At 32.5% G+C, this 72,089-nt stretch overlaps 2 protein-coding genes across 2 annotated transcripts; one reads left to right on the top strand and one right to left on the bottom strand.

Moving 5' to 3' along the window:
* The first annotated feature begins 16,270 nt into the window (after positions 1-16,270).
* On the top strand, positions 16,271-32,146 carry LOC129224612 (ras-related protein Rab-43-like). Its single transcript, XM_054859101.1, has 3 exons — positions 16,271-16,477; positions 16,949-17,132; positions 31,042-32,146. Exons 1-3 carry the CDS (start codon positions 16,301-16,303, stop codon positions 31,311-31,313), a joined length of 633 nt encoding a protein of 210 aa, XP_054715076.1. The 5' UTR covers positions 16,271-16,300; the 3' UTR covers positions 31,314-32,146.
* A 2,872-nt stretch (positions 32,147-35,018) lies between these two features.
* Positions 35,019-57,975, bottom strand: LOC129224603 (26S proteasome regulatory subunit 6B). The gene is made up of 8 exons (XM_054859091.1): positions 57,851-57,975; positions 47,979-48,071; positions 46,169-46,355; positions 44,694-44,840; positions 41,730-42,101; positions 41,128-41,204; positions 39,563-39,787; positions 35,019-35,235 (listed from the first exon to the last, which is right to left on the bottom strand). Exons 1-8 carry the CDS (start codon positions 57,881-57,883, stop codon positions 35,122-35,124), a joined length of 1,248 nt encoding a protein of 415 aa, XP_054715066.1. The 5' UTR covers positions 57,884-57,975; the 3' UTR covers positions 35,019-35,121.
* Positions 57,976-72,089: the final 14,114 nt, after the last annotated feature.

The following is a 72,089-nucleotide window of genomic DNA, read 5'->3' as shown; positions in this document are numbered from 1 at the left end:
GTACAAACAACCTCCATTCATTTGAGATTTTTCCAACAATAAATGATCAATTTGCTTTCATTTTGTAATCATTTTCTAATGTCAATTTTGCTATCACGTGTGCAAAATTTAGCTTCATTCTGGCAATTTCTTCTTGGTGTAGCAATTTTAATGGAAAGTAGTGTGTGTGTATATATATATATATATATATATATATATATATATATATATATATATATATCTTATATATATATCATATATATATATATATATATATATATATATATATATATATATATATATATATATATATATATATATATATATATATATATATATATATATATATATATATATATATATATATATATATATATATATATATATATATATTATCTCGCTATGATCAGTATATTCCACGATATTTTAAATCGTACTAATCGTACATTTCAAATTTAATTCTATCTTCCCTCTCTATATCTCTCTCTCTCTTTTTAATAGAAAGTAGTTTGCGTTAGTAGTATAGCATGTGCGTGATATAGCTTGAATGCTACGATGCATCTGATTGTTACAGAGAATTCATTATTACGGATATTAATAGAGAAGTGATTTGTTTCGACAATAATTCCAAAGAAAAACATTCCTCTCGAGTTTCAGTACTTAATTTACGTGTAACAAGCTGAGATCTGTGTATTTGCGAACTAATTTATGAAACGGTTATTAAATTAGAAACTATCTATTTGTTATTTAGAATGTATCGTTACATTAGCTGCGTTGACCGGCGTTGCAAGGTCACCTCAAAATAACAGTTGTGTTAAGTGAAACATGTTCAACAATCAGGCTTCAGTAAAAGAAAGGAAAAAAAGTATTTAAGTTACGTCAACGTATAGAAAAGAGCAATTTTATGACTCAAAATTAAAATTAATTATTTTTTTAAATCCCAGAAGTTCAGCTGCCATTATTAATACTCCCGAGTATTCCTCTTCGCGGATTTTCTGTTGAAAAGGGATTTTCTGCATCTCATATGGAGTGAAAAAGAACTTTACTCGAATTCCTGAGCATCAAAAGGCCTCTGTGCCAAATTTGGCGAAGATCCGACGTAAACTGTGAACACATACACACACACACAGCCGCATATGAAGCCATTTTTAGATAGTATAATATAGGTAGATTAATTTGTAGTTCAAAATTATCATTTATAATAATTTGCAGCTGATTGACATCATGGCAGGATTAATTAGTGTACCGTCTCTGAGCGATTTTGTTAAGTTTTGTACAAGGTAAGTGTGCCCAAATAAGGCCACCCTAAGTTTGATGGCCTAGTATGTAACTCGTTTATGATTCAATTGGTTCCTAATTTTGCACGTTTACCTCATGACTCATGAAAAATAAGCAAAAAACCGTTCCATCTGAGATTTTTAAGTTTCAGTTGTGTTATTCAGTGGTTTTAACAAAGAAGGCGCTTTGGAATTATTAGGAACATGAGTCCCCAATAAGACTAACTGTGAAGAAACGCCAAAAAGTACTATCAAACTGAAAAACAATAAAAAGTTTCCTTATTGAAAATATAAAAAAAGGAATTAAAACACATTTCATAATCTAAAAAACACCTATCAAAAATTCCGAATTCACTTTAATAGAGAAGAAAAAGATGAATCGTCATATTTGGGGAACTAAAAAGTCGTTATTTATCTCTTTTTAATCACTCCTGCGCAGTTCGTGCACATATCTGCAGTATATACAGCACAGACTCGTATCTTCCTCCCGATCTAACGGCGTCTAAATAAGGATACCGGAGTCCTAAGAAGGACACAATCAACTTTTCTAAGGTTAGCAAATCACAGGATTTTCCATGTGCATATCGATAACGTAACACAGCGACGTTTTTCTTTTTGAATTCGTCAACTACATAAATCAGGCTTTCTAGAACAATTCACGACTTTTTTAAACTAATAAACTGCAGTGAACCATGAAGAAACAAAACTTACTGTAAAGTACTGTTTGACCACGGATTGTATGGAATTTGCAAACATCCAATTAAGGCGATTCCATCTGAATGAGGGGAAGAATAAAAATTTTATGCGCGTGTTCCTTTCATTTGAACGAGACTCTGCTTAATTTAGAGGCTAACATACATCTGCAAAATCTGACATCCCTGAAAACTAATAGATGCTTCCATTTCCGCGTGTAAACCGGATGTTTGCCTTTCCATACAATCCGTGGTTCGACAGTAAGATCAGGTAATTTCTACAAAGCTCCCTTGTAATAACCGCAGCCACACTTTTGCCTGTAGATAATAAACTGCATGTTGAGAACGCTTTATCTTCAGTTATTCTTTCTGATGACGATAAAATCATAATCTAGAGAATCTCTGCTATAATACATACAAAAATGGGGGAGAGGTCGTCAACATGGCCTTATTTGGCGCGCACCTCGTTATTATTTATTTATTCTTTTTTTTCATGACCAGGTTTTTGTTTGTTTATTACATTTTATTGATTTTTTATGTGTTGTAATTGTCTCAATCTGTAGGTAAAGATCAGCATAGAGCAAAGGTCCGTCGCAAAGTAAACTTAAACTACCATAATATAAGTGTGCAGTGTGACTGAGCAACAGGTCACTTTTACTTAGACTTAACAAATTAGTATGGCTATACGACCATATGTAAATGAAGATGCAATTCGCACCCGTCGTCGATTTTCTAGTATGATGGATTATTTTCTTTTTGAAATAATTTGAAGCCTGAACCAAACGAGGCGAGAGACAGCAAAAATTACAAAATAGATGATGTTGAGCGGGAAAGTAGGCTCGTTGAATTCGGAACGAACTTCTTGTTTAACATTACGTTTGCAATCATTGTAAACTGTTTATGCCTAGACATTTTGTCACATTAAAACATTGCGTTTGCATAGTACGAATTTTCTTGTTGACAAGTCTTGGTAATTAGAGTTTTTGTTGAAACATAGCAATTAACAAAGTAAGAAAATAATTTTTGTAACGGTTATAAAATAACTTTAAATTCTCTGTTTCACAAAACAGTTTCATTTTGATTTAATAACTGATTTTTGTTGTAGAAAAGAACATCTGAAAAATTTTGATAGAGGCGAAGTCACTGTGTTAAAAATCAATGCTGTTGTACAGAAAAATAGATTCGTCTAGTTGTGATTAAAATAATTGTTTAATAGAGTTTACTTCATTATTATGACCTGTTTCTGTCACTCATTTTTTGTGTCTAGACGTTTATTTCTCAGTTTACAAGAGACTCATTGTGTGCATAACCAAGGGATCTTGGTTTTTTTTTTTTTTTTTTTTTTTTTTTTTTTTTTTTTTTTTTTTTTTTTTTTTTTTTTGTCTAAACAATGAGTCTCGGGTCTCCCAGGGCAGTTTCCCCTTTCTTGCGAGTCTGATTCCGTCAGCCATTTCTTTCCTTTAGTAGATTTCTCTCCTATAAAACAGTATACAGTATACTAAATCAAGTTTGACTTACGGCAAGAAAAGGGGATACGAAGAATGGTCCCTGTCAATATGGATCATAATGAGCTTTTTATGGGGTAGTGTAAAAATGTAAGTTTATTATTATTATTATTATTCAATTTTTTTTTTCATTTAATAGTTTATTTATTTATAGTGAGCAAAATTATAATTTTTAAAACTTAAACATGTAGGGGAAAGCACAGCACATGTGAACATGGTATGTTTTACTGAGATAACTTCAAGCAAGAAATCTCAAATAACGGCAGTACTAGTCTTATCTCTTTGCCAAACTTTTAGAGCCAGCAATGAGCCATTTTATGTCAGCAACTTTGTTTTAGCAGGTGTTGTATATAATTTTAGCACTATATCTTTCACGCGACAACATATTTTAAAATAATTGATAAGTTAAACTTAATTACAGCAAATCATTATATATGAATATTCAAGTAAATTTATGACAATGTTTGAATTTTTTATTAAAAGAAGAATTTCTTATTTTTGGGAGTTAGTTCTAAGGGGGCACTTATGAACACAAATTATGGGGACACATGTGAACTGTTCCTATATCCTCTCCGAAATATTATTATTAGTGTATGATATTATAAGTGCTAAAATATGTTCGCAGATTCATAATTAATATTTTTCTAACATCGGTTTACAAGTTATTGTTAATTATTATCACTGTCATAAAATATTTATGTTGTTGTCGTGTGCCAGCTAGGCTAGCAATTTTGGGGTGCGCTGCTTCACTTTTAAAACTGTAGTGTAATTTGGCGTGAAGTCCGACTTCTACAGTACACACAAAGAAAGGACAAGGATAGGAGAGAGAAAGTACGTCCATGCCCAATCCGGGACTCGAACCCGAACCTTCCTGTCTCAGTCAGACTTCTCATGATTTTGAATTTTTAATGTTTTTTGTTATTAAACAGTTGATAAAAATTTAGGGTTATCTGACACTCAAAGGAAAAAAAAAAGGCACAAAATGTTGTTCTTTAATTAAAAACTGAAGTTTAACCCATTCAATGATCAGCTCGAAACCCCTTAACGCGCATGCCGCAGATAACGAACGGAGTTGCTTTTTGCTACGTTATAATAACGCTTTTCTCCCCATTTTGCTCTCGGAATTTTAATGTTGTTTTTGCTGTTCAGCTTCCATTCGAAAATCGCTTCTCTTTATTAGTTTTTTGGCACTGAATTAAATAGTTCAATAAAATACCAGGTTGCTAATATGTGCTGAAATATTTATTAAATTTACACAGTACATAACGGGAAAATAATAAACAATAGAGGATAGGACGAAAAGCAATTATTTTTATAACAGTAATTATTTTATTGAGTTATTCTTATTTTTGCTTTTATCTCAGTATATCATTCTTTTCTTTTTATACACGTAAGAAATCAAAACTCTTAAATGTAAGATGATCTACCTTTCAAAAGGGCTCAACAAAACATTCTTCAAACAATTGACTGATCGATCCCACCTGTGAGCAAGGGGTTTGAATTGACAAAAACGCTTTAACTGTGTGAATGATTTTCTAAGCGGATAAAAAGTATTCTTCGGTGCTTTTTGATACATTGTGACCATTCAAAACGACCAATAAACACAAAGACATCTCTTTGCTTTTCGGTTCTTTTATCGTAATTGCGATGACTTTTAAATCCTTTCTGAGTGTCCAGATATCAGTTGCTCAAGCGTGGGAAGTATTTTAAAGATAAATGATTACAAAAGATCAAAACTTGCGGCTAATCCCCTATTTCAAAGGATACTTTTGTGCATGCAACTAAAAGCCCCCAGCTGAGAGAGGAATAACAGAGACTGCCTGGGCGGATTCCCTAAGGAGATGTCCCCCTTGGTGTCTTGCGGTCAACCCTTCCACATTATTTTCTTACAACAAAACGGTTTTAATCAGGAAGGAATTTCAAAGCAAGCTTTACTGCTTGTATTTGAGAACATGTATTCAGAAGAAGAAAAAAGGAAAATCTTGCTTGAAATCGAGTCGGAATTTTTTTCTTATTTTAAAAAAATATTTGGATAAATTTTAGTTAGTTTCATAGTATTATTTACTAATTAAAGCAACTTGATTATTGAAAAGAAACCAAATATTGTATTTCTATTTTTAAAATCTCATAAAAGAAGGTGCAATTAAAACAATGGACCTATTTTAAAACAATAAATAAAATCTGAAAAAGAAAGGGAGAAAAGGAATGTTTCGTTTCGTATGAGTAAAGCGAAAAGAACTCAAGATATTATAATTTCATTTGTACTGTAGTATATATTTTATGTTTTGCATGGTCAACTATTACGTATAATCAATGCGGTTGTCATAATTTTTGTTTGTGAAATTAAAAATATTCAAAACTATATGAATAAAAATCCATCAAAGGATGCCGCGAATATAAAAAGTTAAAATTTAAGTTTGAAAATATCACGATTTAAAAATAAATAAATAATAATAAATAATAATAGTATACAAATAAATAAAAAGCGTAGTAAACACGTTATAATTAAAAAAAAAAACATACTCGTATAAAATTAAGATTTGTAAGATAATTTTTAAAAAATGTTGTGTAAAATAAATTATAAAATTTGAGGATCTTGAACAATTTAGTGAAGGTTGTTTGTGTAAGAAGGTGGATTTTTGATAACAAGAAAAAAAAATCTGTTTATTTGCTTTATTCAGGCATAGAAATATTGTTAAATGTGTAAGGAAATATTTTCACACTTGTTCATCAGGAGTTCAAATGCCAGAATGCTAAGAAACAAAGCTTCCACGAAAAGATAAAAATATAATGCCTGATCATTTGAAGCATTATACGTGTCCCATCCAGGAGTACTTGAAAGGTTAATATCTTTGTAAAATAAAATAAATTACAACAAGTTTCGTGAAATACTGTAAGTTACATCCCTTTTGTCTAAGGAAAAGAACTTGATTACCGCTCCCCTAAAAGCACCAGAACCCAACAGAGAAGCGCAATAACAGGGTTCTGCCCCTGGAAGGATCGCCGACACATGTTCGGCCGAGGCAAAAACTGCTAGAAACGCCGTGACGACCATGGAGATATAAGAAGGAGAGAAATCTCCTACGAATGGCAACACCTGAAAACGGCTCAAAAATTTCACTTTCTCACCATGAGCGCTGTCGTCGATTTATAAAGAGATCGGGTTTCCGGCTTTAATGGCAACATTTCCGGTTTCCATATTACAGTGTAAACAAATCTGATTTCAGACCTTTCTTCATGCAAAGATTAATGGTTCTTTTATCGATTGTATTCAGGACTTAGGAACATTTTTTTTACCTTCTTGATGAAAAGAAATTTAGTTTTTTCACTGCATCTGTTTCTAGTTGCATTCCGATTGCATTTCATTTTATAATATGGTTCATGATTATTGCTTCGTGTCGGATTGCACTATGAGAAATTAAGCTGAAAGTAGCTCAAATTAAAAGGGAAAATTTAACCATATTTATTGAGACCCAGAGTGAGTAATTAAAAAAGCATATAAAACATCTGACCTAAATGCTACTATTTTCTTTTTTTTTAATTGTAAAATCAAAGAAAATAATTTAACTTGCCCTGTTATAAAAATTCTGAAGCAGTTTGTCCAACTCCTAAGTGAATCGCCACAAACTTTTGCTTAGGATTTTTTTAAATAAACTGAAATTTCATATGCAAACCTTTAATATGTTCTTTCTATATTTTCTTTTTATCTCAACGAAAGAAAAATCAGTTAACACGTAAATCTGGTACACTATGTATATGTTTATGTTCCATTTATTTATTAAAATATACATATAAAAATAGACACATGTATAATAAACCTGCTGTTTATACCGGCATCCATTGGTCCCTAATTTTATCAAATTCCTCTTTTAACCACACAAAGGGCCAAAATTAGGGCATCATATGGTTATATTCAATGTGAACTTACAGCACATTGTTCCTGTATTCAGCACTTCAATAGAAATCATTATATCTGGTGCTCTTCAAGTAAATTTGTTTTTCATAAAAATTCATTACGACAAGTTCTTATGAGGTGAAGCATGCAAGCAAATGACCAATTTACTGTAGGCGGGAAGAGGGAGAGACAATATGAAAAAATGGCAACTGAGACAGTGTTTTAATGTGTTGAAAAATATAATTACATTAACTATAAGAAACTAACAGCACTTTCAATTAATTAACGTTATTGGTCGTAAGTTCCTGTCAAAGGCAGTGGCGCAGTCACGGGAGGGGTTTTGGGGTTAAAACCCCTCCCAGAACACAAGCACATTCATTTCCTCCATTAAGATCAAGGGAAAAAGCAGAGTATTTGAGCTTTTCCAAGCGGAATAGGTTTCAACAAAATATTTTACTGTTTTTAATAATCGGGAAGCAGTCAGAAATTACTTTTCAATTCTTAAATATAAAAGTTGTATTTTATGATAAGCACTCCATGTCCCCCTTGGTATAAGATAGCTAAAATGGTGTCAATAAAGCTCTACAGGGTATCATGGTCCCTCAGCACTTCCATCTCTGCACAACTCCTTTTTAGGGACATCTAGTGAGAGGAAGCCTACCGCAACCGATTTTCTGAGGCTCTTAACCAATTCTCATCGAAAGATCGAAACGGTTATTAGCTAGCATTTGACATTCAAAAATACATGAATGTATTTTAGGAGGAGCTTTTAAGTGATCTCGCGAAAAACATGCAAAAAATGAATATAAGATTAAAGTAAAACTAATAATAAATATTCTGTGCTTTTCCCACTTTCTTCGTTTCATAGTGACATCAATACGAATTATTAATTGTTTTTAAGAAGTTACTTAAATGAATAATTACTAATCTGTGGAAATTCTTTGATATTGAATAATTACGCACAAGGGCACCCATATGCAAAATTTTAAGGGGGGCTCAAAAATTTTCCCCATGATTTAGCAGAATATTTTCCCCATGGAAACTGATTTTAGTACAGATTAAAGATGTTAAAATTTGACATTTTTTTATAACTTATTCATGATTGGCTCATATTAGTCATTAATGGCTGGAAAAGAAATTTTTATACATTTTTGAAAAGAAAAAAGCACTAAAAGCAAGGAAGTTCTCATTTCTAAGGGGGGGCTTGAGCCCCCCTACCCCCCTATATGGGCGCCCTTGATTACGCATTGTAAATGAATGATAAAGAAAGCAACAATTTTTGATTTTAAAAACCCCTCCCAGAAAAATTTTCTGGCTGCGCCACTGGTCAAAGGTTGTATAATATTGCTCACTTAAAAGATCGCATGTATTGTAAGACTCCACGGATTATCCGGCATGCAAGAAAATCTGAAATTCCTTGCATGTTTGACAACCACACTTTATTTTTCCAGCATGCCTGCTACTGTAATACGGTAATTTGAATTTTGACATTTTGAATTTAAATTATGTTTTACATTGACGAGCAGGGTTAATCCTAGCAGATGTGCAGCTCATGCACTGCACGCGGGCCGGCCGAGAACAAGGGGCGGCCACACACAGACCACACATAGCTCTATGAGTTAAGCAAAATTCCTCAAGAATTCTTAACGATATAACTTTTTAGAAGTCGAATAAGTATGCTGATTTTTAAATGTTTTGTCCAAGCAAAGTAATTCCCGAATTTCCAATAGCATAGCATTGTTTGAGAAAAATAGAAAGTGAGTGCACAAGTTTGCTTGAATAATCCCCACTCTTTTCTCCTTGCAACCTAGCACAACCGAAGATTAATTAAAATCCTTTATCATGCGTCAACTTACTTCTAAATTTTTTTGAGGGAAACAGTCTCCTCTCCTCTTGTTCTTCCTCTCATGTCACCGAAGACAGATTAAAATGCCTTTTTACGGCTAGCAATAATTTTTGAATGTATCAAATGTAAAACCTCATTATCGCGACACCCGGATTTCACATCACTTTTTCAAAGTTTCAAACTTATGCCATATAATTTCAATGTTAAGTGACTCTAGATTTTACGACAGTTTTTTTGTGCAACTCTGATTATGACGACTCTTCGAGCTGCGCAGACTGGATCAAATATTTCTTTGCAATTGAAAAATGTTCAGTAAAATAATGAAGACATCTGGAAATGTTTGTCATAGGAACTTCGGACTCTGAGTAGAGATTTGACCAGGCATGACACCTGGAGAATGGAGGGGGCGAGTAGATAAGTTCTGAAAAGTACGCATTTCAGACTTTGACAAGAGAGACAGTAGAAAGGAATTCAAAGCAGGTGGATTGCAATACTGAATGAGGAAAACAGCACGAGAAGAGAAAGACCATAGCTACATTTAGTTGTAGGTGGTCACAACAAGTTTCTCCCATGAGAGAATATTTCGTATATTTTTCATTCTAAATATGACGTTGATGAAATATAATTTCACATAAGTGGACTGTTTATCTAAAGTTTGAAAATGAAAGGAAAAATAGAATGTTTCTGACAACTATAGAAATTTAAAGATCTTTGAAATGCTTGAACAACTAAAAATGCATCGAATATAATTTTTGCATTTTATGTAATTTCATCTTATAATTACTGCATCTATTGTACAGTACTATTGTAATGCTGCACTTAATTATTGCTACATACTATACGTACCGTATTATTTTATTTTATACCTTCGCATAAGTTGATATTCGACTGTATATGGGGATGACATTGATACCAAAAGCTTTTTGCTTGACTGGCACAATATGCATGAAACGGGAAAAAATCCGTTATCATACATTTCTATAAGACTGTAATATTTATTGCTAACCGGTCAGGGCCTAAAACATTTTAAAATGTTCATCCACGGGACATTTTCTGCTGCCAGAAAGCACAAACGCTGTACTAAATTGGCAATTATTGCTTATTCTTTTCTTTCTATGAATGCTCTATTCAAAGCGAATAGTGAGAAAATGGGAAGATTTCAATGCCAAACAATCTAATGGCGTCAAACAGAAAAAACTTACAGCGTCAAAATAATATGTCTGAGGTCAGCTCGTATTTTTCAGAGTGTTACGAATCTGATTGGTGCAACTTTTACTCGCTTAAGACTTGCATCAGTCAGATTTGTTTGAAACCTCATTTTTTTTTTCGAAACTTATTTAAAAGTAGTTTCTTGAAGTCTTTTTTTTTTTGAACTACTCGCTACACTACTTTTTTTCAAAAGTAGTGCGCTACACTACAAACTACTAAAAAATGTAGCTACTACAGTAGCGTCGCTACTTGTAGCGCACTACTTCCAACCACTAGACTTGACTATACCAAAAGAGTACCTTGTTAGAATTAACTTTTCTTACTTCTCATAAAGTCATCCTTTTTCTGGTATTTTCCTTTAAACTCGACACAAAAACTTGAAGGAAGATGGATAAGCATGTTAAAAACTAGTCAAAAATTGCAAGATGCTCTAGACGGGTGACACATTTGATCTTTTTACACGGGTGGCCGACACCCTAGGATCGGCCCTGTTCACGAGTTAAGTGAATAACAATAAAATTATAATTTGCCTTCTGACATCTTGAATTCAAATCATGTTTTTTGCAATCATGAGTTGCAATAGTACCCTACTCGTAGGGTTTCTTGTTTCTACAGATAGCTCTTGTCCCTGCAGCGGGCCCCATAGCACTGAAGGGCCTGCGGCCCAATCCAGTGGGTGGTAAGAATCTTTGGTAATTTTTTGCAGGAGGTCCAAAATTTGAATATCCGGGTTCGCCCTGTGTGATTCGACTTTCTTCATAGCGGACATTCTCGCCTTTTCTCTACCTTTTTAAGACGCAAGTGACATCCAGCACAGATCAAAACTCTGCCGTCCCTCTTTTTGAACGGCGGCATCAATATCCTATGGTTCAGGGGCCTCGAGCAGGTGAACAATTTGTTAAAAATACCATAAAGTAAAAAAATTGGTTACCAAAAAAATCTTTAAAAACTCCACAACACAAATAAAAGGCTTTTTCATTATGGGGACATTTTCGCGCTGAGAAATTGATAATAAATTTTGAAAAATAAAAAAATTTGTTTACAAGTGCCTCCCTTTTCCTTACCCCAGAATGCGCTTTTTTGTTTCTCCTTTTCGTGTAACCAAAAGTTCATTACCAAATTATATGACGTATATTCACTACAATGAAGCATAAAGCTACACTACTTTTGGGATTCAATTTCAATGCAAAAATGATGCTGTATTTGTGTAACTTATGCCATTAAATCAAATGTGTCTCTTTATCCGTTATTGCACATTCGATGTCGGGTAGAAGTCATATTGTTGGTAAATTTATTAAGTGAAATTTTCAATACAGTCAAACTCGCTTATAACGAGTGCAAAGGGACCGCGATATGTGCTCCTTATAAACGAGTGCTCGTAAAAAGTGAATTCGTGAAAAAAGTATAAAAACTCACTCTCATAGTTGCTTTTTTCTTCTTTTTAATCTTCAAGAACTGCTTTGAACTGTCTAAATTTCTCTTTCTTATGTCATTATTTTTTAATACAAGTATAGACACATACATAATTTTTCAATATTTCGTTACTCTACAAATTAAAAAAAAAGCGTTGTCATCGCTTGTTATCAGGATTTATCATTTATTGATTTATCACTTACTTTGGTTGACTATGGAATGTTACAGAAAATTTACCAAAAATGGATAAACTGAGCTAGAAGTCAATAGAAATTTCAAGAATCAGAAAAATATTGCTCGCTTTAAGCGGGATGTGCTCGTTAAAAGCGAGTTATGCTCCCAAAGACTTAACGTTGTACCAACCAAGTATTTCTGATTCCCACGCTAAATCCAGGTTCTCGTTAAATCAGGGCTCGTTATAAGCGAGTTCGACTGCATAAACGTATGCTTGTATTCCAATCAAATCATTGCTCGTACTAAGTACAAGGGACACACAGAGTGTGTGGGTTTTGTTATGTGTGTGTGTGTAATGAAGAATTCTTTCTTACCAGAACGCAAGACAGGAGAATTTTCCTGAAAGTTGATTTGGATCCTACGAAATAATTGTGTAAAATCATTATTATTATTACATTTATGATAGACGTGTTTAAGAAAATAATCGTTATTTACTAAACTAACTCAGCAACTATCTGTTGATATAAAAAATAATGCCGAATAGCGAACCAGTTCTATAGGTAATAGAATATTGCATTCGTACTTTTTTTCATGTGCTGAAACTGGCTTGCGCATTTTAAAATAACGTTAATTATTACATGTAGTTTGAAAAGATTTTTACTAATGTCCATTTTAAAGCAGGATTTAGATATGAACTTTGTCGAATTAGTTGTTTTGACGAGAAACTAGAATTTTCAAATAGAATAATTTTTTTAAGCGAAATAATACTCCGGAACTGCATTCATCCTTGTCGAAAACGTCAGGGAAACTTTTGAATGCTCTTTGGAAATTCTCCGAAAAATAAGTCCTAAAGAATATACTTTTAATGCTTGTGTTCTATGCTGTGTTTCTAATGATGTCAGGGAAAGGGGAGGTAGCTTCTATCTAAAAATACAGTGAAATCCCGTTACAGCGAACTCTAAGGGACCGGCAAAATGTTTCGTTGCAACACAATCGCCTTAAAACTTTATTTTTATAAAAGTGTTAATTTTACAAATCTACACTGTAATACAATTAAATATTCAACATTTATCGTTACTAAAGATCTAAAATTCATATAATTAAACACTTTTTTTCTGAAAAAACAAAGAGGAAAATATTGAACAATGACGCTTTATTCATTGGTCGTCTTCACAGAAAGTGTTATTTTCTTTCATATGAGACATTTATTCCCAGAGGATATTATAAAAAATTCTAATTTGTGAACGCCATTTTACCGACCACAAGAAAAATTGAAATCTACCTGGGCCTTACAATGATTATATCTAGAAGGGAGTCGTTAACGAGAAACCAGTCAGAAAACCAGTTATTCGTCGTGCGTGACGTCACTTTCCGTGAGGCACCATTTCTCCCTACCACGAAGCTATCCTAAACGTCTTGCTGCCGACTTTAGCTGCCGAGAAGGAGCATTCTCGTTTTCACCCGGGTGGCAGGTGGTGAGTTCGCTTTCTCGGGAGGTGAGAAGTGCTTCCTAGTCAAGATGGCGGTGGCTGTTTACACTTGCGTTGTGATGGAAATTTTGCAATTGTGGGATTTCTAATGCTTGTAATTTTGCAAGAGGAGTCTAGGAAATATTGCAGCCAAGTTACTTTTAATAATAGTAACATTATTATAGGAACATGGTTTTCATTAAACACTGACGCATTGTTTAAATCGTTTAGTAATTTAAATATCTTCGGTTTCAAAATATTATGAACATGTTTTTCGTTATAAAGTGGTACGAACATATTTTTCTTAGGCTCATTCCCCGAATATGGATATTTTTAAATGAACATTAATTATGATGAGGTCAAATAGATACATTTTTTAACAATTTCGATCGCGAGAAATGACTCATTTCTTGGTTTATATATTGGTGTTTCTGCCTTTAAATTACATGTTTTGATAGTTTTGACATGCATATTGCTGGATTCAATTTTGCGACGTTAAGTAACGTTGCTCTACAGATAGACGTTTTCTAATAACTGAGAATATTTTACAGTCCCCCCAAACCTTTATTTTTTGTACATATAATTTTTTCTTAAAAAATAGCAGGGTATGAATGTTGGTCATTTTAATAGAACCTCAAGATCCTTAGAAATTTTTCACCTACCAAATATTTTTTAATTTACATTTCATAAAATATCAAGCTTTATTTTTCGAATCAAACTGCATTCAGTTTTTGTTTTCCGCAGTATGTTTACGCACTGTTTTGTTGTAACCTCAGTACAAAATCAACGCGAAACACTTTCCATGTAATTAATTAAAAGAAATAAAGTTTAAACCCCACAGCACTTTTCATGTTAAGTTATAAGTTATACACTATTCCAGACGAATTGATTTGCTGGACCACTGTTTTTTCATTAGAAGTAATGAGAAAGGGCATTGTAGTCAATTCAAAACGATAGTTTTGAATTCCCCAGCTTTATTATTAATCCATTATTCTTCAAATTTGCATTAAATAAAAAAAGGTTTTTTTTTCTTTTTTTTTTTAAATATATTTCACCCTGTCTATTTGAAAATCTCTGATTGAGTAAATAGGAGTAAAAGCTATAACAGTAGCCTGACTAGCTCTCACCACTCAAAAAAGAACTTAATTTTGGGCCAGTTTATAACATAAGATAGAATAAACAAAAAAATAAATGCATAATCATACAAAGAACACATAAACACAACACAAGTAATGCAATAAAGTACGTCTATTTTATAACGGAACCCAGGTATACTATTACAAATATGCTACTTTATCCTAAATTGACTGCAATAGAATTGAGTATAAAATTGTTTAGCCTTTTCTTAAACAAATTTCGATTATTAATGTTTTTTTTAAAAAATGGGTAAGGTGTCCACAATCTTGGTCCGTAAGAGTTAATGCCATTAAACAATAGATTTGTTTTTGCGTTAATAGGTATAATGTTTTCACGGTTTCTAGTGGGGTCATTATGAACCAAATAAATTCTGTCAAATGGTTCTTAAAAGCCGTTTGTTTTGCTTTTGAAAGATAATCAAGAGCGAGTCCATCGTTTATTTTTTCAAAAAATATAACAATTAGTTTTTTTTTTTTTTTTTTTAATTAATAAAGATTCTACCTTTCTCAAGGCTTTGTGCAGAATCATGAAATCAAAACAAATATGTGGCGCATGAAAGTTCATGAAGAAAGAGAATTCTTTGGTGTAAACGAAGATTAACAGTCACTAGTTTCAAACTACAGCAACCGTGCTTCCCAAATCGGCATTTCTAATTATACGAAACATAATCGTAAGGATGAGACTACATTGTCAACAATTTAGGGGGGGGGGGGATAATCTTAAAACTAGACCATTGTCAAATTTTATTCGCTTACTTACCGTGAAAAAGTTTTGAAAACTGATGTATATTAAACAAAAGGCAAACAAAGAGGCACTTTGCATTTTAAAGTATTCTTTCGAAAGAATATTTTCAAAAGAAAAAAAAAGCCAAAAATAAAATTAATAAAATGCGTAAACACAAAAGAAAAAAAAAGGTTGGTTATGACATATCAAGAAATGTATCTGCCAATTTGTTTGGCCATGAGATAACTCCTCGGATCCCGAAACGCCGTGGAATTAGAAGTTGCGGATCCCCGTTGCTGTGGACAAAAAAACTCAAATAGTACGAGAAACCGCAAATGCCGTGGGAAACGGAGTTGCAAGCCTCTTTTGCCGTAGGAAAAAAGAACTCCAGTCCGACTGAAGAGATTCCTTTCCCGCGTCACGAGTAGTTCTCGGAACGCTGGAAACAGGGACAAAATACTCACTCGATGCAATGGTGGTAAGAGCAAATGGGAGGAACCGACTATTTTCTCGGTTGTTCTCGGTTTGTCACTACCCTAAATCTTGCACTATTAAAATAACGAATGAACAATGAAGAAAAATTTGGAATTATGTGACACAAAAGTTGTCATTACTTTCGCTGCTGAGAAAAACGACTTTAAAAAAGTGTTATGACTTGTGTGTAATTAGTTTTGGAGGAACAAAAATAATATTTCTAGAGATGGACGTGCAGAACAAAGGCTTTAAACCTCTTCAGTACTTTTTTTTTATTTGAGGGGGCTAATAAGCTTTCAAAAGCGGCTTATGGATGGCCTCCTTTCGTCCATGGCCGCATCCTCCTTCAGAAAATTGGAAAAGGAGAAACCAAGAATCCATGTCTCTCATTCTTTTCGTACCAAATATAATATAATGTAATTTTGAGTTTTGACTTCTACTCCTACTACTCCTACCGCTTGGGATGATAAGCTTAAAATATTTTTGATTGAAAGGTTCTGTAAAGGAATGGATGATGAAGTATTTGATTATTTATTCAAAATCGTCATCATCGGTGATTGTGGAGTGGGAAAAACATGCGTAGTGCAGCGTTTTAAATCCGGGACTTATGTGGAGCGGCATGGAAACACTATAGGGGTGGATTTTGCGATGCGAACTTTAACTATTAATAAGAAACGAATTAAGGTTAGTAATCGATTTTTAGGAGTAACTGAACTAGCTACCGAAAATTTGAAACTAGGCCTGTGTTTTTAGTTGAAGAAAAAATTTCCTAGTTGGCTATTGATTCCACTTTCGATGGGTCAAACAAATTTTTTTCAAAGAGAATGTATCAAAATATAATTAAATATCGTGTACATGAATTGAAATTTTCAAAATGAAATCGAATAGCATATCTGGTAAAACAACGTTTCCTAAACTGCAGGTCACGCCCCAAATCTGTCAAGGAGGACAAGCTAAAAGTTAATTTTGACTTTTAAGAATGTATTTCAATTCATTGTCTATATTGATCCAATTAAAGTTTCTCTTTTTCTAATGAAAGTAATGCATTAGTAATATTTATGCTTCCTAACGCCTTTTATTTTTTCATCTTTTTGCAATTTATGTTTATTTATGATCACATTTTAAATGTCTGATCCCATATCGTCTTTTTTTTAGCTGCAGATCTGGGACACAGCAGGACAGGAAAGGTTTCGTACAATTACACAGAGCTATTATCGGAGTGCACATGGGGTCATCATGGCCTATGACATCACCAAGCGTCCTTCCTTCCTCCACCTCCCCCAGTGGGTGGATGAGGTGCGGAACTATACAGAATCTGACGTTCCGCTTCTCCTTATTGGTAAGTTTACTCAGTATAGATACAGATGTCTGTAAAATCCCTCATTGGGGATAGATGAGATTTTGCACTTATTTGCAATGTTTTGTGTTTTACAATATATATATGTATATAGTATACTCTCAATATCAAAGTCGAGGGGGGCGGTAAAAAAAAAATGAGATAACAAGGCCCTAATCATAATACAATGGTGTTCTAAAAATTAATCATGATAGTTAAAAATAAGAGGAAACATGTAATGAAAGTTGGAAAAAATTGTAATACAATAATAAAAATTTTAATTTTTAAAATGAGCCAAAAAGAGGAAAAAGAATAAAAAAAGAGCGCTCGAGTGAAGTAGCAAAAGGTAGTTACCAAGGCTAAACTTGTCAAAGATTTGGACTACTAAGTTGAAGAATGGTTTCAAACGAGTTTCAAGTGGCCCAGAACAAAAGAAGTTGGACAAAGGATTGCACCATTCCCTGTGTCTCTAAATAGGTTTTCCGTTCATCACCCCTTTTTACAGAGGTGGAAATAGAGTCAAAAGGTCTAACAAAATGGCGTGGAGAAGGGGTCGAAAAGTTTTAGGCAGGTTTTTTGGGCTTCTCAGGACTTATTTTTTGACCCCCCCCCCCCCCTGAGATGACATAATACATCTGTGTTGTCTCTAAGCATAGAAGTCACTTTAATGCACAAATTTACAGAAAAAAAACAAAGTGTTGTTGAAAATACATTTTTCGATTGAACGCAGGTTGTTCGTAATGTTAACAATGCGAGATACACCTCTCAAATTGCTTCAAAGTCCTTCATACTCAACAAAATTTGGTCTCTTGCATGTTATTTTCAGACGAATCCTTTTTTTTTTTCATTTTGTGTTTGTATGTATTTTTCTTTGTAATGTGTGTAGTATTACTTGTTTTCTTTTGAATTTACAGCTAGTTGTAACTTCTCTTTGAGAGGCGATACTTTTCTAATATGAGCATCATCTTTAATGATTTCCTCTTAATCAGAATATTTTTGTGTTTGCTTTTTTATTACTCCTTTGGTTTGAAATTTGCGAATTTAATCTTGTTACTTTTTTTTCATTTATACATTTTGTTTTTTACTCAAAATTATAATTATCTAAATGGCTGAAAATATATGTTAAGGCTACTATGATGCCTTATCTCTATGCGGTTTTTCAAGGCACTATATAATTTCTAAATATTATCCTGCCAAGTATAAAGTTAAATAGCGGAACAGGACAACAAACCAATACCGGTGACAACAAATTACCATTTGTTATACCAACAAGAAAATGTTTTTGTCAAAATTCCGTACAATTGAGACAAATATTTAAAAATATAAATCATAAAATATTATTGCAATTGATGATTGTAATAAATTATTCATTGGACAAATACATTTTAAATTACACTTGAAATTGACGGTCACAAAAGGAAAGTGAGTGATCTGGGAATCTAATAATGAAAATATCATTTTGTAATCTTTCCGCTACTTTTGTTTCATTACATTCTATTAGTTTGTGCTTTTATGGCTAAATTGTTACAGCAGTAGATTTGTTTTGGTACTGTATCATAGATAATTAAAAATGCAATTAAAATAAAAGTATATTATTAATTAATTTAATCTGAAAACTCTAATTAAAACTATGTTTCCAACTAACACCTTAGTAAATACCTGTATTACGAAATTGAAAAATAGCTCGAAATACCGGTATTCGGTATACTGGTATTGCAATCGCTATTTATAGAGTACTGATTGCTGTTGACTGCGTTACTTTAGTAGTGAATTGTTTTCAACCAGCAAGTGTCCCAATTTTTATATTGCTGACTTTCATATAAAACATGGCTGGTGTGTATCATGTTTGTTTATTGTTCTAAGTCTAATCAAATAAATAACTACTTGGGTTGGATAAATAGAAAATTAAATGCTTTAAAAAATGTACTCGAATTGAAAAGACTAAAAAAATGTTCTGTTGTTGTTATTCCTCCAATATCTGACACAGTAAGATAAGATTCAAAAAGTTGTCAACTCTAAGAAAGTCCAGCACAAGAATAAGATCTGTATAAAAATCTTTCCATAGGCAGTCCCATTCAGTCAAGAACAGTCCCGTGTCTAGGATTTCATAAAGGGAGGGGTTGAAACCTATTCCCTTTGTAACTTACGTTGTCAAAGGAAAACTAACTACGTGCGTTGAATAGTTCATTTTAGTTCGATAACTGGGCTTTTTTTTAATATGTTTTGTGTTTTTTTTTTGGAAATCTTATTTGTACAGTTGAACATTTTGTAAAAGCACACATATTTCTTTTATGCCACCTCATTTTCCTTCTTTTTTCTTTCTTTTGTTTTTCCATCAAATAACATTGAACAGGAATTTAATGAAAATAAAAATTTTATTTAAAAAAATGGCTGTTTCGCATAGAAACATTTTTCTAATGCGTGAAACGACTAGTTCATCCAACACTAAAGGTGTACCATAAAAAAAAAAACTAATAGTAAGCAAAGTAACCATTTTCCCTGCCCCTAAGTTTTTTTTTTTTTTTTTTGGTCTACATCATTGTTTAATATTCTTTTAAATAATTTTCCCCTGCATGCTTACAGCATTGCCGGATTCTTCAACCATTCCTCCGCGTTAATTTTTTTCAAGCACTTAGAAGCGAAGGAGCTTGAATCCTACAATTGTGGAAAATGCTAATTGTTAAGCATGAAGAAATATTAAAGAGGATGAATACTGTATCAGAGTTTAACTCTAAAATTAATTAAAACTTAAAATACGTTTTGGAAAATCGTTTAATGATTCATTGATTTGTTTTTCAATGGGAGGGGTTTAACCCCTAAAACCCACCCCTTGGACACGGCTCTGGTCAAGAATATGATCAGCAGAAACCTGATTACTTGGCACTTGGTGCAGATAACACAGTTCTTGCCTTTGCTAACCATGAAGCACTTGATACGTGAAGTTTTCAAAGAAATTTATGGGTATGTTGAAAAACATTCTGGAGGATAACTAAAATTTTCTAGTAGTCCTAAAATATTGATTTTACTTTACCCTACAAGTTTAAACTGGATACGTTTCATTAATGTCATAAAAAATGTGTAATTGCAGCATTATTTGAAAAAATAAGTGCATGAGATAGATTTCTCCCATAAATAGGATTATTTACAGGGTTCTCATTTGTCAGGAAGAACCTGAAACAATTTGGAAATTTTATTTTGATCAAAAGAGTCAGGGAAAATGATTAATTTTGTTATAAAGAAGAAAATTTTTGAAAACAAATAAGGGAAAAAATTATCTATTGCATCATAAACAGAAAGTAGGTTATAATGTTCTTTAGCTACTGCTTTGTAGCCTTAGTATTCTGATGTGAAACAAGTACTTACCTAAGGCTTTTTGTATCAGTGAAAAGAAGCATTAAAGAATGAATATTAAAATTCTGATACTAAAAAGCCTAATAGTTTGTTTTTGCTTATGTTTCTATTGAAATTGAAAATTTAAAAAATATATAGAAAGGTGCAAATTAAAAAATCAAGTCTGAACTTTCTTCTGGAAAACTTGAAAAGTCGGGGGAATTTCATTTCTCTAAAGGAGTGGGAATCTTATTTTTAGGTGGCCCCCACCCCTCTGCCATGTTTTTTTTTTAAATATAACTTTAAATCTAGTTTATGATGCTTAAAAATAAAATTGTTTCATTCACATTTCGTAGCAACTTCAAAAACTAATTTTAAGAAAATCAATTTTTATTGATACATTTTTAATGCATCAAGTTTTATGCAATTGAACAATTGTATGAAAAACAATGCATGGTAATTTTTCCTAACTGGCAGAAGTCTGAATTTCAATCTTCAGATTAACTGAATTTTGTTTCATTTTTCAAAGTTTTAAGTTGAAAAATGTAGGAATTTAACGAAAAATTCCAATTTTATTAAGAAAAATATTTTTGCTCAGCAAGCTTTATATTGTTTGCTGTTTAGGAAACAATAAGTAATATTGAAAACAAATAGCAGATGTTTAGAGATGATTACTCAATTTTAGAAAAGCTGTAAAATAACATAAACCTACTTTTTTATGTGCAAGGGAAAGAATCATTTCAATGCAAGTTGTTTAGTATGCTTACTATCAGCGTCCTGCATAAGTATTGGATTTTTTTTTTTTTTGCTTCAATTGTTTTTCAAGTTTCTTTAAATATATATATATATATATATATATATATATATATATTTGATTAACATTGTTGTATAAAAATATGGACACAAAATATCTCTCTTAAAAAGCAAGAAAATCATTTAAATTAACAGTAGAAAAAATGAACCAAGAGGAAGTAGTTCAGTCCTAATAAATAAGCTGATGATTAAGAACTGGTTTTTTTTTAAACCATGTTTGTTTCCCAGTAGTTGAAAATTAATAAAATAAAATCGTTTTCTGCTGATTAACAGAGTTCAGCAATTTTTTTTTAACTTCAGATTTGCTGAATTCTATAAAAAAAAAACCGGAGTAATCACATGCATATATTTTATATTTTGATGCCTTAGGAAGAGTTATGGTTTTTTATTCCTTCGGGTTTAGGGGTTGCAGAAAAATGTTTGCCACAAGTGCATTCAGGACCTGATCAAGCCAAAGTGATTCCCATGTTCTCTTGGTAAAAGTTGGTATCCCAAAATAATTAAAATGTAAGAACTAAAATATAAAACAAATTTAATTTCATAGTGTACCAAATAAAATTGGTATAGTGTAAGATGCACTAAAAATGAAAAAAAAAAGGTAGAGAAAAAAATTGAAACTGTTAAGGTGTGAGAGTCTGCAAGGCAGTACCTTTATCTGCTGCCGGGTGCATTCACCTCCTAGGATGGCCCTGTATCCCTGATCATTCAAAGAGTCTGCTTTTTGTCATCCAAGTAAAGAAACTTTTGTCTGGTTCTTAAGGGGATATCACACGAGAGAAATTACGGGACACCGCAACAGGAACCGTAACGCTATCTGGAACCGGTTTTTCTACTCACTTCCACAAACGATTGCTCCAAAATTCTCGTGTGCTATGGAAATTCACAGTTGCTCGTATAGGGGAAAATTCTTTCCTCCGCTAGAAAAAAATTGCCTTTAATTCTGAGCAAGTTACGAAGGAACCAATCTGGGCGCTGGGATTTCATGACTTCGGGCAGCGTCACTGGAAAATACTTTTGCAATCGTGGCGACAGAAATGTGGGAATTCCTTTTTATTGTTCTATTTATTTTATGTTGCAAAAATTTTCAGTTACACTTTAAAAAACGGATGAGCGACATTTAACCTTTGGTTTTGCATCTGATTTTGAATTTAAATTGCTACTTATATGTTAGTTTATATTGGTGCTTTACGTTTCATTGGGTTTTTGAAAATTGTTTTGCACAAATGTTACAATGGGGTCGTTTCTAAAATTTTAAACGTATTTTTTTCTGAAAGAGCATGCTTAAAAACATAGGATCTGACCATTTTTTAAATAATTTGTTTTTGTTTAATATTTTTAAAAAAATTACTTAAATCATTGCGCTTTCATTGTTTACATTTCTGTCGTCTGACGTCACAAATGATGAAATGCCATTCACAGAGCAAAATATTTAATTGCAGCTCAAATTATGAAAGTTCAGTCTGCAATCCCAGTTATTTACGCGTAGCATATTTCATTGAAATTTTAATGATTTCATTAATCGACTAAAAGAATGTTTTTAAAAAGTTTCAAAATTGTACATTAAATAATACTGGCTTTTTTGCGCTTCATCGTTTCATTACATTTTTTTAAAAGCGTCATTTTATTTTTAAATGTCTGGAACTATTTTAATAAACTCGGCCACAGATTTTCCTGTGTGCAATATGTATCTAGTGGCGTTATATTTGTGTAGATTAAACTGTTAGCACATCTCCAATATATTTATGAACTCGAAGTTTAAAAAAATAACTATGAAAGGCCTATTGATCAGAGTTTGCTGGCTTTTTTTTTTTCATTTTTCATGTTTGTTTTTAGCTATGAATTTAGGTATAATTTGTTAGAATTAAAATTTCTTCTTACCTGTCAATAAGTGACTAATAATTCCTATCTAAAATTAAGATTTAATTTAGTCGTTATGGGAAAAAATAAGCCTAGAGAAGTCATATATTCTGTATGTCTTCTTTAAATGTAACAAGAGTGTCACTTTAAATCAAACATTCAATTAATAGTAATAAAAGTTTTCTGTTTTTCTGAAATTTTCACCATAAGTTCTACAAATTAATGTTAAAACTCAAATATGAATTTAACAGGAGGAGCTTTGGAGACTGCATGAAATAATAATTGATGCTCTAGCTCGGTTTTTGAAAATTGTTTTGCACAAATGTTACAATGGGGTCGTTTCCAAAATTTTGAAAGTATTTTTTTCTGAAAGAGCATGCTTAAGAACATAAGATCTGACCATTTTTCTAATAATTTGTTTTTGTTTAATATTTTTAAAAAATTACTTAAATCGTTGCGCTTTTATTGTTTATATTTCTGTCGTGTGACATTACAAATGATGAAATGCCATTCCGTGTTGCCATTCACAGAGCAAAATATTTAATTCGCATCTTTACTCAAGTGTATTGGCAACGATAGGGTTGATAGCAAGCGTAGAGTGCAATTTTAATTCGCTTCTTGATTATCATAACGTGGAAACGTGGTGAAAGGTGCAGCAAAGTGCATCATTTTTGACGTCATCAAGACCAAGCCTTGTTTGAAAAATTGGACATTTAAAAAAATTAATTAAAAAATAACGGTTGGGAAAATAAAAGTATTTTCTGGGTCCAAATTATTTTTTTTTTGTTGCTTATTCTATCAATTTTAGTCACTAAAAGTACTACTTTTGACTGGAGGAAACCACCCCATTCTGATACTTGAACAATTACAGTAAATTTTTTCCTTGAAAAAGTTAAGTGAAAATTCCTTTTTAAAAATCATAGCATTGAAGCTGTACTTTTTTTTTTAATTCAAACTGATGGGTACAGACAGTATGTTCCATTTAAAAATACTTGAAAGGTAGGGGAATGTAAGGCAAAGTGAAATGGTGAAATATTTACTCTACTTTTAGCGCCACCTATTTAGTAATATTTTGACTGTGAAGTAACACATGTATTTTATGTCAGTCAAGAAAAAAAAATCCCTCTGAAAATCAAAGAATATGATAATACAAAGAATTTTTAAAAAATGATATGCACATTGTAATATTTCATTGAGATGTCAAAAAATGTTTGGCATTATTAAATATAAAGTTCTTTTTATTAACATTTGAAATATTGATTGAGACCTACTAATATTCAATGCAGTGTTTATTTGCTCAGTATTAAGCTTATTTGTATTATAAATGCTTGTATAGTTAAACATGTCCATGCGGGGCAAAGTGAAATAGTTCGTATCATATTCGGTCTTTGATAAAATCACTTACGTCATTCATTTATTAATTAGTTCGTTTACATTCCTTCTACAATACTTCCCTTATTTATTCATTTATTGACTTATTTTCTTTATCATTCGCTATTTTATTCACTCATTAATTTATTTTTGTTTATTCCTTCATTTTCTTTTCACTTATTCATTGTTTCTTTTATTTACACATTTATTTGACATAAAATATCTTTAACGATAGAATGAAAAAACTTTCATTAGAAAAATATTTAATTTTTCACTTTGTCTCATGGAAAAAAAAGATGAAAAATTACCACCTTTTTTTTTTTTTTTTTTTTTGAGGCACAAACTTACTGCCAAAAATAAAAAATACTTATTCAATGCGAGTTTTAACGCAAAACATATTTTCCTTCCCTTCTGTACCGTAATTTTCAGAAGGAATTTCTAATTTGTTCATTTTGAAAAAAGTAAGTTAACTATTTCACTTTGCCCCACATTCCCCTACAGTGTTTTTTAAATTTATTACTTTGATAATAATATTTATTACATTAATTTTTTATTATAAAATGAAATTTCCATCATACTATACAGAATGGTGTATAGTAGCATGTAGGGCAAACATCTATTGTATAATAGAAATCTAGAATATTATGAAAAGTTTCAATTTTAACGTTACTAGGCAAGATTCTGATAGTGTTAAACAGTTTTGCAGCTCAAATTATGAGAGTTCAGTCTGCAATCCCAGTTATTTATGCGTAGCATATGTAACTGAAATTTTAATGATTTTATTAATCGACTAAAAGAATGTTTTTAAAAAGTTTCAAAATTGTACATTAAATAATACTGGCTTTTTGCGCTTCATCGTTTCATCACATTTTTTTTAAAGCGTCATTTTATTTTTAAATGTCTAGAACTATTTTAATAAACTCGGCCACACATTTTCCTGTGTGCAATATGTATCTAGTGGCATTATATTTATGTAGGTTAAAGAGTTAGCACATCCAATAAACTCGAAGTTTAAAAAAATAGTTGAAAGACCTATTGATCAGAGTTTGCTGGCTTTTTTTTTTTTTTTTTTTGAATTTTTCATGTTTGTTTTTAGCTATGAATTTAGGTATAATTTGTTAGAGTTAAATTTTTTCTTACCTGTCAATAAGTGACTAATAATTCCTATCTAAAATTAAGATTTTATTTAGTAGTTATGGGAAAAATAAGCCTAGAGAAGTCATATATTCTGTATGTCTTCTTTAAATGTAACAAGAGTATCACTTTAAATCAAACATTTATTAATAGTAATAAAATTTTTCTGTTTTTCTGAAATTTTCACCATAAGTTCTACAAATTAATGTTAAAACTCAAATATGAATTGAACAGGAGGAGCTTTGGTGAGTGACTACATGAAATAATAATTGATGCTCTAGCTCTGAAATCATTGCCTTGATCATTTCCCCCCCCCTTTTTTGCCATCTTTTCACAAATCCACATACAATTAAAGCTGCAAGAGCTGCATTAAGTATTTGATTACTAATTTCATCCATAAGTGTCAAATTAACGCGACGCAGTGTGATAACCAAATGCGGAATTGACGAAAAGCGATGAACAAGCGCAAGCACATGGATGTAAGCTAAAAATTGTTTGCCCCCATTGTGAACAAATCGAGCAACCGTCCGCGCAATCGGCAGTAACCCTGTAGGCAACTTCCCGTCCGAAAAACCAGTTCCAGATATCGTTGACGGTTCCTATTGCGATTGCGATGTCCCATAATTTCTCTCGTGTGATATCCCCTTTAGTAAATGAGCCAGGGGTGCAAGTGGGCTGAAGTAAAATTTTCTGAAGACAGTTTGAATTTATGGAAACTATGAGAAAGCTCTCCCCCCCCCCCCCCCCCTCACCCTTTTTTTTTTTTTTTTTCAGTTTTAGAATGTGATGTGTTGTCAGCCCAAAATTTTCGGAAACAGCAACCCAAAATTTTCTGAAACTTTGGAACACAAACACCCTTGAACCCTTGAAATGAGCACAATGTCTAACCATCCTATTTTTCTTGGGATGAATACAATCCTTCAAATTTTTTTTCAGTTGCTCACACATTCATATTTTTATGTAGTATTTCAAACAGGGCCGATCCTAGCAGGTGTGCAGGGTGTGCACCGCACAAGGGCGGCCAAAGCAAGGGGCGGCCGCTGGTCGCATCATATTGTTCTTGTAATCAAGCAAAATTCCTCAAGAATTTCTCACAAGATAACTAATAATAAGTCGAATAAATATGCTGAATTTTAAATGCTCAATTATAAACTACGTAAGTGTCGATTTCCCCACAGCATAGCATAGTTTATGAAAAATAGAATGTTAGGGAACATTTTGTTGGTCTATTGTCCATTAATATCTACTCTTTACACACATGCTTCATTTGGTTGCAAAATTTGTGACAGAACCGTTAATCTGGCATGGATAAAGAATGAGAAATGAGGGAAATGGCCCCCCTCCTGAAGCATGAAAAGGTGCTTTCTAAAAGGAGCACCGAGAGCGGCCACTAATGTTTATCCCCCAAACTTTTATAGACCTAAACAAAGTAGACATATATTATTTATATAAAAAAAAAGAATCTATACTGATTAGATATTCTCGCAAGCATTTCAACAACAAATTCTGTGTTCAACAATCGTGAATGCGTGGAGAGAAAGTGGAAAATTGCGACTCCCCTGGGAGTCAAACATATTTGAATGACGAACTAAAATTTTGTAACTTTCCCCCTTTACGGCAATTTTTTCTAATTAATATCCCGAATGAACTGCCCGGCTTCTGATCAGGTAGGAGGACAGGGCTCTTGCACCGGGAAGTAAATTTAAATGTAGCTCCAAAACGAAGATCCAAACGGATGCCATGACCTCCTTGACGAGACTAAAGAAGGCTTAAAACTGCGTTTCTAGGACTTAAATTTCGGAAAATTTCGCTGGTTGAACCACCGATCTTAAGGACCCAATTAAGTCTCTGAATCACCCCTTCCACCTTAACTTAATCAAACATAGCCTAAAAATGTATGCTCTAAAATCCAAAATGTGTTTTCAGACGACAACTTTTCCTAATGTCATCAAAAATTGCTTAATGACATTTTTCGGATTTCTTTTTCGAAATTTTTGCGACAGAGGGCCCCCTAATCCATTGCCAAACATTACCACCAAATACAGTCTCAATTATCGTCTTTAGAGAGGCCTCTAATCCCAACTCTCTCACTTAACGTATTGAAAAACAAGCTAAAATTGCGTTTTTCAAACATCAGTTTCAAGAACTTTTGGAGAAGGACCCCGGATCCCCCTTTTCTCCAACCCTATCACTATACACCTCAATATTTCGTTTTTAGACGGTTCCGTGGAGCCACAGAACCCTTCCTGCCTCAAATTGACTTCAGTTTCAAAAAACAGTTCGTGAGGGCACATTGAACCCCCGCCCGCTCTGAGTCTCATCGTTCTCAAACAATACCTAAAATATCATTTTGGGACTTCAATTTCTAAGAAATTCCGGATTAGAACTGCCTGGCGTATGTAACAATTCACGGCGCTAGGGCATACCCATCAATGGTCGAGGTGAGGTGGACAAAAGTCAATAGTTGTATTTTTTAGATATCAATATCGAAAAACCACCGAAGCTTCCTAGTTTCGTTAACGTCAAAGATATTGCGCTTTTAGAAACATCCGCTTGGGAGCCCCAAAACCCCTCCTTCCCAAAAATAGCCCATATAATGGATTTTAGTTCCGAAAAATATTTCGATTCAGAACATTTTCACGTTACCCCTATCGATTTTAAATGTAACCAAAAATGTGTTTTTGAAACAATAGTGCCGGGAAACACCCGGAGAAAGGCCGCCAGATCCCCTACCATAAGCAAAGACAGCCTAAATTTGCGTTTTAAACTTCAATTTCGAAAACTTTCGATTGGAGACGATTGAATCTCCCTCCCTCTAGCAACGTCAACAAAGGTAACCCAAAATTGCGTGTTTAAAACTTTAGTTTCGGAAAATGTTCCGGAATAGCGCGATCCTTTCTAAGCTACACTCACCAAAAATAGCTTCAAGTTGATTTCAATTTTGAAAGAATTTTAGGAAAGAGCTCCAACATTACTTTCCCCAGAAGTCTCGAAAAAGTTCCTAAAATTGCGACATTTGATGTCAATTTTGAAAATTTCTCCATGCACCTTGAATATAACCGACTCTTTTGTCCTTGCAACCGAACACAACCAAAGAGTAACTAAAACTATTTTTCATACTCCAATTTCGATAATCCTCTCGGAGCAATCCCCCCTCCTCCGTCCTTCCTCTGATGTCACTGAAGACAGACTATAAAATGCGTTTTTACGACTAGTAAATTTTGGCACCTATTACTTTCTTCAAAGATATAAATTGTACCTAAGGAGTTTCCTACTGTAAAACTTTTCTTCCTTCTTATAAGTTCATCATTCTTCTGCTTTCTAATTAAAAAAAAAAAAACTTGGTATAGAAATTTGAAGAAAGATTTATATGGACGTTAAAGATTAGTAAAAATATGCAATTAACTCTTGAGGGGCGGCACATTAGGTCTTTGCACACGGGCGGCCGACACCCTAGGATCGGCCCTGATTTCAAATAAAAGGACAATGTTTGACAGTGAAAAGGTCAGGGTTGGCAAAAACCCAGGTTTTTCTAAAAAGCCCATGGACCCAGGGTTTTTTTAGTAAAACCCAAAAAAAAAACTCAACTAAAGCTGGGTTTTTTAAAAGAAATGTATGTTTTTTGTCTTTTTTTAGGGAAAATGTGGGGTACTTGTAGCATATTGTTGGGTAAGTACATAGACAAAGCACAAAAATTGTCTTGGGGTAAAAAAAGCTGGAAAATTCAGCGTTTTGTGAAGAAAAATATAAAAGACGACCAAACCCAAGAATGGTGAAGTTTCAGATTTTATAGTTTCCATGATTACCAACAGTTAAGGCAAAGTTACTTCTCAAGTGATAAAATCTATTGTTCATTTTTAATTACTACATTTTTTTTTTTTTTTTGCATTTTACTTTATTGTATTTTATTTTGTTATGCAAAACTACTGTAGAACCTCAAACAGTTTAAATCCCTTTTTACTGAATTTCAGCTTAATCAAGACATTTCTTTGAATTTTATGTTGCCTGTTGTCTATTTGTGTTAATCTTTTACGTAAGATAATGAAAATACTGTACATCCTATACTGTTTTCTGTCCGACCGTTTGTAAAACCTGTTAATTTCTAAAAAGTATACCTTATTTATTCGAGATTTGTGACTTGTTGGTTTGCAGAAAATAATTCTCATGAAAGCCTTTTAACTAGAGTAGTTTCCTCTGTATAATCTACAATTATTGAGAAAACCAGACGTGACAGGACTTAGTCAAGATAAGTTGAGTTATTTATTGACCAATTAAAGAAAAAAGTTAAATATATTTATTTAAAATCTTTAATAGTATTTCTTAACAGTATTTAACAAATACTCCAAAGTTCAAAGTTCATTTTTTATGTCCATTGTCTGTGGTGAAACACAAATAAAAAAGAAGTTCAAATTGTGAAAGTATTTAAATTAATATTTTAAAAAACTTCTCAAAAAATTTAAAAAACCCAAAAGTGGGCTAAATAATGGTTTTTTTTTTTTTTTTTCAAAAAAAAAAAAAATCCATTGGGTCCAATGCAGCCAACCCTGGAAAAGGTGCTTCCTCTTGGTGATAGGGTCCAAAGAAAGTTCATTTTTCTAAAACTAGTCAAAGTGGGTGTGTTCACTGGAAATAAATAACTTTCAAAAATGCAACCAGAAAACTTGATTTTTATGCTTTGTCGATGACTTGTTTAGTTTGATCTCTCCTTATTATTAGCATGGTAGTTCATGTTGATTCCAGCCCATCCTTGAGTGTTTTCCTTGTAATTGAGGTTACTGAATCTGAATCTATGTTCATTCTCCAAACATGCCCATCAACCTTATCTTACTGACTTTATTATATTATGTTATCAGTGTATGTTCTGCAGCAATTCTTTTCTTTCAAGTGTTTTTAATTTTTATGGCACCATAGTTTTTTTTTTCCTTGACTATTCTTTTTGTAAGTATCCCATGTAAGTTCATGTTATATTACAATAATATGTGTTCATATCTCTGAGGCATTTATTAATGTACATTAATCTAATGTAATGTTTGTACAAAGTTTGTATTGGCATAACTGCTTTCTACCAGCCCTGAAATAAGGATTAAAAATAAGCAAAGAAATTGTAAAAATTCGAATCTTATGCAAGTGATAAAGTTCCTGAACAAATGTTTGCTATTTGTTAAAAAGAGGGAGGGGTGTTAGTTTTTGAAGAGAAAATTAACTTTTGCTAAAATGAGAGAGAAGGAAAAATCATTTGATATTAAATTTTTTTTATAACAATTCTAATTTTCAAGCTATTTGAAATAAATTTGTTTGGTTTGTCCTGTGCTTTTTCATTAATCTTGCTTTTGTTTTGTTTTTAAATGTTTCCTATATGCTTCTGTGTTTCCGGCTTCTAAACTGTTCCTGCTGTCCTGTTTTTCAGGAAACAAGTGTGATCTAGAATCTGAGCGGGAAGTGCCTTTTGAAGAAGCTCTGTCCCTACAGGCACAGACACCTGAGCTGGTAGCCGTCTTAGAAACCAGCGCCAGGGAAGACACCAACATAGAGAGCGCATTCTCCACCCTTGCAGCAGAACTCATGAAGAGACATGTCGGTGGTGGTGTCCTCCACCTCCATCAGAGTGAGAAGAAACTGGCGGTCGGCCACCATGATTCTGTGCCATGTGCTGTGAAGGGAAGTCGCTGCTGCTCATGACCCAATGTTTGCTTCACAGAGAAGACATGTATTATCATCTGCCTTTGCAAATGTTTTCCTAAGTCTTTATAAACTGCCGTTTCTTTTAAGATTTGAGACAATGAAATATTGTGGCATGATGATGGTTATGCATAGGCTTGCCAGACGTCCTGGTTTGACCGGGACAGTCCCGGATTTCAGGCAAAATCCTGGTGTACCGATCGGTTTACTGCAGGTCCCGGAAGAAGATAAATTTGATTAGATGACCAAAAAAAAACTAAAACTAATTCACTGTTGAAGGATTATTTTGAGTAATTACTTTGTCATTTGATGCATAGACTTGTAAAAGTAATATCGAATCAGCTTGTGAGGATTTTTGTCAACAACATTAAAACCAAAAAATACTTTCTAAAATTCTAAAAAAAGTCCTAGCGAATGAAAAATGCATGTAAACATTGCTCAAGTTTTTATTTCTCATACAAAGTATTTCTTCTTACAAATGTAACTAATATATATTAACATGTAAGAAATAATATGTTTAAATTTATCTGCTTGTGTCATTTATTATTACCCCTGGTTTAGAGGCTCATAATTAGTATTTATTCATAGCATTGAGAATAAACTACCTTCTAAAACAGGACAAAATGATCCAAAACTTTTGGGCTGAAAACACATTTTAAAGCTGAAAAAAAAAATAAAGCAAAACACCTTTTAAAATGTTTTATTTTCAATAATTTTTGTTTGCATATTTCAAAAGTTTTTACAGGGGAGGGGGGGGAGGTCGAGCTTCTTTGTAGTTTCTGTTAATTTCATACTGTCTTCAGAAAATTTTACTTGAGTCCACTGCCGCCCCTGGTCCCTTATAAGTACCACGCGACGGGGGGGGGGGGGGGGGGGGTCCGGCGTCCCGGAGTAACATTTCAGAAATCTGGCAAGCCTAGCTATGCATTGACTGAAACTTTGCTTTGCATGGTATCCTGACTCAGTTATGATGCCATGCTGTAAGGAATTGGTGTTGCTTATAACCTGAAGTCTGCTTGACAAGTCTGTTGATGTCTCTGCTGATGTTACTTCCACCTTTTGTGCATGCTACCGTTTCTGTGAGAGATCATAGTTCATAAAATTGAGCAATAACAATGAGTGATGTGATTGTCCAGACAGGCATGATGATTTCATATTTTTTTGGATTTCCTCTCCTTTGCATATTTTTAAAATTTTTCCCTGTTTTTTCTACAAATTTATCTTTTCTTGGAAAGATTAGATTAGCTTGTCTTACTTAATAATTTAGTTTTGAATGATAACTATACTTTGGACAAATGAGAAACGTTATTTTATTGAACACTGCCATGTTTAAGATTAACTTTCTTTAATCTTGCAATGTTAACTTTTATTTTTAAAGTTGAAAAAAAGCTTAGAATGCATGATCAATTTTGGTAATAATTACATTGTTTTTCATTACCTGTTTTCTAAAAATTTATTTGGTTTTTGAGTTTTCCATTTTATCTACCAAAATCCTCCTTTTCTTCTTTTTTTTTAGTATATTTTATTATGTTTTCCAATTTCTAAATATCTGGTCCTTTTAGTCTATTTTTTACTTATTGTATTGGTTTTCTTATGTGCTCATTCATACAGTTTGAATGTTTATAAAACAGGAATTAGAATTCGCTATAACTTTTCATTTATATTTTCTAAGAACTATCTTTTTATTTATTGATCAATTGTAAGAATTACTAGCTTAGTGAGTGAGAAATCATTGAAAAAAAAAAATTGTTTTTGTTTTCTGATAAGTTTTGTACATTTTCTATGGTAACTTTCTATTTGCGAATACACAATAAATAATTTAACAGGAGCATTTAAATTTGAAATGATTTTATTAGTTGATTGAAACAAAAACAAAATTCTTTACTATTAATTCACTAGCATACAAAATTCATGTATTTTAAAAACTTATTTTATTCATTTATCGATTCTTATTTTTATTTATTTACGTTTTTGACTTATACTATACATTATTATCATGGGTGCCACTTTTCAGTTCTGATGTCAAAATTCTGTAATTAAAAAAAAAAGACAACAGATTTCCACCTTTTAATCAAAAGTTCTTTAAAATCTAAGACAGAATTCCGGCTTCAGTACTGAAAAATGGCACCCATGATTACTATGTCTAAAACAAATCTGAAAAAAGCGTGTTTTTCAATGAAAATTTCCTCAAAAGGAGGTGAAATTTCTTTTAAAAATTAAGAATAGAAAACCCCTAAATTATTTCAATCTCATACTTATCTTAGCTGCTAAATGTCAGCATAGTGAGTGTCATGTAAATGTTTGAAATTTAGTATTACATATTTTAATGTTATAGCTTTCATTTTAGAAAATATTGCATTCAATGGTCTTAACTTTTTTGAGTACTTTTACATAATTTTCAATCGATCAAACTGATGTGGTATGTCAAGGTGCAATAAAGTAAGTTCATATACAATATTCATGCACTTAACTTTTTTGAATGATTTGGCTCTTTTTAAAAAATTTGGCAATTGTGTGCAAAATCACGTGATATAAGAGTTTGACATCATTAATCTAGGAAGAGACTCTGATGAAGTTGTAATCTCTTCAAAGTTGGGCATTAAACACAATTAATTAATAAAATTGATAAAAAAGTTCTTTAGATGAAAATTTTCAACATTTAGATATCTGTAATCTGAAAGGACATTGTTGGTTACAAACTAAGAACTGATCAAGTCAATTTATGCTTAAAATGTACTATTTCAATGCGCATGATATAATAAAATTCTATGCTTTTTTAATATAATGTTATACTTATTTCTCTCCCTTTTTGATTTCATGCATTTATTTTTTTTTTTACTTTTCATTACTATCAACAACAATGTGGGAAATTTATATTGTTACGATAATGGGAATAGTTTTGTTTGCGTCGGTGTTGCTAGGCCTCTAGTTTCCGACCGACTAGGCTGACAGGGCTTCTCGTCAGGCCTAATGAAAAATCAATTTGCTTCTTGGAGCAACCCTAATGGCAGCAATGAATTTTTGATCTTGGCAATGGATTTTTCTTTTTATTTATTTTTACCATTGTTTGATCAAAATTGCATAAAAACTACTTACTTGGTGATACCATGCACTACTTTTATCTTTTTGAAGCACTTTTAACAACACTAGAAGTTCCATTAAATGAAAAATATTCTGCTAAATTAAATTAAACTTAAAAGTAAAGAGAATTCGTGAAAAAGAAAAGTTTTTTTTAGTTCATTTTTTTTTCTGAAGAAATTCAATGAAAAATGCTTTTAATGCTGCCACTAAATCCAATGTCTTTTGAGCTGCTAAGGACAGGCAGCCTTCAGTTGCTCCTAAACCTTAAAACATTAAAAAATTCTTGACTAGAACTTTATGTTGCTTTTCCACACCTTGTTTGTAAGAAAGCAATTTAGTAAACTAAGAACATATTTTTAATTCGGCTAATTTTATTAAAATAAGGAAAGAAAACAATAAAATTTAGGGAAATTTTATTTCTTTAAAATGTTATAGAAAAGAAATATGGATGACATGTAAATTTGATACACATTTTTATCAACCCAAAATTCTCTTAACTTAATTCTCTAACTAAGTTGAAACACTGATTTGTTTCTGTTTTATGCATAGCATTTTATATTTTCCAACTAGGAAACAATTATATATTTTTTAAATATAGAACCGAGGCAAAACATGTGCATGATATCGAAGAAAAGAATAAAATCAAACTTTAATGCATAAAAAATTGATATTTTATAAGTAACACAAGAAAAAATGAAACAAACTTTTTTAGGAAGAAAAATAGCAACTATCTGTAAAATTCATGTTCCGATTCATCCTTCTTTATGTTATTCTTGTATCCTTTCTCAAAATCTTTCGCCAAAACAACGTATCTGTTTTCTCTTACAGCATGCATTCCAGCCTAAAACAAATAAAGGCAAATTTTTTAAGTTTTGTATTTTTGTTTTAGAGCTACATATGTTATAATTCTTAATTTATGATAAATGAAAGACTCTTTTACCCTTGCCACAATTGCTTACAACTATTATACACACTTGCCACATCAGAAAAATCACTTGCTAGTGTCGAATACAGCAAACAATTCCTTTACTCTGAGGGACCCGAGAAAATGCACTGACCTTACAAACAGTAGGAAAATATGCATAATTTCCAGCTGCATCAGAGCAGATGACCTTATAAGGTTTGGCTTATACAATCTGAGCATCTAATTACGTAGCTTTAATTAGATGCAGGTTAAGCAAGGGTAGAAAAATTTGTATAATCTGGAACTACTTATATTCAAACACCAAAAGCATTAAAATAATTTACGGTAATGGGGCTTTGAAAATATTAATTATAAAAGCCTAATATCACTGTGTGACATGATTTTTCTAACATGAATACCATCATGTATATTTGAGTTACTTATTCACCAAATTGAGTTACTAATTCACCATTATTCAAAAATAATTGTAACCAAAATTACCAAATGATATGGGGGTCTAACATGTCATGTTTCTTAGTTATAGCTTCTATAACATTTTCATGCACTCAAGAACTTAATTCCATATACATTTCAATAATTAGATGTATAAAATAGCCTATTAGTATGTACTGTGAAAATTATCATCTGCAACAGTTATTGTTCAATAGAATATTTTGTTTGAATTAGAATTGCTGTAAGTTTTTGAAGTGGCGCCACTTATTATTTTACTTTACCTTTTACTCTGCAAGAAAATAATTTTTTCACCCTTACATATAAAAGTCGGTTTGATGAAAAAAATTTTCAAACATTTGGAATTTTGCATTTGGCAAAGGATTTTTTGCATTTGACAAATAATTTTAACAAATTGAGTGATGCTAAATTAAAAGAAGGCATTTTTGTTGGACCAAAAATAAGAACGCTGACGAAAGAACAATGACCTTGATGAAAATCTAACCCAAAAAGAACTAGCAACTTGTTTGTCTCTAAAAGAGGTAACTTAGGGATTTTTATTCAGTCATAAAATTAAAAATGCCAAATTTTTAGTGAAAAACGTGTTATAAAAATATGAAACGATGGGGTGCAGAATGTCATTTACATTACTTGCATTCTCACTTCGATTCTTTACTTTCTAATTTTGCAATGGTGAGTGATTAGCAAGGTGAATGCTTTCATCAAGATATTAAGCGCATAGAATAACGTTACCAAGCAAAATGGAATGCAAAACTGTTGGGAGATTACTCTTGGTTTTTTTAGTTCAAAAGGATTTCACTATTCACAAGTGGAAAAGTTAAATTTTCATCATTTTCTACTATAGATAATGGCTTATTTTTCAACTTAGTGATAAAATCTGTGCTATTAATTCTCACAATGTATGTATAAGTGTACATTATTGCTATATTTGCATTAAGATTCAAAATTTAAGTAGATAAACAGGTTTAGATTAGATTTAAAATCTTCAGTTTTTCGCCATTTATGGAAATTAAATTTGTCATAACTTGAAAATGGTACATGTTACAAGAATTTAGTTTATATATTCATGTTTAGCAAGCCCAACTTGACGTAAATCAGGTGTTTTACTCAATGTTATAGAAAAAAAAAGTAAAATTTTGTCACACAGTGATATTTAAACCCAAATCTTATTATTCTTTCAAAAAATACAATATTTCTTTCACTTTGTAAAAGGAAGTAAAATGAATTCAAGCTTCAGAATAATTGCATCAAATTAAAAACAAAGAAACAATTCAATTAACGTATTAACTCAGAGCTTAAACTCTTAAAAAGGGGGATCAAAGTAAGGATCAAAAATCTTTCTAAATTTCTTACCCGCATCAGACTTGACTCGATTTTCAGTCTATTGGCTAATGAAGGCTTCATGTTTCAAGGTGTTGACTAATACACACATTTTTTCTTTTTTCAATAGTTAATACCGTTTAAATTCAGATTTTTCCCTACACTTTAACATGTTATCTTCTGTAAGGCAACAACTCTCTAATGTCGTTTATGTTTAATTGTATCATTGTAAAGCTATTAGGATAGGATGTCAGTAAACTGTTGGATTGAAATAGTTATGAGCGGTCAATTGATAATCTCATAGAGATGCAATCGATGTCCATCACTTTCAGACAACTCCAGAAAAAGAAAAATATGTATAAATAAATAAAAATAAAAACATGACAGTCAGAAGTCTGAGGCTCAGCACAACTGAAAAGGACTTCAAAGTTTGTTTGTTTTTTTAAATTTATTCCAGTGGAGGGTAGGGTGGTTCAAGAATACATGTGTGAAAAAAAAAAAAAGTTTCACCTAAATAACAGAACACCCCTAAATATTTTTAGACTTGTGAACAGTAATATAATGGAAGAATTTTAGCTTCCTATTTCAACTGCAAGAGGGTGCTCAACTCCTTCCCCCAAACTTCATGGGTTATGAGAAGGGGGGTTAAAAAAAACCTTGAACTGAAAAAACAATTTGACATATTATAATATACACGAGTAATATGCATATACATTGTAATAAAAAAATTATTATTTACAAAAAAACAGCTGGGGAAATTAAATGTTTCTAAATTTGTGACATTTTCTATTCTACGGCTAATGCTAAATTGAGGGGTCATTGAGCACCTTCTTAAAATTTGAGTAAGAAGCTAAAACTTTTACAACAATACTATTAGTAAGTCTAAAAAAATTGGACTCCAACTGAAAAAAATATTTTGAACCACCCTAGTGGAGGGGTTATGACTATTAATATCTGACATTATTTAGCTATACTAATAAAGTAAGATTCTGATTCACCCAAATCTCGATTGGTTCCCCTTATTGTATAACTTTTGGGAGACCACCACTAGCGCCGACTCCATGGATCTTTAAGATAGAATGGCAAGTGCTTTTACTTAAGGAGTACTTTATGGGAAGACAAATTTCATTTTGCTTAAGAAGTGTCATTGAGAATTGTGATATTTGAGAGATTTGCAGGCTTTTGTAAAACCAAATATTTAGGCAAAGACTATTTAATATACTAAAGATGTTCTAGTCCACCTAGACTTATCTTTTCAGGATTTAAGAGGGCTACTTTGTGGTGCGTCAAATACGAGGGGGGAGTTTGGTGGAATTAAAAAGTTGATTTTACATTTACAGCCCCAAGCAATATATGTCCCCTGCATAACTCTAGGGCAGTAGCCTAGGGGTGGCATTAGGGAGCAATGCCCTGCCTTTTGTGACTGATTCTCTACCTATAAAATTAGTTTAAAAAAGGTCAAATTCCGGGGGAAAGTCCCCAAAGAGAGAGTACTAAACTCCATCTCTTTCCCTAAAGTCATCAAAGGCGGCCCAAAAAATCGCATTTTTAGGATTTCCAATTTCGAATAATTTCCTTGATAGGATTCCAAGCCCCATCCCTTCCTCTAACTTTATGAAATATACAGTTTATAGTATGTTTTAAATTTAAAAAAAAATTCAGGGGGAAAGCCTTTGAACCTCACCTTTGTCTAACATCGCTATAAGACGGCCTAAAGTTGCATTTTCAGAACTTCTTTCTAAACATTTTGGTGAAATGCTCCGAATCTTTCTTCCACCTAACGTGATCAAAGATGACCGAGATTTTGGGACTAAGAGTTGAAATTTTCCGGGAGGAGCCCCCTAACCCCTCTTTACCTAACCTCTTTGAAGATCGTCTAAAATTGCGATGTTGGAAGATCAGTTTCAAAATATTTCCGAGGAAATGTCTCTGTACCTTATCGTTACAAAAGATGGCCTCAAATGCTATTTTCAACGTTACGGTTTTGAGGCATTTCCATTGGAAATCTCGCAAACTTCCCCTCTCCCTAACATCACCAAAGATCGTCTGGAATTGCATTTTGGAACTTTTATTTCGAAAATTCCAAAGGAGAGTTCCGAATCTCATTCCTTTCACTCATATCATCACAGTTGGAATACATTTGCGTTTTCAATAACATAACTTCAAAAAAATTTCAGAGGGGAGCCCCTTTTCTTCAATATCATCGAACTTGGTATTAAACTGCATTTTTGAAACTACAATTTCGAAAAAGAAGAAAAGAAAATATGTAAACTAAATCTGGTCATTATTTTTTTTTGGGAGGGGGGGAGGCCCCTCAGGATTACACACTTGTCTTACACTCCTGAAGACATTTAGCCCCCCCCCCCCCAATATTTTTTGCAAGTCTGCGGCCCTAGAGACCATTGTGCTTGAATTTCTATTTGTAGTTTTATTATGGCAAAATGAAAGTTTAAAAATCATCTATTGTTTCTACCTCTTGGCAAATGGCATTAATATCAGCTCCAGATATTTTATCCGGCCTTGCAACATAGTCTTCCAAATCAACCTCATCACTCAAGTTCATTTGTGTAGTAATGGTTGAGAAAATGAGACGCTTTTGACGCCTGTCTGGTAGAGGGAACTCAATTTTACGATCTAATCTTCCAGGTCTCAGAAGGGCCGGATCAAGGGTATCAGCCCTGTTTGTTGCCATGATTACCTAAAACATATACACATATATATAAATATAAGTTCTAATTGTCGTAAATACATAAATATTGATTTCAAACTAGAAATTCAATTTCCTGCAAGAAGTATAATATGAGACAACATCATTACAGTTGCCAAAGTTCACATTTTTAAGTGAGTGGAGTCTTGTGTGTGGAGGAGGGGGGGGGGGAATTTTTGGACATGCATCTGAACTTAAGAAATTTATATTGAAGGTTTTGAAAGAAAGAATTTTAGTAACAGATGCAAAACAATTGCACCTTTCATATCATAGTAGGTGCTTTAAAAAAAACCTAAAAATTAAAAGGAAAAATAGAAAATATCTTTTAAGGAAACTAAAATTTTCTTTTAAGAGATACATATATAATCAATCACTGGGGGAAAAAAAAAATATATATATATATATATAATAAAAATCTTTTAAATAAAATCGCTAATTGTACACCTAAGTGAAAACAAAATCAGTTACAGAAGTTTTACTATCTTTTTTTTTTTTTTTTTTTCCAAATTAAGCAGTTTTAAAATAATGCAAAAAAATTGCTACTGATTAATATAAAATTTATCTTTCTATGATCAATAGTTCTCAAGAAATTTTACATTTATAAGGTACTTAATTTTTGTTTAAACTGAGAGTAATAAACCATGTTAGGGGTCTATCACAACGCATGACATGAATTTGACTTCACAATACAGCTGCTTCTTCATTGCAATCATTATGATATAATTTAAAAATTTTTAGTTAATTTATTTATTTTGATGTCATTTCTTTTTAAGTTTTTAATAAAATTTATTTTCAATACATTACAATTCTCAAAATTTGACCCTACTTAGAAAACCTGTTCAGTACCCTGATGTCACACGAAGCACAATAGAATTTGAAACTCAAACTTTTGTAGCTTTTACGATAGGGCCATTCTTTTTTTTTTTTTTTTTTGACTCAGGGAACATCAATAAATTGTAAAACTATTCCATAGCAGGTCATTACCCCAGCAGCATTTCTTTCAGCAGTTACTACATAGAATAAGAAACCCAACAAGAGATTGCCAACATTAGATTAGTTGTAAAAGCTGAAACAGCACCAATAGATGAGCAGAGTTATGAGCCTAAAATCAGATTAATTCTACCCTTGGATTTTTATCTCATAAAACATAGTACAAACATTTTTTCACTGAAATTTAAGATATTTTTTCTTTAAAATCTTGAGAGTTTTTTTCAACCTCAGCTAAGAAATAGTTTGCAGACTTTCTCAAGAATTTGTGATGTATGGTGCAGTGTCATGCTGTTGATACTACCAGAGTTAGTACCAAATTTGATGCTAAAACTAAAACTGACCTTGACGTTTGTTGTTTGATCAAAACCATCCATCTGATTCAAAAGCTCAAGGAGGATCCTTTGAACTTCTCTATCAGCTGTAATAAATTAGAAAATAGGTTTTAGAGAATTATATTTTCAAATAAAACTGATTCAAATGTATTGACGATTTACTGTTTCAGTTTCTTGAAAACTATAACAAGAGAGCAAATTATAATCAGAGCAATATAAATGTAAAAATATGTGGGAAAAGATTCTGAGTCACCATGCATTTTTATGTAGAGGGGTGATTATGAAATATAGATTATAAAAAAAAAATCAACTAAAATATTTCTACCTTTTGAATTTGCACAAAACTGAGTTTTAAACACATAAAATTTATATCTTCAGCTCATAACATGCATATATATAATAAGTGAAAATTTAATTTTTTGCATTTCTTTACATTAAGAAACAAATATGTAAAAGAGAAGCATTACACTTGATAAATTAATTATAAATTTGTCACCAAAAAAATTGCTCACATAATATAACAAGACTAACTGATAATTCCAACAACAATATCTAAAATTATTCAAAACACACTTCTCATAAATCTTGAATAGATCCAGCAACAAAATTACCTCCAGTCTGCGCATCAAACCGCTTGGTAGCAATTGCATCTATTTCATCAATAAATATGATAGCAGGGGCATTTTCACGAGCTAACCTGAAAACATCTCGAACCATCCTCGGGCCCTCACCAAGGTATTTTTGCACGAATTCGGAGCCAACCACCCGAATGAAGGCAGCCGTGGTGTGATGGGCAACTGCTTTTGCCAACATGGTTTTGCCACAACCAGGTGGTCCATACATCAGGACTCCCCGAGGCGGATCAATGCCGATCTGCTTGTACAGTTCAAAGTGAGTTAATGGCAATTCCACAGCTTCTCTAATTTCTTGTTTTTGTATGTCTAAGCCACCTATGTCTGCATATGTCACATCAGGTTTTTCATCTAAAACAGAATGGGAAGACATAGTTGGGTAAAGTTTAATATAACTTGACACATTCTAATTAAATAAATTACTTTGATTTCAAAAATTCTATTATTGAACATTTCACATGTATAAAAAAAATTGCAAAATTAGCAGATAGGATATTGCAGGGTAGTAGAATTACTAAAACAAAGATAACGTTTTTTAGTAAGCAATGTCAAAAAGAATAAAGAAATGAATTGTGTGTGTGTTCTCATTAGTTTTGCCTATTTAAAAACAGTAAGAACAGGACAACATTAGAAACATAAACTTCAAAAACAATAAAGTGCAAATTGCACAAAATATGCAAATAAAAAATATTGTTTCCTCAATCTTGATTGGCAAATAATAATGGTTACTATTTTCAAAACGAAGAAAAAGGCAAACATTTGATAAAAATTATCGTATGCAGGAGCTAATATACAACTGTGGAATCCCACCAAAACTTCTCAGATCTCCTCTTAGAATATAGTTTGAGCAAGAGACTCCTACCTGCAAAAGATTCAAAACATTTCTCTCAAAATGTAAATATCTTCTTTTTTCAAAGAAATTATTTTAAAAATAATTTTTTAGTCTATGATAAGCATTATTATCAATGATTGATTCTATGTATCTTTACAATAGAAAATTCTATTTTCATTTCTAAAAGGTTTCTAAAATTTTATTTACAGTATTTATGAAGAATGTGGAATCTTTTTGCATGTCTAGCAGGAATTTGAATTTTCTTTTTCAAAGTATTCAACATTAATTTCTAAAGTGTGGAAAATTTTGGATATTATTTTACTTAATTTTTTGAATACTTCATGAAAATGAAGCACTAAAAACACTACAAATACCGGTGTTCTTTTTTTACACCATTTTACTTAAAATAGTTTATGAGTTAACTGTTCAGGAAGTATTGGAATCTTTGAAAATCAAAGGAAATAATTTTAAAGTTTTTAAGAATTAGAATAAGGTTTTTGTAAAAACATGACACTGAATAGCAACTTTTAGGGCCTGATTATCACACAGGCAAACTAGGCTTGGGGGCATCTTCCTAAAAGGCTTACTTGACGAATTAACTAAAACTAAAAATTACTTGAAGAATTAAGCACAGCATTATGACTATACAAAAAATACATGCATTTTTAAAAAAATAATAACATAAAAACTTGTCAATTGGAAATAAACTTCCTTTAAAGGAGAATTTTTATTCATTTGGCCAGTAGCAAATTTACAATGTCACAATTTGATTATGAGGGGCCTCAAAAGGGATTCATAATGCACATGATAAATGATTTACATAGTTCTGTGATAGATACAAATGACCTCAAAAATGCACTCCAACCAACCATAAACCTGTAAATCAACCACTGTATTCTGCTATAGTCTTCAGGGAGCAGACAAACTTTCAAACTAGAGAAAAACTCTTTTGCACTCAAAAACTAAGCAGTTTCAAAGCACTTTTCATGACTATATGCTCTGTGGATCTATGATTCAAACTATTTACACAATTAACCACTGAATTTCTAATGCCGTTAATTGTACTAATTAGAGACGTACCGAGTAGCACTTTGGCTGAGTACCGAGTTACCGAGTACTCGGCCTTTCACTACTCGGCCGAGTTACCAAGTACCAATTATGTTTTAAGAAGAACCACCGACACACATGATGAATTTTGAACTTATTGGAATAGTAGTACAGACCTCCTTGACCATATAATAGTTTTTAAAACTAAATTCCTGCTGAAATGTAACTACGCATTATTTAATGTGCAACATTATACATATTAGTGTGCTTTTATACAATACAGTTTTGGCCAGCTCTATGGTGGTTATATCCAGTTTTGGCCGGTTTTTGCTAGTGGCATGGCCAAAATAGGTTTTGTCCGGCCAAAACTACAACCCTGCTGCAGACACGTGTTTCTACGTTACAGGGAACGTCTTTTTCAGTGCATAAAATGTGAGCTAAACAATGTAAAGACGTTCGACAAAAAAATCCAACTTTTCTCGGATGCCTTTAAATCCACGAGCTCACATTTTGTGCATTGAAAAAGGAATTCTTTGTAATGCCAAAACACGTGTCTGCACTGTGCTTGTAACGTTTTATTTCCTTTTATTTTTTAAGCAAAGGTATTTTTATATTTCTTATAACTAATTTTTGTATGTAGAAAAAATCAATTTTTAACATAAAAATTCCACATTTTTATATTCCTATACTTACTTTTTTTTGCACAATTTTTAGTAAATAAGTTTTATTAACTTTGGGGACATTAAAATAAAGATTTATTCCATTGAAGCATTACAAACTTCATTATTCTCAAAATTTAAATTTGACTTGTAAATTTGAATTTTAAATGATTGCAGAACATTATGCACATTATACATGCTTGAGCTTTTTTACAAATTTTAATATCTGTCTTGGACAAAATTCAATTTTTTGCAACTACTCGGTATTGGCTGAGTATCCGATCAAAATTTGGCCGAGTACCGGGTACTCGGCAAATTGGCAGAGTGGGCCGAGTACCGAGTAGTTACCGAGTACTCGGTACGTCTCTAGTACTAATGGATGAAAATCACAGAAATTGTACATACCTGAACGAAGCATAGAAATGCTGCTATCTGCTTCGGGAGGAAGCACATCCACAAGGGCATTGCTGTGCTTGTGAAGGGCTACACTTGAACTTGGCTTGAGGAGTTCTCTGTCAATTGTGGATAAAATGCGAACATAATAATTTGACCCTAAGAAATGAAACATTTAAACCGTTAAAAGGTTTCCAAACAAAAACTTAGCAACACAATTCTTTATTAATAATAAAGCTCAAAGTCTCTCTGCCTGAATCTCTGTGACGCACATAGCGCCTAGACTGTTTGGCCGATTTTCATGAAATTTGGCACAAAGTTAGTTTGTAGCATGGGGGTGTGCACCTCTAAGCAATTTTTTGAAAATTCAATTTTTTTCTTTTTCTATTTCGATTTTAAGAACATTTTCTGGAGCAAAATTATCATAAGATGGACGAGTAAACTAAGAAATTATCATGACGTGGAATGGGAGAGCAAATGAGCATAGCCAATTGGCGAGAAATTCATTATCTGTGAGTCATCCATTATCTGTAAATATACAGGCAAACCGAATGACCTTTTAATTTTCAACTACGGGCAAATCCGTGCGGGTACCACTAGTAAAAAATAAATACACACATAATGCAGCAGCTTCATACATTAAACACAATTAACATCTTTTATTTATTTATTTTTAAAGCAAGCTTTAATGAGATTTTTTTTAAATTAAATTGTTAACATATACTACAAAAGTTACAAATAATGTTTCAAAGCAATAAAAAGTTCAGAAAGGTATAAATAATTTCATAGTAATGTTCTAGAACTTTCCAACCCGGCAGCAGAATGTTTTGCATGGTTCTGCAACTGAATAAAGATGTTCTATAGGATGTATGCACACAATATGAGTGACAAGCACATAAAAGTGTGAAATTATTTGGAGAGTAATTCTCAGATCAGTGGCCTAGTGTTTTTTTCTTGCCTTTTTTCCCCTTTGTATTGAATTTTCCTTGTATAAAAAAAAACCATAAACATTTAATGTTCCAGTCGTTATTTCATTTGAAAATCATATGTTAATCAAGTTTGTGCAAAATGGGGAAATAGTATTATCAATTTAACTGACACAGGGACCCTAAGTCTGGATTTGGCCATTATGTTGCAAGTCTGTATTATTTTTAGTAAAATGATTTTAAAAAAATTGCAGAAGACAGAATTTTAACATTTACTTGAGAATAAATTTTTTAATTTGTAACAAAATTTATTCTCAAGTAAATGTTAAAAGGAAAACCAATGACTAAAAAACACATTAAAAATCTCATTAAATACAGTATAACCCCGATTTAGTTATTGTCAAGGAAACGGAAAAAGTTATCGTTAAATCGAGGAGCATCGACATTCAATGCAGTCAAATCTGTACAAGTGAAATGTATCATTAAATTAGGGAAATCATTAAATCAAGTATCATTTGTATTTAGTTACAACAGAAAATGCACTAAAATTTAAATGCATACCTGTCGTGGATCCAACAATTCCTGTGTTGGGATCAACTGCTTCAAGAAACTGGCCAATAACTAAAGGAACACTTTGTATTCTTTTCACTTCTTCTTGAGCATGGAGATATTCTTTCTTTAAATTCTTTTGCTCATCCTTAATGTACTCTTCCTGTACTTCCAAAAATTCCAGCTGCCTTTGCAATTTCTATAATGATAAATATGAAAGTACTAATATCAGATTTGTTACTACATAATGGTACCTAAAATTTTTAAATATGCAGCAAAAAAGTTATCATTCAGAAATTGAGTATTTTCTTTATCTTTCTTGGTTCAAGCTCATCATTGTTATTTATTAATTTTTTTAATGTATACATGAAAATCAAAGAAATATTTGTAGAAATAGTAAAAATAATGACATGATTTTGATTACAATTAGCAGAAAAAGAAGAAAATGACTTAATACATAAGTTGTGCCATTCAAAGCTCACCTGTTCAAAGTTCCTGTTTGAAATTCAGTTTAAGATAATTTAAAAAATGTCTTTTGGGGCAGATCACAATTCAAGTGCCACATTAGAAAAAATAGAAGAAAAATTCTACAAGCAGTGTGCAGTTCATTGCTCTTGTCAATTTAACAATAATATACTCTACACCTTGCTTTAATTTTGCTAACTTGTCTTATGCGAAAATTAAAGCCTTACGAAACGTTGAAATTAAATTTTGATTTGGTTCTTTAAAATTGGCGAAATCACCAATATCCTCATTTTCGTGAAAATGAGTGCTTTTACAGTACTTGCTATCAAAATTAGGACTTTTATTTGTTTCTCTGCCGCAAATAAACAGCAAAAATAAACAAAAGGTTCAACTAAAAACATAAACTTTCTTTTGAGAAGAAATTTATAGGTATTGATAATATCTTTCTTTTATTCATTTATTTTTTTATGATATAATTTATTGAAATATTATTATTTTTTATGTTACTTTTACAATTGCATTTCTTCTCAACTAAAAATATTGGTGAGTTTTGTAATGTCAGATCACAAAATGTGTATTAACCCGTAACAGGGGAGGTGAAAAAGTAGGACTTAAAAATGGACGTAAGGCCTCAGAGATCGCTCTATTTTCTAATTTTTTTAAAATCATGTAACTAAGATACATTGAGCTTTTATTAGCACAAAAAAAAATATTTTTGAATTTTTAACTAAATATACCTTTTTTGAGGAAATTTTACCAGAGCTTTAAGATTTTTTGACAAAAATCATATGCTGCAGTTAATAATTTAATACTCGTAATAAAAATGAATCTATTATTTATTGATGATTTTATTTTTGTTAATAAGTTATACAAATCATTTTAATACCCGAAAATTATATCATATTATGGGAAAATTTTGACAGCACCTTAACTATTAATATATAGTCTTATTTTCAGGAATGACTCAGCCCTCATTATCCCTAGAACATTTATTGCCTAAATTTTTGAACATTTCAAACATTCAAACCTTATCTAGACTATTTTGCATCTCTTCCGCATAACGTGGATGTGATATATAAATCCATCTCTGTGTTCCTAATGTTAAGTGCCATGTACACTATGGCCGAAAAAAGTAACACTGAAAAGGAGATGAGGTCTTACAGACTGCTCCTAAAGAATGCAATGAAATTTAAACCAGATGCACTTGCCAAAAGATACTGATAATAAGCAAGGATTGAACTAAATATAACATAGAGGTGATGGGATGAACTTCTGAGCATTCTGTGAGACCGCACGCCTTCCTATTACAGGTTTAAAAATTACAGTTAGCTGAAGTATAAAAAATTAATATCAATACCTTATACTTTGTGTAGAGATCATCAATATCAAAATCATCAGGAGATGGAGCAGAGATATGACTGCTAGATTTTAAATCTGCAATTAATTCCTCCTAAAACATATTAAAACAGTCACTAACTATAAACAGAATGATTATGCAAGATTTCTTGATTTTTAGTAATTAAAATTTAATTGGCAGACATCAGATATGATATAAATGATGAGAGAAACACAAACAGATGAAGGTAAAATGGAATAACTGAGCAAAAACTTAAATTGAGTCAATTACTTCAGAAAGGGCACAAGTCCTTCCGTAGGACTTAAGCCCTTTCTGAAATAATCAACTAAATTATGTCTTAGATGAAATGCTTTTATAATATTTTTTCAAGACAAAAAAACACTGAAAGTTTTAGAAATAAACGTTTCAATTTTAGTATGGTTGTAAAGAATTCTGCTGTCAAAACAATGGCATTTTGTACGGCATTATTGGAGAATACAGAGAACTCTTCAAGTACTCAAAAGAGGGTTTCAATGCTGCTGATTCTCCCTTTTATCAAAGTCTTTGATACTTTAAATTTATATTTCAGATCATAACCATATAATTAAAAAAATTACTAATTTTTCATGCATAAAATTCGACACATTAGCATTTTTGAGAGAAAGTTATTAAAATGCATAGACGATTCAGTTTACTATTAAATGCTACAAACCTGTTTCATTTGTAACTTCAATCAGTGGTGGCTCATGGGAGGGTCCCCCTCACTTTTTTCAGAAGACAATAATTTATTACTTTTTATTTTCCTTTTTTTTTTTGTGTGTGTACGTGCTTGAAATTAAAAAAAAAAAGGATTGTACCGTATTATCCTGCATATAATCTGCAGATTATCTGTTAAAAAGTGTAAAATTAATGAGGTCTGGATTATACATTGTCGCGGGTTATCTGTGTGTGTGCGTGTGATTTTTACACCTCAACACCAATGCATTGAACTTCAATATTTACCGCAGTATTCCTAGAGACTGTTAATCTACCTGTAAACTGTTTATGTTACATAGCTTGAATGTTCTTAAGTGACTCAGGCTATGTAAAATAAACAACAGTAAAGGAAGAAGCCTTCATTTGCACAAGATTAGACTGTTTGCTCCTTTCTTGACTCTTTGTCTTCAAGTAATTAGCTTACTATAACGACAATTTAGAGAAGCAATCATTATTTTTCAGATTATTTTCATATTAGTTTTGACTGTACCTTAAAAGTTATTACTTCTTCACATTTTTAATTTAGTTGCAAAAATAAATTTAATTTTATTAATTTAACAAAAATAAAAATAAAGTTTTAATATTAAAGTATATATATATATATATATATATATATATATATATATATATATATATATATATATATATATATATATATATATACTAGAGGACCCTACAGACGTTGTTCTGATCAAACTTTGCAAATTGAAAATGTAAAAAATTTCAATAAACTACACCAAGTGTTTGAACATTTTTTTTTTGAAAAAAATAAGTAAAAATAAAATGATTTAAGCTGCTTGGTGTCAAAATGCGTATATATATTACAACTTGATTTATCTAATGCCTACTGAGCAGTTGTTTTATTAGCTATTTTTTCCCCCGTACTTGATGGTTTGTTCCTTCAGCCATACTCAAACGATAAAAAGCGTCCTCAAATATTAAGTGTAAAAAATAAACTACCCATCTGGAACAAATGGGAAATCCTGCTGCAACATCCCCCATATGAAAAAGAATAAAACAATCGAAAGGATATCCTTTAAAAAATATATAAAGGTAAAACAGTTCTCTGGATAAGCGGAAATCACTCATCCCTCCCCCCCCCACCCCCCCCCCCCCCCCCCCCCCCCTCCCGTTACAAAATAAACACATTCTTCAACTAAAATGACGAAAAACCCTTTAAAAACGAAAAGCCATTCTTTGCAATTTAAAATATTTCGCCAAATAAACAAAAAATACAATAAATTACATTAACAGCTTTAAAATGTAAACAAATGAGCAACTCTATTGTTTATAGCCAAAGTCGCCAAGTCACCACGTTACTGTAAACCAGCCGATCAGTGCGTGAAGCAACCTCCGACCGATTAGAAGTCCGATCTTTTGAACGAAAACTTTTAAAACTTCATATATTGCCTAATTTGTTCTTTCCACTAAAGATAAAGATCTTCCGTGGATATTTTGATAATTGGGAATCTGGCGATCTTTTTTCATTGGCGTCAATTTTTTGCTCCAGCGCCTGCGCGAGAGGTATTTTTCTTTGCAAAGCTAAACAAAGAGAACGGAAACATCTATTTACATAGGGGCTACTAAAAATCAGCAGGGCTATCAAAATAAAGTTATTAAATGAGACGACCGCGCCAGATTCCCAATTAACGAAATATCCCCGATCTTCCACTGCACTGATCTTTTGTGTACAGAACTATTCCGTTGTAATTTATCTGGACAAAAATAAAATTTGTTTCGTCTTTAAATTCCATCATCTTTTCCTTTAACAATGTACTGATTAGTTTGATCATCCTTAAAGTATTCTTGACATCGGTGTCAAAACTCAGATGGATTTGAGCCGAGAAACAAATGTTGCTAGGTGAACTCATACTTCCTGATCATTTGGTTAGGAAAACCTAAAGTACCGATCCAGTCACATGGTTCAACTACGAAGACAGAACACACGTTTTGCGTGAACCTTCCATTACTTTACTTTAAAATATATTTCGGGACCTAACATCGTTGCTTTCAAGAAATGAAGGCTTCACTCTCTCTCTTTACGTTTTATCTATTATCAATTGACATATCACAGTAGGAAATTTCATTACAAAAAACAGATCCGGCTTTCTTACTGTCCTTTGGCAACGGGATAAATATTCATTTCAATTCTCGCTCAACAAGAGGTTAAAATAAATATTTATCTTTTGGGAGATATAACCATCCAATGTTTTAATTAATTAATTAATTAACCAGGGGTCGACCCAGAGCCAAATTGGGGCCGCTTTGCGGCCCCTTCACAAAATTCCGCATGGCAAAAGCGGCCCCATTCACAAAATTCCGCGTCGCAAAAGCGGCCCCATTTACAAAATTCCCCATCGCAAAAGCGGCCCCATTCACAAAATTCCGCGTCGTAAAAGCAGCCCCTTCACAAAAATATATAAAATGGCAGCCTTTTCACAATATTTTTTAACTACAAATGTGTACGCATCTACACGAAAGCCTACCCCTCTTCCACCTCCCCCCCCCCCCCATCTTATCTGTTTGCCTGCTGCGTGACATGTTTTTGCTTGAGAGCCTCAAGGTGGGGACGGGAAAGGGACGCTTGTGATTGGTGACTAGCCAAAATCCAAGAAAAATAATGAGCACGTGATAAAGAATTGATTCGATGATTTTCTGCTATTCCATGAGTGCGAAATGAAGATAGACTCATTTCACGCCACGGCAAATTTATCGCCTATATTCTGTTGGTTTGATTTGCTTCAATGACCAAATACTTCTGAATTAAATATTCCTTTGAATCATTGTAACTTTCGATTGTGTCTCAGTTGCACGCATCCTTCATTTATTTATCCATATTATTTTATCAAATTATGCACTTTTAATTCTCAAAATTAACTGCAAATTGAAACCTTGCCAGTTGCAGATCTTCTAGTTTTTTTTCCCCCTCTTTCTTTTTTTTTAATTTTTTAAATATTCTCCTGTTTTTTCAATTTGTTCCTATTTCCTTCAGTTTATTTTGAAAAAGTTTAAGGTTCATAGTTGGGGGGTTATCTTACGGAACGGACGAGCTAAATTTATGAAAATTATTCCTGAACGAAGGTTAAAAAGAACACTCTAAAATCTTATATTTCCCTTTTTTTAATCAATTGCATAGAAATTCGCATTGAATACTGGCGCATGCTGATGCAAATTGTATTGTATGGCAATTAATTAAATCCTGTTAGAGTATGAGTGACTACGCGGGAAATGCCGAACAACCGATTGGCGAAATTCCCTGTAGTCTAGTTGATACTGTCCGTTCTCGAAAGTCACTTGACACGATTGTATTTAATGAAAAAAAAAAGGTGTGATTAGGCCAGGGGTACCCACTTTTTCTCATATTCTTTAGTTTAAAGCAGTGTTTCTCGATCTTTTTTTTGACACTCGGACCGGTAAAACTTCGTCAAAAAATTTCACGGACCGGTAGAAATTTTTACTTTTTTTTTCACTAAAATAAACTAATCTGTTTTGTCTCTTTTTTTTAAAAAAAACAAATGCCAGAAAGAAAAACCTTCTACTTAAAATGAACTTTCAAAAGTTAATTGTAAGATTGTTTTTAATAACTTACACACTTTGAATGTAAAAAATAAGCGCAGTTAATTTGTGCAAATATTCATAAGATTAAATCTTGGAGAGAAACCACAAAACGTATGCAATGTAATGGATATATTAATGCATAAAATATTGTATAAAATTAGGAATAAAAATAAAATAAGGAAATTTTATTTTATTGGAAACGGGTATAATTCTTCGAGGACCAGTCAAATTTTGGACCGGTGCCTGCGGAGAATTGCTGGTTTAAAATGCATTATTCATTTGTTCTTTCCTGCTATTTTTCTTGTAGACTATACGTGTAGAAGCAAAAGATAACTTCCAAAGTCATGCTAGTTTGAGGGTTCAGCATACAGTAAAACAAAAGAATAACGGTATTATTATTTATTTATTTTTTTGTAGTTTAATTCTTAGATTCCTTCTTTTATTGATAAAATACAATGCCAGCTGAAAAATATTGTCAGTCATTCTATTTAATCTTGCTGTCTTCTTAAAATAAATATGAAACTTCGAGATGAGCAATTTCGCAATTTTTTAACGTATGTCTGCTAATGGTGAGCAACGGGAACAGCGCGCAAAAGAAGTTTTATTGAGTGGGATTTTATTCGCAACTCCAACGAACTATAGGGGGCACTGAAGTCACTGTCTAATGGGGGAATTGAAAACTAAAACAAACGCACATGGTAACGAAGAAAATGCTAAAAGTGTTGTGATTTTTGTTCGGACGTATGATTTTTTCGCTTTATTCTTTTTAAATTAATTTTCAAAGTCTTGTTGATATTCTGACCCACGTAGAAAGAAATGAGAATTCAAGAAGCATTACTAAACGTCAAACATTAATGCAAAGTACATAGTTCATAGTTCTAAGCAGCCATTTTCACGATGTTGAATTCGATATTTATCAATTCTTGATAAAACTAAATAATAATTGTGGCCTGACAAGAATAACAATTATTGCTAGAAAATTTAATATGACATTACAAATTATTACCAAAAGAAGATGATACTTCTTTGCTTTGCTTTGGCTAGCACTTGTTTTCCATTTGTAGCTGAGTTATTTCTCTTGAATTCCCGAATCGGTTAATTTAAAAATTTTCTGTTTCGATTTTTCTAATTTCTGAGTTACGATTTAATTGTGTCATGTTATGCAAATCATCAACAAAATTCTCACGGATATATGGTGGTAGTTTTCTTTTCAGTTGATTGACAATTATTTCTTTTTACTTATCGAATTCTGTAATCTTACTACCATTTTATTCCACTCATGATAAAAATTGAAAATGGTTTAACTAAAAACGCGAAATCTCGCCAAGGCTACTTTGCTCGCACAATACCAAAATTATAACCCTAAACAAATTTGGCGAAACCTTTCAGCTGAGAATAAAAGGAATAAAGTAAATTCTTTCTCGGTTATTCATTTTGTTCTACGATAATATATTCAAGAAAATATTTTGCATACTGTCCATTCCAACTAAATGCTGCTGTAAAATATGGTAAGTTTAATTAATTTAAGATTAAAAAAAAACCCATATTCTTACAAATTCATACAAAACAATAAAATTTTTTACCTTGTATAACGTTATCCAAGTTTGTTAATCCAGTATTTTCGCTTTTACCAATTATTAAGGAAATAATGAAAACTAACATTATTTTGAGAAGCTCGAGAATACTACTAAGTGACGAATTAATTTCTGTAGCTGAAAGCAAACTAAGACACATCGATTGCGTTAATAAATACTCAGAACAAACTGCCTGTGTTTACGTCAACAGACACACGTGGAACGCTTCATTTGCAGTTTTGTAAATCACCGCAAGGTAGCGTATTCGAGCGCTGGAGTTCCGAATAAAAGGTTGCGGGAATTGCGTAATCTGCAGACGATAAATTAAAAAAAAAAAAAACTGCAGACAATAAATTTAAAAAATGTGGTAATTGTATATTATTCCAGTTCGTTTTCTTTCTCCGTATTAATTTTTCTTTTGTAACAGATCGTTTGCGATCCAGGAGAACAGACGATATTTTTCGTAGTTAAGCTTGTTCGCGCCTTCGCATGTTTAAGTGGACATTTTTTAGGCGCATCAAAGAACAAGTTGTTATTCTATTTGATTATTAATTTGTGTTTTGCAAAATATTTCGTTACGTTTTTAGCGGATAATGGAGCACTGGAGATAGCAGCCGCAATAATCTCAGTTTGGAGAGATCGCTTATTTGTTGAAAATTATTCTTCAAGAAATTAAAATATGAAACGAGGACGTCCTGCAACGGGAGGTACCTCCCGAATTTCTGCGTTTTATGTTAAAAAATTTCGCTCTTCGAACGTTGGGTCCCAAAATATTGTGAATTTCTTCAAGTCAGCAATTAACAACCCCAATAAAATCGCTACCACCACTTCATCATGCAGTAACAGTAATGCAAATGTTCCCGCTTCGGAGGACTCGGAAAATGCGGTAAACGATAGTGAAGCAAATGTTCCCGTTTCGGAGCACTCGGAAAATGCGGTAAAAGATAGTAACGCAAATGTTCCCGTTTTGGAGGACTCGGGAAATGCGGTAAAAGATAGTACATCAAATGACAGTGAGGCAGTTCGCGAAAGTATAACGATTTTTGAGGCAGAAAATACTGGAAGTGAATCTGGAGCAACTTCAACTGATGATGATGTTGAGATTGAGCCATCAAATAATGATTCAAACATTGTATTTGAGAGTAAAAATGGAAATAAGAAGCATGCAATAAATGAAAAGTACATTGCAAATTATGAAAAGGGGTATAGCTGGCTTTACTATAGTTATTCAGCTAAGGGTTTTTTGAGCAAAATATGTTCATCTTTCATGAATGTTAGTGATTCGAACAAACCTTGGGTAAATATTGGAGTTGATATCAAGAAAAGCCGTCAACCTATAGAGTTTAAAGAAGCCAGGACAACCAAAATGATGTTTTCTTTTCAATTAAGATGCATTCATTTTTACAACTGCAAATTAAAATTACAATGACTCAATTCACTCAGTTTTAAATTATAAATTACTAAACCAGCAAAATCGAATATTTCTTTTTTTCCCCCCATCAATTAAACCATTCGTTTGATGCTACTAAGTCTTTTATGCCCGTTTTAAAGGCAAGATCTTCCGCTTCTTGCTGCATAAACAGACCCGTTTACTCGTGCATTCTTTTTCCTGACATATGTAAACCACAGTTCAAAAAGCAGATTCAACTTCACCATCTTTTCCAGTACGGTTACGCTTGTTGCATAAATTTTCATTTAACTTTACTTTGCTTCCAATCTTGTTGTTAAGGCCCATAGTGTAATTTGAAGTCAAAAAGAGGGCGCTGCGATAGCCACCAAATGCTAATCATAAAGCAAAGTGCTTATGCATTATTAATATATGAGGGAGTGTGTCTTGTGTAGTGTTCGAGTGTGGGAGTCGGCAAGAGATGTCCAATCTCCAAGAGAATAAAGAGTTTTCTTTAAGTGTTACAGTCCACTTTGTGAGTTTCGAGTTTTGTGTGTTTAATGTTAAAGTCAACAAAACACTCGTCATGATTTTTTAGTAATTTAAGTAATGGCTGAGAAATTTTTAGCTGTTCTGCAGCATTTCTTCGACTCATCACGGTTAAATTGTCAAAGGGTTTTAAATTGTCAATTTTTCCCTTGGCAGTAAAATCATTGTGCTTTTTCTCCATGGCTGAAATGTTGACCCCTTACAGTGAAATATTTGGTGTAACTGAGCAGAGAAAAAATTTTCTGGTTTACTGATCAGAAAGGAACCTGTTTTCCTGAAAGCTATTTGTCAGGATTTGCCTTTGTATTTCCTTTGATTAGGAACGAAAAAGGGGAAAAAAATTGAAAGTTTATGAAAAAGTGATAACAAAAGAGTCTCAACGTACCCCATGTTCTTGGTGTGAAGAAATGCTGTCATAATTTTTTTCTTTATGACAGAAATGAAGAAACTACTAATAATTATCAACTAAAAGAACGTACTTTAGGAGATAAGTGCTCATTATTACACCATTCCTCATTAAAACCATTTTAAAAAATAAAGTTGAAGACTTATGAAAATTACTCAACACTAAAAAATGAGCAATAAAAATGAATATGCTTAAAAAAATTTCAATATAATGGTAGCATGTGATTTTATTATAGTATTTATAGAACTATGAGTGGTATTTGTTGGTCATAAAATAAAAAATATTAATAGTGTTAAAATTATTGAGACAAGTCCATCCCAAGTCTCATCTCCCAATACTAAATGAATAAAATTTCAATTTAGAAAAATACAGCAGACCCTCGTTTTACGCGTTATGTTAAACCGAAATGCCATGTAAATCAAAACCGCGTAAATTAGGACCTATTAATAATGTTAAAATAGGGGTTAGGTTCCATAGATGAAAAAAAATTCCTAATTCTAGTGATAGATAAATATATATAAAAGGTTTAATGTGCACTTATTCCAATAAATACATGTGTGGCGTACGTAAGAGAGCTCATAACCTAACTTTGCCCCAAACCTTAAGGTCCTTTTCGCTCAGTGGTTAAAGCACTGGGTTAGCATCACAAAGGTCCGTGGTTCAAATCCCGACCCGGACAATCATCATCCACGTCATGGTGATCCGTACACCACATAATGGTGACCCGGCTACGCAACAGATGGTGTCAAGTAACGCAGCATTAGGAATACGCCATTCATAGGCCATTCATTCCTCGAGCACTGAGCACTTGCTCAGTCGTCTGCCGACCGCTTGCACTCACGCACGCATTTGACTGCGGATTGCTCATATAATTGTGCGCCTCTCGCTCTGCAGCAGCGACACTGTCCCAACGACAGCTGCAGCGTAACGGCACAGTTACAGCCAGAAAGTCTGGCTTCTCAGCGCCCCTCATCTGTTAATAAATTGAAAGTCAAGTAATTGTAAAACAAAATTAAAGTCAAATCTTAAACCTCGTACAATTGAAACTGCATAAAATAAACCCCTAAAAAATGAGGCTCTACTGTATTTTAAGTAATTTGCATCATATGCTTATCCCAGGATAAAAATCTAAACTGGAGTATATATTTTAGTTTTCACACACACACACAAAAAAAAAAATCTTTTCAACGACACTAAACTAAATTAGATGATTAATTGATTTCAAAATATTAAAAAATTCCAAATCTTCGTCACTATTCTTGGCAATAAGAATTAGATTTTCAGAAAAAAATTTCAAGATAATTCATAAAGCTAAATTAAGTAATTAAAAATATTGATTTTCAATAATTCACATAATACTGAAAAAAAAGAATCGAGAAAAGATCACCAAAGAAACGAGAAAAAAATTACATCATAGTTTTAATCTTTATATATTAGAATGCAGAATTAATCAATTGTAAACTTCGAATTCAAATTTCCAGGCAAATGCTTCAAAACTGAGACATTTGTAAAAACTTACATGAAGTTAAAGAGACAAATGATATTTTGTCAGTCAATTTAATTTGTGAAATGACAACTTATGATCTTCCAGTGATTAATCCAAAAACGTACTAATAAAAGTGGACATAAAGTTATTTAAAAGTGCAGAGAAAAAAGAACAAACCTTTTCAACAATGGTTATCCCAATTTCTTCCATACCGAAAACTATCAAAATTCAGTGAAAAAATTTTTTTAACATACACAAACTTTTTGATGAATCACAAGAGAGTTGAGATGTCTCCATGCTGTAAATACGAGAGTTAACTGAATTGTCGGAGTGCTAAAGATGAAAACGTCTGTTTTATCCCTATTTTTGGAACTAGAGTCCTTATTCGCAACTCCAACGAACTATAGAGGGCACTGAAGTCACTGTCTAATGGCGGACTTAAAAACTAAAACAAACGCACATGGTAACGAAGAAAATGCTAAAAGTGTTGTGATTTTTGTTCGTACGTACGATTCTTTCGCTTTATTCTTTTTAAATTAATTTTCAAAGTCTTGTGGATATTCTGGCCCACGTAGAAAGAAATGAGAATTCAAGAAGCATTACTAAACGTCAAAGATTAATGCAAACTACGTAGTTCGTAGTTCTAAGCAGCTATTTCCACGATGTTGAATTCGATATTTATCAATTCTTGATAAAACTAAATAATAATTGTGGCCTGACAAGAACAACATTTAATGCTAGAAAATTCAATATGACATTACAAATTGTTATCGAAAGAAGATGATACTTTTTTGCCTTGCTTGGCTAGCGCTTATTCTTTTCCATTTGTAGCTGAGTTATTTCTCTCGAATTCCCGAATCGGTTAATTTTAAAAATTTTCTGTTTCGATTTTTCTAATTTCTGAGTTACGATTTAATTGTGTCATGTTATGCAAATCATCAACAAAATTCTCACGGATATATGGTGGTAGTTTTCTTTTCAGTTGATTGACCATTATTTCTTTTCACTTATCGAATTCTGTAATCTTACTACCATTTTATTCCACTCATGATGAAAATTAAAAATGGTTTAACTAAAAACGCGAAATCTCGCCAAGGCTACTTTGCTCGTACTATACTAAAACTATAACCCTAAACAAATTTGGCGAAACCTTTCAGCTGAGAATAAAAGGAATAAAGTAAATTCTTTCTCGGTTATTCATTTTGTTCTACGATAATATATTCAAGAAAATATTTTGCATACTGTACATTCCAACTAAATGCTGCTGTAAAATATGGTAAGTTTAATTAATTTAAGATTAAAAAAAACCCCATATTCTTACAAATTCATACAAAACAATAAAAAATTTTACCTTGTATAACGTTATCCAAATTTGTTAATCCAGAATTTTCGCTTTCACCAATTATTAAGGAAATAATGAAAACTAACATTATTTTGAGAAGCTCGAGAATACTACTAAGGGACGAATTAATTTCTGTAGCTGAAAGCAAACTAAGACACACCGATTGCGTTAAAAAAATACTCAGAACAAACTGCCTGTGTTTACGTCAACAGACACACGTGGAACGCAACGTGGCAATGTTTTAGTTTCATTTGCAGTTTTGTAAATCACCGCAAGGTAGCGTATTCGAGCGCTGGAGTTCCGAATAGGGACTCTATTTGGAACCCCTCAAAATATTTCATTAAACTTTTAATGAGTTCATCAGTAACTTTTAATATGCATGGAAATTTTAAAATTTTATGTTTCAATGTAAGTCATAAAGTTAACGGAGGAGGGGCACGTCTTTAAGGGGCCCAACGGCCCAAGAAATTGAAAAAAAAATGGCTCCAAAGATTTATAAACGTTGCAAATATTCACTGTTGGCTACTGGGGAGGGGTCCTACAAATTTTGTTGAAGGAGGAGGAGGTAAAAATTCCCTACTAGCAAAATTTCTTGCATCAACCTTGACAGATCTTGATATTATACTGACGGCGTCAATATTGACGTGTTTCATACTGCATAAAGCTTGCATAAAGATTAAAAAGCAATATTACAATAACAACACGTATGCAACATTGCATACATCTTAAAATATCAATATTGATATTACCTTACAATAACAACATTGCATACATGTTGACGCCGTCAAGATGATATTAATTTCATGCTGTCGCCGTCAAGGTAATTAGTACAAAATAGAACAGGTGGACCTTCGTTGATACTTGCGCATGCGCACAGTTCTTTCTACCCAGCGTCCCTTGCATTGCTGGCACATCTTCTTGCTTCGACCTTTGATTCAATCGGTTCAGAGGAGTTGCACGTGGCGCTGCATTCTTTTAGGCTTCGTTAAGTTGGTTGCTTAGTTATTAATGGGGAATAATATTGTTTTAGGAAAAACTTATGAATGACTCGTAACTGCATTTGTTTATTAATATAGTACTAAACAAGTCATATCGCAAACGATGTGCAATCAATGTTAGAAATGGCCGAAAATAACTTTTTTCGTCCCTAAGACTTTGAAACAAAGGACATGAAGCCCAGAATTTCGTATTATCACTTCAATCTCACGTAAGATTAATTTTATTCAATGGTTATTTATGTTATTCTTTAAGATAAATTCATATGTTTTGTCCATGGGATATTTTCAATGCTGACATCCATTTGAAAATGTACTTTATTGTATTTATTTATTTATTTATTTATTATTTTGCTATCTTTACTCTTAAATATGCTATAAAAACTTCCGCAATTATTCCTAACTAGGCATTTTATGTCTTTATAATACAATTAGAAGCATGAATTTAAAAAATAAGTCAAGTATTACGCAAAACGAAGAAACTTTCATTTTTTAAATTAAATTGCGAGTACTATTAATACCTTTATATGAATTTCCGATCAGATGTCAGCTTTAAGAAAATATTCTCAGGCTAGAAAACAATCTTGAAGAATAACAGAAATAATTAAAGAATGAAATGTCTCCAGTTTAAAGTGAAAATAATACAAATAAATAAATGGATAAAACACCTTGCAAACGTGCTGATTTCATACTGTCATGTCAATGTATCCTGACATTTTCCTGTCATATCAATACGTATGCAATATTACAAAAGCAAGATCATCTTGCCTAGACCTTGATTTCATGCTGTCATGACAACATCTTGATATTATCCTGTCATATCAATACGTATGCAATATTACAAAAGCAGCCTACCTTGATATTTTCCTGATATTATGCTGCATACACCTTGTCAGACAATATTGTGGCAGCCTGCTGACAGCATAAAGGGAGTAACATAACAACATTGAGGCAGCATTAATGCAAGATGATTTTTCTTTCATGTCAACCTTTATGCAATGCTGAGGCAAGATATTTTGCTTACTGGGTTATAGATTCGGGTCTGTTCTGATTGCAAGTTTCTGTCTTCAAAAAATGATTTTTTCTTTTGTCCTTTCTGTACAAGGGGTACTCGCTTTTGCCTAACATCTTTTGCATCGACTTTAAAAATAAATTATAATTTCAGTTATTTTGTAATTTTTCCACAACATTTAAGGTGAAATCACAAAATACCATTTCAATATCAAAGAGTAATGGTGAAAACAAAGCATTCGAATGCTTTGTGTTCACTTTTGTTGGCTTAGATCTGAGAAAACCAAGGAGGATAGAAGATCTATCCTCCTTGGAGAAAACGGAGGGAATAATGTTCGTCAGTCTTTTCAAAGTGCTTGAGTGTTAGATTTTTTCTATCGAATCATATAGTTATGAATTTTCAAAAGAAACGATAAAATTTATATTCATTTTAAAGAAATATTTTCGCAAAAAATACACATTTTAAAGCTTAATTTAAAAAATATAACTCCAGTTCCTTAGTAAATTAAGAAATAACGTTAAAAAGCACAAATGGGTTCCGAAATTTTAAAAATATTTTTTTCTGAAAGAGCATGTGTAAAAACATAGGATTCGACTATTTTTTTAAATAATTTGACTAGTTTAGTATTTTTTAACAATTATTTTTATCGATGTGCAGATTCAATTTCATTTTGTACTTTTCTGCTCATGACATCACAAGTGATGAAATCCATTCACTGATGCCATTAGCGCAGAGCGCAATATTTGATTCGCTTCTTTACTCCTATGTAGTGGCAACGATATGGTTGCTAGCAGGCATAGAGCGCAATATTTAATTCGCTTCTGAATTATCATAACCCTGAAACGCATTAGACAGCGAACGTAAACACTCAGCGCGCCAGTGGAGTGCGTGCCTAAGTACATCACTTGTGACGTCATAAAGATCACGTCTTGTTTGTAAAATAGGACATTTTAAAAAAATTAACTATTGGGACAATGAATGTACATTCTGGTACTGGCTTGTTTTTACACATTCTATCAACTCCAGTGACTAAAAGTCGTACTTTTGACTGAAGGAAAGAACTCCATTGCAGATTACTGCAGTCACTGTCGGATGTCTTTTCATCCAGAAACTCCTTTCGCATTAAAGAAAGCGTTCCTTGTAACGCCGAAACACGTGTTTGCAGTAATCTGCAATTTGTGCTTTTTAACATTGTTATTTCTTATTTTATTTGTTATGCACAAAAACATTTATTCAACTTATCTGTTTCTAAGTTTAAAAAAAAAAAAAATCTGAACTGCTGTGAGTTGAATTTATTTGTCGTTGATTCATCGGACTATTTTCTATTACTGTCGACTCCCACTTAATCGAATATCGTCGGTTCCAAGAAATATGACTCAATTAAGGCGGGCATTTGATTAAGCCGGGAAATATTTCTTGCCTTTCTAAATTGACAACATTTGTCTTAAAATGTAATAGTACTAAATCAATCGCTATATGAAGGAAGTAATTAATATTATTGGTAAAAAGTTTTTGAAATAACTTAACAACAAAATAGTTTGATAATCAATGTACACATATATTACAGGCACGTATAAAAATTATAAAAAGTAACTCACAACTAGAGTTATGCAATCTATATTTTGCCACTTTTTCTGAGCACATTTTTTTTTTCTTTTCTTTTTCTTTTTTTTTTTTTTTTTTTTTTTTTTTTTTTTGAAAAATAACCTGGTTTAAAGTTGTTTTGGGAACACTTTTCTGACTCCCTTTTGCCCCTCCTCTTCTACCGTGTTTTACATTTAATATTTATCAATTTGCTATCGTCTAAAATGTGTATATTTCTTCGTGTTATTTATTTTAATTATCAACTGCACTATCTTTTTTTTTTCTTTTTCTTTTTTTTCTTTTTTTTTTTTTTTTTTTTTTTTGTAATGGCAAGAAAAAGCGAAATTTTATAACTAGTGGAATTATTTTAATGGAACATGAGTGTTGTTTTTCTTGCCCGTTGTCAGCGAAAAAATATTGCTTTATATTTTTATGCCAATTATTGTTCTTCCTTAATTTATTTCTAATTTATTCAAAATTTTTTCAGCAAAAATATTTGTGAAAGCTGATCGATATTATTCGGTTAAGCGGGGATCTTTAACATTGCATCTATGGGGAAGTATTCAATTCCGGGAGGTTTTATTCGTATAAGCGGGGCATTCGTTTATCCGTTACCCGATTAAGCGAGGCTGACAATAAAAGTAAAGTTCATGAATTCATATTCAACTGTGCTTGTTACATGGTGAAACCGAGATTGTCCGTTTCTTTTAATTTTACAGAGTTCAAAAAGAAAAAGAAGAAAAAAAAAACGCATCTGAGCATTAGTAACACGGATCACAAACATTTGAAATGCTATGTTTATAATACAAGGGCAGGCAGGGGCAGACTGACCCGCCGGTCCATCGGTCCGAGGGCCGATGCGCCTTCAAACTGCTCCTTCATTTTTTTCCCCTATCTCTTTAGTTTTTTTCTATTCTATTCTATTCAAGAGTCACAACTGACTACAACTGTATTTATGTCGAGGACTGCATACTAAGTGCCTTGCCTCCATTATTTTATATACCGATAGATGGCAGCACCATCACTGGATCGAACAGTTAATGAGAATTTAGAACTAGTCCAAGAGCTAATAGCTACCTGGTGCTAGCACCCCCAGAGGTATCGTTTCACTTGGAGGACATTGAGACCACGAGCATATTTAACGTCGCCCAGTCCCCTTTAATGACGACGGTGGGTCTTCGACCAGCGGGGATCGAACCCGAGGCCCTCCGGCCCCGAGTCCAATGCCCTACCGATCAGGCTACCACGGCCCCTAGTTTTTTTCCCCCCGCTCTTGAACCTATACGACTTCGTCTTTTCTACGCCCTCGAACCTGTGCACCTATTTTTCTTTTTTTTTTTCGCTCTCAAACCTGTGCAACTTCCGTTTTTTTTCCCCCGCCTTGAAATCTCTGCGCCTCTTTTTTCCTCACCCACAAGCCTTTGTGTCTTCCTATTTTTTTTCTTTTGAATTCTCAAACCTGTACGAATTCGTGTTTTTTTTTTTTTTTTTTTCATTTTTTTTTTAAAAATTTTGCACCCTTGAACCTGTGCACCCTCGTTTTTTCTACGCTCTTCAGTGGCACAGCGAAGAGGGGTAGGGGTAAAAACACTCCCCAGAGCCATTGGTTCTGTCATAAATGCAAATTCTGATACAGTAGTAGCTTATGCCTATGAAAAGGCTGTTTTGATCCAAAAAAAAAAAGCTTCAGAAGCTTTTTTTGATCATAAAAAACCCTCCATATTCAGTAAATTACCGCCCACTTAGCCAGGGCTAAAGCAGAAATACATGAAATACACCGCCAGTTCAGTCATTTCCAGCCGAGGACTGCAGTTTCGTGCTTATTAGCACTCATCAGCCCGGCATAGGAAAGTGACTGAGCTGGAGATGGAAAACCTCTTCTGGAAATGACTGAGCTGGCGGTGTATTTCATATACCTCCGGAAGGTGTTTTTTGGTCAAAAATTCCCTCCAGAAGGTGATTCCCTGATCTAAGTCCCCCCCCCCGCCCAAGTAAGAATTTTTTTATCCAAAAACTCCCTCCAGAAGGTATTTCTGGCTGCGCTACTAATGCCCTCAAAACTGGGCACCTTCGCTTCTTTTTATTTACTTATTTATTTATTTATTTGCACCCTCAAACTTGCGCGTCTTTGTTTCGTATTGCACGCTCAAACCTGTGTGTGTGCGCCTTCGTGTCTTTCTTTTTTTTTTTTTTTACATTCTCAAACCTGTGCACCTTTTTTTTTTTTTTTTTTTTTTTTTATCGCCTTTTGGGAGTCAAGATAGGGGGACTTAGTTAACTCCTGTCAATTATAAGATTCGATTCATCATAACAATTCGAATTTCCGGCAAATATTAATACAGGCATGAACGCCGACTCGCGGCTTACTTTACGCGTCAAACGCCACCATTAGCATTTGTTACAACTGCTGAGTGGTGTTTAGGCACAAATAAGTAGTTCATTTTATTTGCAATTATTGTGTTTTTAACCGACTTCAAAAAGGAGGTTATGATTTCGTCTGCGGTTTTTTATGTATGCTTTCGTATTACTCCAAGAATACTGGACTAATTTGAAAAATTCCCTTTTTTTTCATTTTCTTTTTTTGTGGAAGGGTATACTTTCCAGATGGTCCAATGTTAATTTTGTCTGGATCTGATGAGGAGTCTCGGAGAAATCTGAGAAACTTTAAATTTCATACGTTGTGGCTACGTAGACTAGATTTCGTCAGCTGCGCGATGCGTCACAGGCCACGTGGTTTTGGCGTGAACGGTGCATTTTTTCGATGGAGAAATCTTGTTTCGAACAATATTTAACTCTCACGTATCGAGATGTTTGATTTTCACGGCGCCGCCTGTTAATTTTAATTATAGTCTTACTAATGTATGTATTACTCAAGTAGCAAATCAGTAAATTAAATGTATTTTGCTACAAAAATAGTTGAATTAATTAATTTAATATTAAAAAAAATTGCTAATAAATAACTTCATTTAGTCTTCTTTTTTTTTAATATTTCAGTTTTGAAATATATTTAGTGTTCAATTCAAGGGGAATTGAAGACAAAAATTCCCCTCCCCCGCCTCCTCCGACGACAAAATTTATATTCTTTACTAAATATATCGTAACTGGTGTCCGATTTCTGAAGTTTGACAAGTATTCTACATTTAATATTTCATGACGCCGCCGGTTTAATTTACAGGTATGGCAATACTAATTAACAGATTTCGTTGGAATTTTTGTTTACGTACTATGTTCCCCGATTACTAGAAGACTCCTGGACAGATTAGGAAAATTCTTTTTCTGTTTGAAACGGTATACTTCTTCCGGTCGTCTAATGATCTTCAAGTCCGGGTATGAGGGATCCTGGAGAAATCGAGGGAACTCTTCAAATTTCATACTCGCGCTTTGTTGTTTGTAAATTCATAGCGTCTCACTTAGTAAAACGATTTTTATGGTTTTTTTGTTTAATAGATAGAAGTAATCTAACTTAGATCCCAAACTTTTGCTTCACCATATTTGTTCTTTAGAAAAAAGTTATGGGCAGAAAACAATAAACTTCGTTTAATTTCAATATTAAACTATTAAATATAAAATCCATTGTTAAAGTGCCATAACACAAAGGTATTTTCTTTACTCAATGTTAAAGAAAGTACCATAAAACATTAATAATAAACAGGGGTGCCCCTTTAAGGGCGTGTTTTGAAGGATATTTTTCCTTTTTAGGGGGGCTCTTGCTGTGGGGAAGTACACCCCATAAATATTTCCCCTGTATAAATCATTAGTAGTCATATCGCAAATTTTGAATAAAGGGCTCCTTTGAAGCAAACAGAAAATTCATTTAGTATCATTTCTTTAGTAGTATTTTGATCTTCATCTATACAACATTACAGTAAATACTCTGTTTCTAATATGGGGTTGATCCATAACGTGGCCAAGTAAAGAGAAATATGACTTTTTCACGAGTTACGTGACACGTATTATTGTAAAATATAAATAGTTAGGAAAACCATTGACATTTAAATGGCTCTAATTAAACTAGCGCACAAATAAATCCTGGAGAGGAACAAAAATCAGTTTTTAGTGCCAATCGTATAAAATGTTATGCTCATTAAGATTTTTTATTTTTTTAACCGACTTCAAAAAAGACGTTCTCAATTCGTCGGAATCTTTTTATGTATGTCCCCCGTAAACTCAAACATGCATAGAACAATTTGGAAAATTCTTTTTTTTTTCTTCTTGTTTGAAAAGGTATATACTTCCCAGGTGATCCCATGGTCATCAGGTCAGTATCTGAAGATGGGATCTTTGAAAAATCAAGAAAACTCTTCAAGTTATATGGGCAAAGTTAAAGCGATTTCTGTTGTTTTTTAGTCGGAAAGCATACTTTGGTAAAGTCAAACTGCTGATGACCACAATTTTCTTTGAAAATAACTACGCATTTTAAAGGGCCTTTTTTCACAATTTTCGGAAGTCTCCGAGACGCTGTGCTCTATTTCTTTCTCTATTTTGCTCATCTTAGCCGTTTTCAGACTCCTGTGCTAGACGCTTTCTCACTCGAGATGTACGTAAGGAGTGTACCACATACTCTACCCTACGTACTTATTTTATATATTCACCACTAAAAAGCAAAAAAGAAATAATTTTGAAGTAAAAAAAGAACCGACTTCAAAAAACAAAGAGGAACTAAAAAGTAAAAAAATAATTGGTCATACTTAGATACGATTTCCTTCCTAAGCCTATAAATCAAGTTTATTTCACAATTTTAGTACAAAAATCAACTAAACTAAACACCCAATTATTAAATTAACACTGATTTTAATTACTATCCGATGAATTATTTTATAACTCACAACCCACTGAATCCTGAGTTGATCACGAGTCATCTAAACGCGATATTCGTCTTTAAAACTAAACCCACTCTGTTACTTTAGGTAGTTGTTTATAGGTGGCCCCGTCTTCAAAAGGTTATTAAAAATTAAGAGATCGTATATCATTAGCTAGACATTAAAATAATTCATCGTATAGTAATTAAAATCAGTGTTAATTTTATAATTGGGTGTTTAGTTTACTTGATTTTCGTATTAGAATTGTAAAATAAATTTGATTAGGTTTAGGAAGGAAATCGTATGTAAGACTGACCTATTATTTTTTACTTTTTAGTTCCTCTTTGTTTTTTGAGGTTGATTCTTTTGTTATTTGAAAATAATTATTTATTTGGAAATGTTGTGTGGACATTTCTTAAAAACGAAAACATTCTAAATTGCTTATCTTTCATTTAAATAACACTATAAGGGATAATTACTTTATGAATATAATAACTTTATTAACATTTTCATTTACTTAATATTCAAAAATCACGTCTCAGAACAAGACCGAAATTTCTCCAAACCCAATTAGCGTGTATGAATTGGTAATCAAAAAGGTAGCTTCAGCATTGCTTATGATAAAAAAAATGATTTAAGTGTGAGAAAATTCCACCTGTTAGAAATTTTTCTCCTATAGAACGGTCATTTCATGCCCAAACAGTGAGCCAATAGAACTTTTTCTGTTAAATTTTCATGAAAATAGAAGAAAATAAAATTGATGCCGTGCTTTATGAGAAAAAGGAATGAAACAAAACAAAGATGAAAATGTTCCATTATAGATAACTGTTCGGGTAAAATAATTACCATGCACAGTATTTGATTAAACATTTTTTATTTTCTAAGCATGAACTGTAAGAATTTATCCGACATTTTTGGTTTTAGTTTTCCACATGCAATGCAGTTCTAGTCATCAGGAATTGAACAAACGTAAACGTTATTTTTTGCAGAAGTGACTTGGGTGAGAAAAACGCAGTGAAGCACATATTTCAAACTAGATCGCTCTCACGTGTTTCGAATTTAAAATGAATCCTTTTTTCACTGTTCAAAAAATTATGCATTTCCCAACATTTCTCCGACAAACCTGGTTCGGCAAGTGCAAAATCTAGATTGATTTTAGAGCACTTAAACTCTTTTTTGACAGTATATTTTACTGAAGATTCAGAGCCACCAAGATTGGGATAGTACCAGGGGCAAAATCCTGAAACCTAACCCAGGGCGGCCCACTAGTCCAGGAAAACGACATTCAAGAAAGTATAATTGCATTCGCAAATACGTGTAAGTACGAGTATAACGGCAACATACAAAGTGCATGTAGACCAAGACGGGCCCCTTGCCAAGTTACTCTCTCTCGCCGGGCCTCCCTTTCCAATAAAACTCATAAGATTTAGACTACTCTAATTCCGCACCGGGCCCCTCCAAGGGCCAGGTGCATAGTTTCTGACTGGGCTGACATATGGCCTTTCGTCGGTCCCTGGGCTACAGTACATATGTTAAAGTTCAAAATAATAAACATTTAATAATTTTAATTCTTATAGTAAAAAATATTCAATTAGTTGGATTAAAGTTTGGCTTGAAATAGCTTATCCTCATATATATACAGGGTGTTCCGTTTTAATCTGCAAGACCTTTATTTCGCAATCGTTAGTCTTACATGTATACTTCCAATTGCAAAAATGTTCAAAATCAGATGCTGAGTTAAGATAGTGAAAGTTTGAAGTGAAAATAAAAATAAGTCAAAAAGTACAAAATTTAACTTTTCATACGGCCCCATGTCCCCTAACTTATATTTAGGGAAATAATCTCCATTGAAAAACGATTCCAACACAAAAAGTTTGAAATTCGTAAGACCAATAGTCACAGAGATATGAAACACAGCGTTTTGTGACTTACACCACTTTTCATTCGCAGTCAATATCGTCTTTTGGGGAAAATATAGCAGTTAACATGTGTTTTAAATTATACTTGAGCATAGAGTGTGGTTTTTCAAATTGTTCAAGGTTTTTGCGTATCACGGCAACTCATTTACATTTATTTTTGAATAGCAGTGAAAAATATGAATACTTTGTTTTTCTTACTTTGACGACTTGTCATTCTTCTTAAAGGCGGTAAGTTCCAATCTCATCTTTTGTATGGTCCCTTAAAACTTTAAACTGGAATATCTTCTTGAGTTTTGGTCGCACAAATGTCACGTATTTTGTATTAATAGTATCTTTCAATGGAGATTATTTCCCTAAATAAAAGTTAGGAGACCTGAGGCCCATATAAAAAGTTAAATTTTTTGTTTCTTGACTCATTTAAATTTTTGCTTCAAACTTTCATTATATTAACTCTGCATCTGATTTTGAACATTTTTGCAATTGGAAGTATACACCTAGGACTAACGGTTGCGAAAATAAAGGTCTTGCAGGTTAAAACGGAACACCCTGTATAATAGCGAATGATCGAGTAACGCTCTTGACGTCATGAAAAATGAAACTCGCGCCACGCCATGATAATTTGATAATATTTTTTGGTGATGTTTGACATGCAGCGAAATGCTTTATTTTTACAAGGCTGAACTGGATCCCGTAACTTAACTATTTTACTGGTTAGACTCATTTTAGGAGAATGAAGAAACAAAAAAGTGAATAACATTTAACGCTATCTACTGGAGTTAAGGGTTAATCCACTGGAGTTAGGGTTAAAATTTCAAATATCGAAATATCACTAAACAGGCAATTTCTTCGTTCAAATGTAGCAGCAATTTTCACCTGTCAAACCTTGACTGGCGATTTCTTAGTTATATTATAATAAGCTCTATATCCAGTATTTAGGTTACAGTACTTTGCTAAGTTTCGGTGCAACTTTCACATTCACTCTCAAAGTTTAATCTCTACGGGTATAAGAAGAAGACATGATCTATTTTTCAACAGCGTTCGAAAATGAAAAATCTGATTTTTAACTACATTAAACTGCCTTTTTTCAAGGTTATATTACACTAAATGAGCTATTTGTTCTGACTAGAACTAATCAAAATTGTAACAAAAGCGTTTCGAATTAGACAATGACAATATGCTTCAAAAAATCATAATTGTGGTCAAAAATGCCACTCAGCTACGTGTGTGCGAAGTACTAACAGGCTCGATCAACTGTATTGAATTTCGATTGTTTTGTATTTTGATGTATATATTTCAAAAACAATTAGCAAATTGCTTAAGCTGCACAATGGAGATCGAGTAACTCCTCCTAATGAATAATCGGAAATCTGGAGAACAAACAGTTTGCCATGCGTGCAAATGGCTAAATTTTCGAATCATGCATTTTAGTCGTTAACAAAGAATTTAGAGTTTGCTGATTGCTTTGTTTTCAGATTTACTTAAGGTAGAAACATTTCAAAGTGGATGGTTTTAGGCAAGAACAAATAATTACAGATATTTTTTGTTTTCTTCAATATTACGCAAAAACGTTTGTGAGCCTCATAATACATTTTCAGTGGTAGAAGAAAAGAATTCTTTATTTTAAATTATTTAAAATGTTTTACAATCACACAGATTAAGTATCCAGCGACTCTAGGTGAGTAATTTGTTTCTAGAAATTAATAAGAAAACCATATGCTTAGACTTAAAAATATTCAAAAATATGCTTTATCCAGATAAAATTTTTTGAAGTCATCGTGGAGCTCCAGAGCGGAGTAGAGTTTCCGTTTTGCTGATTTTTCCAATACATGATCAAAACTTGCAATGCGAAGAAAATATTTTCATTTCCATCCCTGTAAAAATTTTAACCTTATTTAAAATTAAATTCTTAGCAAAAAATTGATACATGAGTTATTTTTATTATAATTATAGTTATTATTATTATTATTTATTTATTTTATTTTATTTATTTTTTTTTGCGTAAGTGTAACTCGTGAAAAAGTTTGAGAGACTTAAATTGCTATAGTAATCTCTGTGGTACAAGGTATCCCATAAAATGATTACTTCAGCTTATACGGTTTCACTTTAATGTGTAATAAATAAATCAGAAATAAATGATTTTAGGAAATCTATTTTGTATTGACTTTTGATTATTGAAATCAATGTCCAAGAAACTGTTCACATACTTTTTACTATAACTGAAAACGAGAAAATAAAACAAATCAAGCCCTAAAACCCCACCCCCACATACATTTTGTCAGTCAAAGACAGATTTAAATTGCTAAATTTGCAAAAAGTGACAATATAAATGTCTTTTAGAATTCAATACGTGTAACTAATTTCATGATAATACATTGTAATCAACTCATTACCATATTTCAGAATAAGCGGTCTTCTAGAAAAATATTCATCAAAGAAACATGTGTAATTAGTTAAAAAACCTGTATTTTCTAACCACTTTACTCTAATAAACCCCATAATTCTTTCGTAGAAATGTATAAAGTGTGAACAAATTAAGAAACAGTTTATATGAAGAGTTATTTTATCTACGTGTATCGGAACGTACAAGGCAGCAATTTAACAGGGTAGGTTGCTTTCTCTGCAGTGATACTGCGCTAGCAGAAAAACTACTTTTCCGGCGATGCGATGTTTAAATTTTATTGGGAGTGTAAATACAACGAACGGACTAAGCGACAAAGCCATGACGTGCTGAAAAAAAGAAAAAAAAGAGTCGCCAGAAAGTTCCT

Source organism: Uloborus diversus, chromosome 1, assembly GCF_026930045.1.
Source record: "Uloborus diversus isolate 005 chromosome 1, Udiv.v.3.1, whole genome shotgun sequence".
In the NCBI taxonomy this organism is placed as follows: domain Eukaryota; kingdom Metazoa; phylum Arthropoda; class Arachnida; order Araneae; family Uloboridae; genus Uloborus; species Uloborus diversus.
This window is presented reverse-complemented; position numbering and strand designations above follow the sequence as displayed.

Bases quoted from the DNA above. Each gene is read 5' to 3' on its own strand.
- LOC129224612 (XM_054859101.1), top strand. From the start codon at position 16,301: ATGGATGATGAAGTATTTGATTATTTATTCAAAATCGTCATCATCGGT. The intron at 16,478-16,948 runs GTTAGTAATCGA...TCTTTTTTTTAG, and splicing joins TTAATAAGAAACGAATTAAG to CTGCAGATCTGGGACACAGC. The intron at 17,133-31,041 runs GTAAGTTTACTC...CCTGTTTTTCAG, and splicing joins CGTTCCGCTTCTCCTTATTG to GAAACAAGTGTGATCTAGAA.
- LOC129224603 (XM_054859091.1), bottom strand. From the start codon at position 57,883: ATGGAAGAAATTGGGATAACCATTGTTGAAAAG. The intron at 48,072-57,850 runs GTTTGTTCTTTT...AATATGTTTTAG, and splicing joins GGATAACCATTGTTGAAAAG to GAGGAATTAATTGCAGATTT. The intron at 46,356-47,978 runs GTATTGATATTA...TTATCATTATAG, and splicing joins ATCTCTACACAAAGTATAAG to AAATTGCAAAGGCAGCTGGA.